The sequence below is a fragment of the Pinus tabuliformis genome, chromosome X (genome assembly GCF_031772625.1).
Source record: "Pinus tabuliformis cultivar Carrire ecotype Pingquan chromosome X, CPIR1, whole genome shotgun sequence".
Taxonomy (NCBI): Eukaryota; Viridiplantae; Streptophyta; class Pinopsida; order Pinales; family Pinaceae; genus Pinus; species Pinus tabuliformis.
Window position 1 is genome coordinate 221,020,555 of NC_142308.1, and position 72,089 is coordinate 221,092,643.

The following is a 72,089-nucleotide window of genomic DNA, read 5'->3' on the forward strand; positions in this document are numbered from 1 at the left end:
TTTTATTTTTTTCATAAAATTTTTATTAATATTAATTGGTTACTTTTAATTAAAAATGATAGTTATTATTAATATTAATTCTATTATTAATTATTATTAATATATTAATTAATAATAAAAAATAATTAGTATTATAATAATTATTAATAATTAGTATTAATGATATTATATCGATCATAGTTAATGTTTAAAAGTATTAATCATAGGAAATTTGAATTAATATTCAATATTTGTAAACTATGATTAATACTTTTTAACATTAACTATGATCGATATAATATCATTAATACTAATTATTATTAATTATTATAATACTAATTATTTTTTATTATTAATTAATATATTAATAATAATTAATAATAGAATTAATATTAATAATAACTATCATTTTTAATTAAAAGTAACCAATTAATATTAATAAAATTTTTATGAAAAAAAATAAAAAATTAATTAAAATTAAAATTATTTAATTAAATTAATTAGAGACAGCCGACATCTCATCAAAAATTATTTTTCGAAAATTGATAGCCGACATTCATCTCTCTTTTTTTTCTCCTCATTACTATTTAATCCCTCAAATAAGCTCTTCTTCTATGAACCATTCAAGTTGTCCTGATGATGGATCCCGGTTGGGATTTGAAATGTTGGCAGAAAATGGTTCTTACTGTGGATTCACCGGTAACTAAGTCGAAAGTAATAAACCACAGAGGTCTTAAATCCAGAAAGTATTTTCTTTTAACATTTTTTTTTTCGTATACAGATATATGTGAAGTTTCAAATACCATGGGTCGTCAAAACTTGGAACCCAATAACGAAGGTTAAAATTTCATATATATATATATATATATATATAATGTTAAAAAAAATATTTTAATGTTGAGTATAATAAATATCTAATGTTAGTTACTAATAAATATTTTAATATGAATTAATATTCAAGTATACTTAAAAATATATTAATATCTGTATTCATGCTTCTGTGATCCATAATAAATTACGCAAAGTCTTTCGATAGAAATCACATAAGAGAAATTTTTGGCACTTTGCTTCACATTGGCTCTAAAATGAAGATATTTTGTGAATTTTACGAATTAATATTTACTTAGACTTAAAAATATATTAATAACAAACAAAAACCATTTTAATGTGTGTTGGTCTATGTTGGTTATAGCCAACATTGCTTTTCTATTTAGAGAATATTTTTTTTTTTGTTTTAAGAGGGACACGTGTCAACTCCAAATTGAGCTCGGACATGCTTAGACATAGCCCCTTGTTAGAGGAAGATTTTTTAACGGTTAAGGAAAGATAATGTTAGTTTATTTGGGTTTCTATAACATGTTGGAAGAGGATTTGTTGAGGGGTAAGGAAAAATGATGGAATTTTATTTGGAAAAGATAATGGAATTTTCTTTAGGTTTCTATAACATATTGGAAGAGGATTTGTTGAGGGGTAAGAAAAGATGATAGAATTTTATTTGGGTTTCTATAACATCTTGGAGGAGGATTTGTTGAGGGGTAAGGAAAGGTGATGGAATTTTATTTGCATTTCTATAACATGTTCAATGAGGATTTGTTGGGAGTTAAAGAAAGGGGCAAAGGTTTTTCTTCAAACACACTTGGACAATGAAATTTATTGGGGTATCTATCACATGTTGGAAGAGGATTTCTTGAGGGTGAAGAAAAGATAATGGAATTTTATATGGGTTTCTATAAAATTTTGTTGGAGACTGATTTGTTGAGAGTTAATTAAAGAATCTAGAAACCCTAAATGTGACATTTAAAGCACTGATTCTAAAGAAAAATCTTTTGGAATCTTTCGAGGACTATAAACTAATTTCTTAATTACTTAATTTATAAGATCATCACAAATATCCTAACAAATAGCTTGAAGAATGTATTATCATAGTTCATCTTGGAAGAATAATTTGGATTTCTCTTCAACCAAGAAATTCAAAATGTTATAGGTGCATCTTAGGAAATGAGAAACTATGTGGTAGGAATGATCCTTAAATGAGATGCTCTATACAATGGAAGTTTCATGAATCTTAGAAAATGACACTTTGTCAAAATCAAGGTATTTTCAAATTTGTATATGTAAATGAAAATGACATTTTGTCAAAAATCAAGATATTTTCAAATTTATACATGTAAATGCTTAGTGTTTAAATTGCTAATATATATATTTAATTTAAAGCTAAAAATATTTTGTAGAAGACCAATAATAAGATGTTATTTTCTCTTCATTATTTTTTTAATTCAAAATCAACAACTTAATAATAAAAAATTTCACTTATATATTTTAAATATTACATCTTATTTTTTTGTTTTTTTAAATAATTATAATATTTTAATCTAATTTGTATTGCTTTCACCCTCTCACATAATTGTTTTTTTTTTCTTATTTTTATTTTAGCTAATTTATCTTCTTCCACTTTTATCTTAATATATAAATTAAAAATAAAAATTGCAAACCAATTTTATAATTAAAATATAATATTAAATACATATCAAATACAACATCTCTATGTACGACTTTAAAAGCATAGAGACATACAATACTTTGCTTCACAATGATCTCATTTCTCTCTCTTTTATATTATCGATTGCCATCTATTTTAATTTGCTTAAGCCTTCATAAGCTAAACCGTTTCTCTTACTACTTATCCATAATAATCTATTTTAAATATGTTCAACTGTTATCTCTAATCAAAGTACAATTTCTTTTAAATTGGTCAGAGATTCCATAAGCCAAACGCTGCACTTTTTGGTAAACTCCAAATTTACAGTGTCGTTTGAAGGATGTTCAACTATCAACTCTGAACTTTTCTTAAATCAGACTTACCTATACTTTCTACTTTACAAAGTATCATAAAAAGCAGACTCGCTCCATCAATTCAAAGCGCTCAACACTTTTCTAGTATGATTGTCAACCTGTTTCCTACAAAAATATAAATAAAAGCGAAAGAGAAAGCGAAATAAGATCCCTCCAAGAATAAAACAAGCCAGTAATTCCATGTGATTCTGTCTTGTTCCTTTCTTTTGATGATCAGAGATGGCAGATGGTCAGTGGAAAGAGAGCGCCAGCGGTGAACGTGAAAGGAGGGCGTGAGGTAGGTTAATGAATTAGGGCCAAAAGTGGGCGTAGAAGCCATGCCATCTGAGATCTGCAAGAAGATTTTTCACATTTTTCCTGGTGATCTTACCAAATCTGAACCAGTGGTAGTTCCACATGGATGGGTGATTGTAGTGAACCTCCACAAAGAGCTCGTCCACAATGAGAGGCATCTCTGGATCGCTGAGCCATTGCCTTAGAATCGGCCACTCACTTCCCTCGATGTCCATCTTTACAACCACTGTATCAGTTGCTTTCAATTGAAACTCCTCTTTCATAAACCTCATTATATTTATGACATTGTTGGCTTTATCATCTCAGTTTGACACAAAGTTGTAGTGCAGCTGGATTCGATCCACCATCCACTGCAGAGGTTGGGGAGTGGCCTTTACAATGAGGGAGGAGGGATTCGTTTGTGCCACGTTACTCTCTTCGTAAAAAGAAAGTAGGCTCGGCTTTTGCAGGAGCTTGGAATCGACTTCGAAGGCATGAATCTCGGTGAAATCGAAGGGGTACATGCGAAGAAACCAAGCTAGGCTAGTGCGGAATGCATTAGCACCCAGATCCAGTAGAACCCATCGTTGTCTGTGATAGAGATCGATCGCCTTGGAAGGCAGAAGCCACGGCAAGATGTGCGTTTCGTCCTCCACATCGTTGGAAAATCGGAGGGTGAAACCTCTGCGCAAATTGTTGCCATCGTCGAGCTTCTCAATGAGATGACCTTTTACAGGGCAGGCAGCAGCCTCCTATCCACTTCATCTGCCGCCATGGATTCTCAACCTGATCTTCATCTTTGTCCAAGAATCCTTCTCTCATCCTGCACAACTCGCTGCTGTTTCTGGCCATGGCTTCCCATTCATTATGCTTAAACACTTGTGTAGTGAAGCCTTGGCGTTTGCAAGCCACAAAAACGCCAAACTCAATGCCAAGAAAGCCAAATTTGTGCATGTGGTTCACATAAATATCAAGAAAAATATATGTGGACAGTATGAGGACCAAGGCATAGAGCAGCCACAGGTGAATCGTTTTGCCTTTTCTGGTGCCCTCTATGTTTGAGAACGAGAAAATCAGATGCATTGCAAATATTCACAATGAATGCAAATAAATTCAAATTTCAAATCGATCCACTGTTCGACGCCCATCCAATTCGTCCCGCCCATCCAATTCGTCTGAAATTGGAGGCCTGCAGGTCGCGTCAGTATTTTCCAGTGGAGGCTGGAGTCCTTTCCCGGCCGGAGATTTGTCCCGTTACATGCCCATGCATGGTGAGATGTAATCGCCGGAGGTTGGAGATGGATGCATGGTCGGGTTGCGAGATGTAACATGTAACATGCGATGGATGCATGGTCGAGTCGCGAGATGGAGCATGCGATGACGTAAGGAGGGCGGTAAAGACATAGCATTTATGTTTATATGGAGGTGGAAATAGCGCTCGCCGTCGTGTAGTGTTCAACAATTGTTAATCGATTGAGTTGAAAACTGCACAACATTATTGAACCGTTCATTACGTAAAACTTTGGCCAACCCAATGTTTTGGACAACCAGTAAAATCAAAGAATCTGGCGTAAACTTAATGTCCCACTATAATGGGTAACACGATTCTTCCGACCGGTTTTAATAGAAGAGCCTTCTCGTATGCATTTAATATTTGTTAGATTCTGCACCTTGCATAAGTTACTTTCTAGTAGACGAAAGAGTCTCAACACTCTGCAAAAAACAGAAACCTCTTTAGCTAGCAAAGCATTTCCTTGACCACTCTAATAAAATAGGGTGAGTATTTGAACGTGCGGTTATTAGTTCTGTCTTCAACGATTGTTGTTGTAATTTTCAAAGTAGCATTATTCATTAAAAACAATTGACCATTAGCTTATTTTGCCACCTTGGAGGACCATCTTCGTCTACGGAGTGAGCAATGAACCGCAAAGTCTCAGCATGTTTGGTGAAAACGTAGCTGGAGTGCCTTTAGAAAAAGAGCCTTTTTCCGTCCATAGTTTCACCCGCACAAAATGTAGGCATAATTTCGGGAAGTTGGTGGACTCATCATGAATTGGATTGGTGCCTATTCCTCTAAGTGATCAAATACTTTGTCTTGGCAAATATACTTAAATTTTCAGACCGTCCACAATGATCGTCTCTTTAGAGAATAGGGGAAAACCTGAAAGAATATCTCCATGTGGCAGGTCGTTGACATAGCCCCCAGTGATGGTTAAGCAATTTTTTGGTCACCAAAGATTTGAAGAACCAATTATGTGTCCTCTTAACAACCAACTCATTTGTGTGTCAAAGATAGAATAGGAAGTCTTTGTCTATCATCTGAAACCACATTACATCCTATTTAGCAGTTTCTCAGTAATGATTCAATGATTAGTGTGCATCAATCTATTGGGAATTTTCTATTTAATTCCAAAACAAAAATAGCTTGAACATAATAGAACAATGCTCTGTTTTAACACAGAGGAACAAAAATTGGTTCTAAGAAGATAGAGTTTTCACACACAAAAAAAAAATTCTATTCATTAATAATATTGTTGTTACAAAGAAAATTCTTCCTCTATCAAAGGGATTTCACCGAGAACACTTCAGTTTTTTTTTTTTTTTTTTTTTTTTTTTTTTTTTTTTTTTTTTAACTTTTACTCTATCTCTCCTTAGCAAAATTTACACTGTTGTGTGTAATTTTTTTTTACTTCTTACTTTCATTGCTGTGCATTACATTAAAAAAAATGTCTCTGCTATATAAGTTTACACTGCTATGTAAAAAAAAAATCTTCTTACTCTCCTGGAGTTCTTACATACGCGCTGCAGCGTTTTTGCCCCTCTTTCATGTTCAACAACAAAAAATGACTTAACTTTTCTTTTCACTTGTCCCGTAAAAACAAAAATTACATCCGTGAATAAAAATAATAATAAACTTAAAAACTTCACCTATATCTACCCACTACAGTACATTTATATTAATTTCATTTAATTTCTTTACGGACAAAAATGGCGGTCAACAAGACTTTCACTTCACGTCACGTAAATTGCTGCAAGCTTGTACATCATGCGATTTGCGATTTGGATTGCATCGCAACGTCGCGTCAGTGGAAGAGAAAAAGTGGAGCGCTAAAATTTGGGTGCGATCCGCGATATGGTGATCGGATCGCATCGCAACATCGCAATCGGCAGAAATCACAGGACGTAGCGAAGGGTAACAGGGTGTGTATGCGATTTGCGATATGCGATAAGATCGCATCGCAAAGAAAAAATAGTGTTGCAGTTGAAATTATCATTTCAACACTCCCCTTTAATTTCGACTGTTGGGTTATCAGTCATACCCAGACATTTCCTCAAAAACTCAAAACTTTTCTGCCCCAATGGTTTAGTCAGAATATCCGCAACCTGCTCCTAAGTTCTGCAATGTTTTAAAACAATTTCTCCATTGTTTACCAATTCCCTGATGTAATGAAACTTTGTGTCAATGTGTTTCGTTCTCTTATGAAACATAGCATTCTTGGATAATGCAATAGCTGAGCTATTGTCACAAAAGATCACAATTGCATTTGTTTGCTCTTGGCATAAACTCCTTAACATCCTTTTCATCCAAATTTCTTGACATGCTGCTGTTGTAGCTACCACATATTCTGCCTCTGCTGTAGACAACTCTACAATAGGCTGTTTTTAAGAAGCCCATGAAATGGCTCCTGAACCCATGTGAAAAACATAACTGATGTGATTTTCCGATCATCTATACTTCCAGTCCAATCACTATCAGTGTATCCAATTAAATTTGAACATTTTGAAGTAGTATATAAAATGCCGAACCTTTTAGTACCTTTAACATACCTCAGAATCCTTTTTACTGCCTGCCAATGTGCTTCTTTTGGCCTCTCCATGAATCTGGAAATTAAACTAACAACATACATTATATCTAGCCTAGTTTTAATCAAATACATGAGGCTATCAACTATGCTCTTGTACAAAATAGGATCAAAATCCTTGCTGCTGTCCTCTTTGCTGAGTTTTAATCCCATCACTGTGTGAGTGATTGCTGCTTTGCTCTCCTGCATATGAAATCTTTCCAACACTTGCTTAATATATTTCGCCTGTGAGATAAAAATCCCATTTCCATTTTGTTCTGCCTCTGTTCCTAAGAAGTATCTCAGCAAAACCATGTCAGTCATTTCAAATTCTTCTTTCATGACTATTTTGAAATTTCCAATAAGGCAATCGTCATTACCTGTGAAAATAACATCATCAACATATAACACAACAATTAGAATTTTACCATCATTTTATTTGATGTAGAGGGTGGGTTCTCCCTCACACTTTTCAAATCCATTTTCCAGTAGATAGGAATCTATCCTATTGTACCATGCTCGTGGTGCTTGCTTCAGCCCATAAAGAGCTTTCTTCAATCTGCACACTTTGTGCTCTTGGCCTTTCTTTTCATAGCCTAGAGGTTGTTCAATGTAAACCTTTTCCTTTAACACTCCATTTAGGAATGTTGACTTCATGTCAATTTGGTAAACTTTCCACTTGTTTTGTGTTGCTGTAGACAACACTGCTCTCACTGTTTCCATTCTAGCAACCGATGCAAAAGTTTCCTCATAGTCTCTCCCATACTGCTGCTTATATCCTTTGACAACTAGTCTTGTCTTGTGTCTTTCTATTTTGCCTTCAGCATTAGTCTTGGTCTTGTAGACCCATTTAACTCCAATGACTTCCTTTCCTTTTGGTAGTTCAACTAAATCCCATGTCTTGTTTCTTTCTATGGTATTGATCTCCTCATCCATAGATTCTATCCATTTCCTATCCTTAATTGCTTATTCGAAATGAACAGGGTCATCAACATGACAATATAAAGCAAATAAAGAGTTCATACCTTCATTTGCTGCCTCTTGTTCATAAATATCACTTAAATTTCTGAACTTCTTACCTCTTTTATTTGGTGTACAAATGCTTGAAGAAACACTTGAATTTCCTCCTTGTGATGTGCTTGAAGAAGCACTCTCATTTCTCCTCAAGGGTGTCCTTTGCTGCCCTTGTGTTGGTGCTACTATTTGGGGATGTATTTCAGCCATCTCCTCATCATGTTCATCATATGACAAAGAGGTTTTAACATTCACTGTCTTCTCTATGCTTCCATCCCAAGCTTCTTCCTCAATGAATTGAACATCTCTACTCACAATGAGATTCTTGGTGGATGGGTTATACAACCTGTAAGCTTTGGATTCCTCACTGTATCCAATGAAAATACATTTCTCCCCTTTGTTGTCCAACTTCTTCCTTAGCTGATCTGGAATATGTGCATAAGCCACACATCCAAAAACTTTCATGTGGGTGACTCCTTGCTTTCTCCCACTCCATGCTTCTTCTGACACTCTCTTCATGACTGCTTTTGTAGGGCACCTATTCAAAATATACACCGCATAGTGTACAGCTTCAGCCCAATAATCATTTGGAAAATTCTTTGCCTTCAACATGCTCCTCGCCATATCCATGATTGTCCTGTTCTTCCTTTCGACAACTCCATTTTGTTGCGGAGTGTACCTAGTGGTAAATTGCTTATGGATTCCATTTTCTCTACAAAAACATAGAAATTCTTTGGAGATATACTCACCTCCTCTATCAGTTCTTAAAACTTTGATATGCAGCCTGCTTTGGTTTTCTACAAGTGCTTTGATATTGCAAAATCTTTCAAACACTTCACTTTTTTTCTTCAGGAAATAAACCCATGTCTTTCTAGTAAAATCATCAATGAATGTTAGTATATAACGGATGCCTACAAGTGATGGAGTTTGCATCGGTCCACATAAATCTGAGTGAACAATTTCTAAGGGTGCTTTTGCCCTTATGCTTTTCCGTGATGGAAAACTTTCTCTGTGTTGTTTCCCCAAGATGCAAACTTCACAAAGGCTATCTAGTTTCTCTATCAATGGTAATCCTCTTACCATTCCTTTTCTATTCAACAAGTTAAGACCTCAAAAGTTGAGATGTCCGAACCTCAAGTGCCACAACCAATTTTCATCCTTTGGTTCGCTTTGGAAAGCCTCCTGTGTCACCGCTGCTATTTCTTCTTTATTTTTCAAATCTGCCTTCATTCTGAGAGGGAACATCTTGTTCCTTGTCATCTTCACTTCAACAATACATCGTTTATTGGGTGCTCTATCCATGATGGTGGATACATCATCCACAAAGAAAACATTGTAACCCTTTTGAACAAGTTGTCCAATACTTAAGAGGTTACATTTCATTCCAGGAACATAATAAACATCTGCTATGGTTTTCTTTTCACCTTTCTTTGTTAAGACATTTACTTCTCCTTTTCCCATAACAGAAACTTTATTATTAGTCCCTAGTGTGACTTGTGACTTCACATTCTGATCTAACATAGAAAACAGGGCTATGTTTCCTGTCATATGGTTACTGCAACCGGAGTCTAGAAACCATACATCTTCACTCTTTTCTTCAGCCATATTACAAGCTAAAAACAAATTATTTTGGCTGATATTTTCTCTAGTGAAATTTGCACTAGTTCTATTATTCATATCATGCTACTTCTTCCTACATTCATTTTCATAATGCCCATATTTTTTACAATAGTGACATTGGACATTGGATTTATCATACCTTTGTCCTTGAGCATGATGTTGTCCACTTTGTTAGCTTCTGCGTTGGCCTTGGTTCTGGTTTGGATTGCTGCCTCTTCCTTGAGCATTTGCTGGACTGTTTCTTCCACCTCTGTTTTGGCTTCTCCCTCTTCCTCTCTTGTTTCCTCTACCTTGACCTCTTCCTCTTCCAAATCACATATGGGTCTTAAAGGCATGCTCTAGAGATGAGTTTTCATTTCTACTCAATCTTTGCTCATGTGTTATCAGTGATGCATGTAGTTCATCAACTGAGAAGTTTGTGAGATTCTTTGTCTCTTCTATGGTGGTGACAATCACATCAAACCTTGAGGGTAGGATCCTCAATAGTTTCGCCACAATCCTTCTTTCTTCAAGAATCTCTCCATGAGACCTTATCTGTGTGACCATCCCAATCACATGTGTGAAGAATGAGTCAATATTATCTGACTCCTTCATGCATAGATTCTCAAAATCTCTCCTCAACAACTGTAGTTTTGCTGTCTTCACTTTCTCCATGCCTTGATAGGCTATCTTAAGGGTTTGCCATGCTTCTTTGGATCTCATAGCTGCTGCTATCCTTGGAAACACACTCTCATGCACTGCTTGATACAAAAATAAGAGGGCTTTAAAGTCCTTCTTCTTGTTACTCTTCAACAGATCTTTCTCTGCCTAAGTTAATCTATTAAACTCATTTTCATCTGCTGGTTCTTCAAAACCATCTTCAACAAATTCCCATAAGTCTTGGGAAGCAAGCAAGGCTTTCATGGTTATTGCCCAATACTCATAGTTTTTCCCATTAAATTGTGGGACCCGAGTATTAAAGATGCCCATGCTAGTGCTGGCTCCGGCCATTCTTGCACTCTTAACTATGCTTCAAAATACTTGACTGTGTATTTAAAATCACTGACTGTCTTCAACAGTAACACCAAAAACTGACTTGAGAAATACCTTGGATTTTTGACTGAGTCTCCACTTTGCTGGAGAAGCTACTGCAGCAAGAAATCCTTCCTTCAGCTTCTTTGACACCTTCAAAGAGCCTGGACAAGCTCCGATACCACTATTGGGAATTTTCTGTTTAATTCCAAAACAAAAATAACTTGAACAGAACAGAACAATGCTCTGTTTTAACACAGAGGAACAAAAATTGGTTCTGAGAAGACAGAGTTTTCACACACACACAAAAAGATTTCTATTCATTAATAATATTGCTGTTACAAAGAAAATATTTCCTCTATCAGAGGGATTTCACCGAGAACACTTCAGTTTTTTTTTTTTTTATAACTTTTACTCTGTCTCTCCTTAGCAAAATTTACACTGTTGTGTGTAAATTTTTTTTACTTCTTACTTTCACTGCTATGCATTACATTAAAAAAAATGTCTCTGCTGTATAAGTTTACACGGCTGTGTAAAAAAAAATTCTTCTTACTCCCCCGGAGTTCTTACATATGCGTTGCAGCGTTTTTGCCCCTTTCATGTTCAAAAATGACAACAACCACTAAAAAAAATGACTTAACTTTTCTTTTCACTTGTCCCGTAAAACAAAAATTACATCCATGAATAAAAAAAAATAATAAACTTAAAAACTTCACCTATATCTACCCACTACAGTACATTTATATTAATTTCATTTAATTTCTTTACAGACAAAAACGACGGTCAACAAGACTTTCACCTCACGTCACATAAATTGCTGCAAGCTTGTACATCATGTGATTTTCAATTTTGATCGCATCGCAACATCGCGTCGGCGGAAGAGAAAAAGTGGAGCACTAACATTTGGGTGTGATCTACGATATGGCGATCGGATCGCATCGCAACATCGCAATCGGCAAAAATCACAGGACATAGCGAAGGGTAACATGGTGTGTATGCGATTTGCGATATGCGATAAGATCGCATTGCAAAGAAAAAATAGTGCTGCAGTTGAAATTATCATTTCAACACAATCTACAATATTTCATGCACAATTTGTGAAACGATAATTACCCAGTTTGGCTTTTATTTTTTAATAGGACTCGAACAACAAATAAGTTCAAGATTGGAATTTGGATTCATCCTCGCCATCTCTTGTTAAATAATCACCTTCAACCTCCATAAGTTGCAAATTCAAAATGCCACACAAATGGAAATTAGAGCAAGTTGAAAATTCAAAATGCTACAAGTCTGAAATTCAAAATACCATAAAATAGAAACTATATAATAGGCACCTCAAATAATTTCCAAACAAGTCAAATAATTTCCAAACAACTCAAGGGTAATTTTTTATATATATCAAGTATCTTTATTTTTCTTTCCTTTGTTGTTACACTTTATTTTCCCATATAAAATTGTCATAGACTTTTCCTAATAATTGAAACTCACAGTTTTAGACTTTCCCATGTCTATCGTGTAGATGAAACACTTAATACATATTGATATAAGAAATGTGCTATTAAAAATTACACTCCTTCAAATACTTAGTGTTAAAAAACGGTTAAGAAATTATCTCGCTTCGTGATTCATTGGGAAATATAACAAACTTCCGGGAAATAGATTTGACAAGTGCTTCTAGTTTGAGATTCTCACAAGTTTTTTTGGAAATCTAATTATACTTGGATATGTATCATTGAAGTGTTGTCCACCATTTCTAACTAAGAATTTGGATATATTAACACCTTAAACCACTTAGATCCTGGATATCAAAAGTAATTGAACATTAAAAAAATTGTTGATCATGGGAATTGGGGATCTTAACAATTGATTTATTAGAATTAAACAAAGCAATTTCAAATTTGAAAGGAAAAACATAACCAACACAAACATGGAATAATGATTTTTTATTTATTATAATATATAAAATCTTATATTTGTCTTCCTAAAATGAAAACAATATAAATTTTATTATTTGCAATCCATTGTGTTCTCCTTGGTTTATTGTATTTAAATGTCTCTCAGGAGAGCAAAAAGAAATAATAGAAAACCAACACGAAAAAAAGAATTGAAGCAACAATGGAGGGAATGATTGTACTTTGGCTCTATCCTAAAAAAATAATAGAAAACCAACACGGAAAAAAGGAATTGAAGTAACAATGGAAGGAATGATTGCACTTTGGCTCTATCCTAAAAAGTTGCTTACAACTCTAGAATAAGAGAAGAAAGGAACCAAACAAGGGCATACTTTGGCTCTAGAAAGGCTTCAGTTTCATAACAAAAAGCCTCAATATAATAGGAGTATATAACATGATTTCTCTTTCTAAAAAAGTATAGAAAGAGTGGTACCAATAGTATTATACCAACATTCCACTGTTATGAACTTCAATTATAAAAATGGTAATGACATTTCATTGTGATATAAATTTTCATTATTATTTTTAACTTAATAGTTAATCAATTTTTTAATATATATTTACACTCTTTACATACATATAATTAATTTTAATATATCTGTACACTCTTTACACACGTATAATTAATTTTAATATATATTTACACTTTGTATGTACATATTATTCATTGTGTTTGGCTCAATAATAAAATAAGTTGCTATTTTTTTTTATCCAAAGGGGGTTTTGTCCAGTCCCATAGTGGAATAATCATCTTTTCTAGTCTAGTCTTCCATAGGCCTCCTAGTAGCACATACTTATTCCTCTCGAGGTCATGTGAAATAGGCCATCTTATGAATCAATGTATGTAAGCATTGTCATTATTCTTTCCATCTATCCCATGTAAGAAAATTTACAAGGCTCCGATAATTCAGTCGATCCATTGACAATTTCACTCCAAACCAGTGCTTTAATATTTTTACATAACCCAATGCATAATTAATATGTTTTATAATGATAAACTTTGTAATCTAAACAATATAGATATATATAACCCAAAAAAATTAGTTTAAAAATAGAAAATTTCATAAACTCATCAAGTGGCTTAAAGATTAGATACATGGTGGAAAACTAAACTAAATTTCTCATTAAATTGTGGAAACCTAAACTAAATTTATGGTTAAGTGTTTCCTCTTATAAATAAAAAGGAGGCCAACGTTGGTCTCAAACATCTCTTTTATCAGCACACATGCACAAAATACTTTGAAAATATTTAAATCTATGATTCCATCAACATAGTTCATTAGAACAATGGATTTAGCCTCAAGGTTTTTATCCTCGCAAAGTTTGATAAAGCTAGGGTTGATAATGGCCGATGTAAACATGCAACTTACTCAAATGCAATAGTGTTTCAAAACAACTCCAATATAAATATTTCATTTAAACAGAAAGATGGAATAACTTAACCACTTACCCATTATTGAAATTCTAGTATATGTCTCCTTTTGCCTCTCACTTTACATTGTCCTCTCCCTTTAAACTCAAAATATTATGCTCTGTCATTTCATCCATTCTATTATCTAGCATTAAACCCTAGTATACCTTGCAATCTACTATTATCTATCACCCTTCCAAAACCAAGATTTATTCTCCTATGTCTCTTTCACCATCCCCCACCTAGTAATAAGAATGGACCAACTACTGAACTCATATCACCACGTTCTAAGCTCTTGCCTTCACCTTGGAATTTTTACGCTAATTCCTTTAAATCTACAGGACATTGATCCTCATGATTAGTGTGTCTTGCACTCTCCTTGAAATATGAGATATTGGAATCCAAGAACGCCTAGTTTGAGAAGTCGATTAGGGTTCTGTCTCAATGATTCAGTTGGACCACTAGTAGTTGAATCAACAATACACATTTTTGAATGATGACAATTTTCAAATTCCAACCCTTATTAGCAGGTGCTCCATGGTTTTCATTTCAATGCATATCCATCATTGTTATCAACTACACTGTAGAGTTGGAGCATTACAAAGTTAAAGCAGTGGAGTGTGCCAGAGCCCGAACCTAAGCTTGAACCTGAAAGGTTAGCTATTATAAAATCAATGAATATATATCATCATACATACTGACTGATAGGCCCCAACCCAGATGAAACGCACCTTTCATATATAGAATTAATAACATTTTCGAAAAAAATTAAAATGTGAAAAGAATGTTTTGTCTATTTGAAGAAACGTCGGGAAAAATGGTAATGTATCATTTTTAAACGTATTTAACGGCCAAAAAACCCATCAAATTCCATCCCTGGGTAGGTTTCCAAATGTCGTTCCAATGGTGCAGGAAGTGATAATGTATGGAGATACTTTTCTAATAGTATTTTTGGTGGATATTTTCAGGTATGGTCCATTCTGAGCCTACCATGTCTTTTCCCCATGATATTATCTTTTTCCAGTTATGGTCAAAGTTAAGTCTTCCATGTCCTTTCCTTTATGTTGCTGACATATCTCTCAAGCTTCCACATCATGAGCCTATCAATTCACTTGATTGATATTCCCTCCACAATGGCAATAAATGTTGAATTACAGGATTCTATCCTCGACATTCCCCAAGCTTGGCTTAATTGGTGGGGACATTATTTCTTATCTCTTTACATAGTCATTTATTTGGTGAACCTAGACTCGGTGTGTGCAACATACTCATTTCTATAACCTAATATGGAGCATTGAGAAGTAAAGAAGCTATATATTTTCATCTGTTAATTTAAATGGAGAGCATAAACTCATGGGGAGCTTCTGACATTGAAGATGAGGAGGAAGAGGAGGCTAGGAAGGGTTCCTGGAATATTGAAGAGGATATTCAGCTTACTGAATACATATGGTTACACAGGGAAGGCAGTTCAAGCTTTCTAGCTAGAGAAGTTGGTATGTAAGGATTTCTATAATGATATTGGGACAATTTGGAGTTTTTTTACATCGTGGGTGGCTATTCCTTATTGCTTGGAATCATAATTACACTGATAGGTGTTTTATTATGAGGTTCTCCTTTTTGACAGTGTAGATATTCCTCATATTGTACAGGTGGATAAGCCCTACCTGCCCACATCATCCGGATTTAAATCGAACAACCATTATCATCTCACAGGATTTTCCCTTCATTTAGGCTAACCAATTTTCCCGCCCTATCTGCCCCTGTTTCCGCTTGCCTAAGAATGCACGACATAGATTCCCACTGGTTCCTATGAGTCACCCACATACACAACCTCTTTCCCCTCAACTTCTTCCTAGGAATTTAGATTAATTGAACTTGAGGCATGCATTAAGATCATCAAAGTTATGAATTCTAAACTAAAGAAAAAGATCAAGATTAAATATGAGTAGCTGGGAAGATCACAGTCCCGAGGCTGCTATAGCCATTTGGAGTATTTACCATTTTTCTAGCGATTTCTTTGGAAATTGAAGTCAGCGTTGGAGAAGGGGTACTCCCCATGAAAATATAGTGGGAATGACTCATTATAAACCTAGTTTCTTGTAAAGGTCAAGATTAAATATGAGTACAAGGTTGCAGTCCGGGGGATGCCACCGTCATCTGGGAAATTTACAATCTTTCTTTCCATTTCTTTAGCAATTGAAATCAACATTGGAGAAAGGGAACTCCCCAGGAAAACATAGCACATATGATTCATCATAAACCTAGTTTCCTGTAAACAAATCACACCTTCCTTATGGATCAGGAAAATATAACACATATGATTCATCATAAACCCAATTTCCTGTAAACAAATCACACTTTGCTTGTGGATCAAGCACTGTTAAATTCTTCCTTCATGTAGCAATCCCCAATTCATCTTCATCTCCCATTCTATTTGTTATTCTTGACGCCTCAAAGCTTCCACACTAGTGTCTCCCTTATGTCTTCATGATCATGGATTACCCAAAGTTGATTGGTTCCTATAATTAAGTTGTAATAGTAGTACCTATAGTTCCTTGCTGCAGTACAGAGTGTTGCTCCTCTATTCAATTGAACTTGTCAATATTCAAGGTGGCCCCTGCAGGTTGGCCCTGATACTGTCTCCCTTCCATGACCAATGGTTATAATGAAGCTCTAGGACTCGCTCTAGAGGTCGAATATATTTCTTTAATTTACCGATGAGTTTCCTTTAGAAAAACAAAGGGACTCCTTCCATTGCATGTGCCATTTCATTCACAGGTTCCCATGCTCTTTCATTCATAGGTTGAACATGATTTTTTTTTTTATAACCTAGCTCTCCAGTGATTCAAATTAGGGGTTTCTCTGCTTTCTGTACAACCTAGCTCTCCAACGATTCAAATTAGGGGTTTCTTTGCTATGGTAGGGGTTTCTCTTGCTATGGTTGTGGAGCGAGAACATTTGGGAACCATGCATGTAAGTCCCATGCATGTCGCCTCATGTTTGTTTATTTATTTATTTCTCTTTATTTTGTTTAGTATGGAGTTATAAAAATTTTATTCTTCCTTCTCTTTAACAATTTCAATAATTAATTCATACTTCTTTCTTTTCTGCTTCGGTTTGGTCAATAGTATCATTCGAAAACAAGGATAAAAGAGAAAATTAATATTAATATTTCTTTAATTTTGTGTTTTTTATTCTTTTATTTGGGTCATTGCCAATGCCACTATGGATTTTTCCTTATCAAATATAGAGATTATGATAAGCCTACTAGTATTGGTTATCTCTGCACTTCCTAAACTATTACCCAAGCCAATGTGAGTGTGGATTTCTCTTGGGTTTTTGTTTTATCACATTGCTTAGTTCGACAAGCCTTGTTAAATTTTAATATTGTTTATTTTTCTGTTACTGATTTCTTGCGCTATATCTATAATAGAACTGCAAAATAATCATGAAAATTAGTAGATAAGATATTAATCATCATTTTTTGTGTTTTTTTTATGTAAGGTTCCTTTGGGAATGTCATTTTGTATATTTATTTGTAGGGTTTCCTCTGGGCATGTCAAGGGAAAATGGTGCAAGTCACATGGGAGGAATGCATGGGATTATAGTAGGAACACAACTACCTTTTACATAGTCACAATGGCAGGAGCTGGAACACTAGGACCTTGATTTTAAAACACATGATGGTGAGTGTTCTTGTGCCTCCAGAACTTATTCTCCCCATAAAGAAGAGCATCGTTTCCTTGTACTTTTTTTTTTTCAGTTGGATCTTATCATCTTAGCCGTAATATTTTATATATCCCACAAAATCCATGCATTTTTTAAGGAACCATATTTTTGAAATGTGAAAAGATGATATAGATATTTTTCATATGTAATGCAGTGGCATGGATTCTCTTTCAGTTTTGTTTTGCTAGCAATATAGACCCAAAGCTTGGAAGATGCTGAAAAATTGATGGCAAGAAATGGCATCGCTCCAAAGACATGGTTCTATACCAAAACTATTGCAAACAAAACATACACAAGGGCCATTGTTGTTCAACAAATTGTGTGGAAGGCTTGACCGTGAATCCTAATTCTCAAGCATATCTGGGAGGACCGACACCCACCATCACCACCCCAACCACCAAAAACACCAATACTTCCAATGGTCCATCCCCTTCTTCTATCATTATGGAAACTGCTTTGTAACAGGAAGATTCACACTAGAAATCTTCATCCCCCAGTTACCATTAACAATCACCATCATCACTATTAGCAACAAAACTCTCCTCTTGGAATGAATTCTAACTTCCTCCAAATTTCTTCTAGATAGGCTTCTTCAGCAGGGTCTGATGAAGAATACATGTAATGAACTAGAGATCCACTCTTTAGTAAATCATGTTATGAAAATCCATGATGGGGTTTTGCAAAGTTAACTTTTTCTTAGAATTACATCGTTTTCATTTTATAGATCATTTGGTGGAATGTTTTAGATTATTGTCCTGGGTTGAAATCTACAAACATGGTTTGCATTTATATCATGTATCTAAATTAAATATTCCCATTATTTAGTCCCTATACCAGTGACATTCTTGTCATCTTATAGGTTTTATGGGAGTTCAATTCTAATTTCACTAGAATTTCTGACCTAATATATCCCAGCCTTGACTACTTTGTAGTCAGTGAAGCAATGTTGATGATTTGTTGTTGCAAGGAAAGTAATTTTGTCCTTTTTCTTATATTTCACTCTCATACTTGCAAGGCAAGAAGTCATTTTGCTATATCAACTTAAGCTTATTTATCATACCAGAACCAATGTGCTTAGATCTTCAAGAAAATTGCATAACACCAGATTGTTATCCCTAAATGTATTCATAACCATATCATATTTGTTGTAAAGCTACATTTTGGGACTTCCTTTTGCAATCCATAAAGTGAGATTGTGTACAAAAACCGACCATGCTCCATTTTAAACACTTTGTGTCAGTATATGAATGGGATGCAAGGGGGAGACATTGATGAGAAAATATTTTATTTGATGTTTCTGGAAGCACAAGAGGACTTGGTCAGGATTCCATACTTTCATCAGTGAACAACAATGGTTGGCATTCAAGTATGACATCTAAAGTCTCATAGGTTAAGACAGAACAAAATGGTTCATTTATGCAGTACAATTCCCCACAATTAAGAACACTTTTGGGCCAAGACTTCAGTCTCATGTTAGATGCAAGTCAATAGATGCAGCAACAACATTCATTTAGAAACTTAGGCTTCGGTGTTGTAGAGTTAGGAAATGTGGGTTGTGAGAGTGAAGGACAAGGTCAACCCCTCAGATAATTTTTTGATGATTGTCCTTGATCTTGTAACACATCAACACTTCCATGGTCAGATGTTGAGGAAGATCGATCAAATAGAAGCTCATTAACCACCAAACTCTTCATTTCAATTCCAATGGCATCCTCATATTTTTTTGCAACAAATTCAAGCACCCCTCATGGCAAGCTATCACTTTCCCCTCTAAAATTATCTCTGTGTAGAGACCATGATGATGATGGTGATGATACTCATATGGGTTTTGGAGTAGGAAACATAATGAATGAGGAGGAGAGGCATCACCACAACAATTGGATACCCATTACATGGCAGAGTACAGTAGGTGGACCATTAACAGAGGTTCTTAAATCTACTATCGAGTGCAAGAATGCTTCTACGAGACTTCACCATAACTTTATGAATGGTGTTGCTAACCATGGATGAGAATGCAGTCCAAGAGATAACCAAAACAACACCATTAGTTTAAGTCATAATAATGACATTACAGTTTCTTCCTCCCCAGTAGGTGTTTTGTAGAAAGAATTTGTTTCTCTGTCCGATAACACTAACACAGGAAGTAGTCCTAAATTATACCACCACCCAAAACCACCCATCCTGCCATACTCCCTTCCTAAAATCAATGGAGACCACAAAACATCTCAGTTAATTTTTTTTATGGTTTTATTTGTGGTTTTGTCAAGAATTATGGATGATGAAAATGTGTATACTTTTTTGTTTGTCTGATATATTATTTGTTTGGTACTCTATGTTGGGTGCAAGATTTGTGCATATTTTGGATACTATTTTCCCCCTATTGCTGACCATTTCACCTTTTAACATGTGGACTTTACATCACAATTACCTTTTTCCCAGTTATAAGTACTCATTTTTGTTATGACATATTATTTTCCATTTTTGTTAAATATGAATGAGGTGATATCCTTTTTTATGGCTAACCGAAGAAATTGTGGACAAAAGGATCTATGGCTTTGTTTCTTTCAGATGATGCTTCCAAGACCATGGCAAAGGATGAACATCGGATTTTGAGAACTTGTTGTTACACCTCAGGCGTTGTTGTTACACCTCAAACATTGTTGTTACACCTTAGGTGTTGTTGTTACACTACAAATTATTGTTACGCCATGGCACATTGACCACTCCACAACCATCTAAGACTGTGGGTACTATTCCATAGGATAGTTGTCGTGAAGATTGTATTATTTATGGATGGCTACAGAATCAAGACAATTCTGATTTTGAGAAATGATGTAACAACAATAAGCCTTGTATTTAGAACTTGTTTTAAGGATTTTTTATTTTCTCTCGATATTGATCAGCATGAGAATCATGATATTCTTATGATTGATTTGTTTCTTATTTTGGACATGTCAATATTATAAAGGGAACTTGATTCCATGTAAACAAGGACAAGTATCATTATTTTTCTCCTGTAATTCATGCTCATTTCTTAATAGAAAGAGTAGCGTTGCTAATGCTTTCACAACTATGGTGTTAAAGTTTTATTAGTTTGTATTTGATCCCTACACCCTGTTAAGGAGGAAGGGCCCTCCTCTTTAGCATGGATTGCAGTAGCAGTAGTAGCATAGTGGTAGATCAATTCTTGTTCCTTTCTATAAGTGTGAAATTATTTCCGCTGTCATGTAAATTGTAGAATGGGTGTGTATTTATGTATCCATATTTATGACATTTTGTCATGTAGGATTGATTTAGACATAATATTCAGTCAGATGACTTAGTTAGTGGTGTGGTGTGTGGTGCACCTTTCCTCTGGTAACATTAAGTGTTGTTTCGTCTCTGTAGTTTTTTTTTTTTTTTTTTCATGAGTGTTATTTTCTGCAATTAAATTGTTGTTTTGCCTTTTAATTTTACTCTTCGTTGAAGTGTATCAGCACAGACAATGCATACTCCTGTGAAATAAAAAGACCCACCCTGGGTTGACAATTAATGGTTGTGATTCATTCATATTCACATTAATTAAATCAGCTCAACATTTTGGGATTGTTGCCAGGGAATGCAGTCAACGATTCAATCAGCTAAGTGTGTTTCGTTAACAGAGTGTTTCTAGTGAACAGATGCTAGGCGATAAGGTGAGAAGTAAGAACATACGCATCACTCTAATATACCTGGGTGGGCTCACCCCTGTGGTCACTAGGACACTTAGGTTCTGTGAATTCCTTGATACTTTAGATGTGCTCTTAGCTTTACAGGTGTTGGGCGGTAAGATGAGAGGTAAGAACCTGCACATTGGTCTAATATACTTGAGTGGGTTCACCATTGTATAAGTTGAGGAACTTAGGGCTTGATTAAATACACATAGGTTCCATGTGTAAAGTGTAGGAATAATAGAAATATCAAAATACAACCACTCTAATAAATCACAAGAAAAATGGGTCATAAAAAAATAAGTAGAGCGCAGATATGGGGAGGAAAACATTTATTCATGAGCTGATCTCAAAAGCAGAAAAAGAACAATCAAATTCTCATAGGGATGTAAGGAAACCTAGGCCACAAAGAGCTATTACTCCCATAATAAGAATAGAAGAAGTTGGTTCCTCTGTCTCCGAACCATATCATCATAAAATTGGCGTAACTACTCCCAAAGCTAGGTATCCAAATTAGGAGCAGCAGTGGAAGGCTAGTGATCAAGACTTTAGGACTAAGGGTCAAGCAGAAACCGGTGTGGAACACTAGAAGCCTGAGGTGAAAAAGTATTCACTGACTTTTCAATATCCCTATTGAGGTAGCGTAGTGAGATAACCAACCCCAAAGCAGCGTGAGCTATCAATTAACAAATCTTCACCCATAGGATAGTCACCAAGACGGTTTGAAGAATACCTATAACAACAATGATCAAGAGTATCAAAAATGGGGGATAACAATGGAAACAACACTAAAACGGATTCCACCATCACCACCTTTGAGTTTTCAATAGGACATATCAAAGGCAAGGCTCCCATGAAAAACATTCCTTTGTCATCTCTTCCATCATTTCAAGGGATGACTACAGAAGACCCTGACACCTCCTTGCTTGAATTTGATGTCTTTTGTAGGAGTTATGATTATGTTTCAAATGCTCAGAAGCTGAAATTATTCCTTGCTACTCTAAAAGGAGCAGCACTGAGATGGTTCATGGGATTAGACTCTCCTACCATTCGAACGTGGAGCGACATGAAAGAAACATTTCTATCTAAGTGTCAGGATTATTGCAGAAATAGGGACTTAAGGGAAGAAATATTCAGGATGACACAAAAGGAGGAAGAAATCTTGGAGGATTATGTGGAGCGATTTCATTACAATTTACAGAGATCTAAACACAATGAATTAGATCAGGAAATCTTGAAGACCATATTTATAAGGGGTATGAGAGATAACTGCCTCGATACCCTGAAGCTACTAGGGAAGGGGGACATATCTCAGGAATCATTTTCTGAGATAGTAAAGCTTTGTTTGAGATGATCTAGAGTATCATCGAAGGGGAGAAGTATGGTATGAGATGCCTATGCTCGGATACAGAAATCTGTAAACGGTGGCGTAACCAGGGTAGACATCAAAAATTTGTTTGAGAATCTTAAAACTAATATTCTCAGTACCCTGTTTGCTCAAATAAAAATATAAAAAGTGAAGAAGGCACCGAATGAAGCTGATGCAGCTTTAGCCGTATTCTTCCTGGTATGCAAGGACAAGCATTCCCAAAAGGAATGTAGGGTAAACAACATCGCCCTGTGCAACATCTGTGATCTAGATCATTCCACAGGTCATTTCCCAGAGCTTCCCAGATTGAAATCTGTGCTTAAGGAATCAAGCAAGGAGGTTCAGTCTTCCTGCTTCATTGGATCCAAGAAACCATGGAAATCACGACCCCCAGGTATGCCTCAAGACTTCTCTTCTTTTAATCCATGGAATAATATACATAATGTTTAGCAATTTCCATGCAAGTACTCTGCCCCTCCTCTGGCACAATATCCTTCACCTTGGAATCAGCTTTCCAATGCCCTCCATCGGAACCATATCCTTGGACTCGGAATTGGAGAGGAAATTCCCTAGGACGAGTTCCCCCTGCAATACCAGTACAAAAAAAGTTTCAACTACCACCTCTTCAAACACCTATTGCTACACTTTCAAAAAAACCCTAATTACCTGTGCAACCTAAACCTAACCTAAACAATAATGCACCTCAGAACATTGAACCTTCGGCCACCTTTCAGAGTTATTGTATCACTCTTGTCGAGTATAATGAAATCCATATTCAGTAGGGGAAAGTAGTTCACCCAAAACTTTCCCCTGTTATAACTAAAGAAGAATGTGAGTCACCCAAGGGGGTTTTACAGATTTTGAAGTTGTTTTCACACATGTAACAACTAATTCGGAGGGGACTGTTGTGCCTGTAACAACAAGTTTGATTAAAGATGATACACCTGTAACAGTTGATTTGACTATAACAACTAAAGACCCTCTATATCCTCCTAGGCTAGCACAAACTGGTGTGACTTCACACCTGGAATCAGATTTTATCAAGGAGTTGAAAAAATTACACTTACATATTCCTTTACTATAGGCTATCAGAGATGTGCATGTCTATGCAAAAACAGTAAGGGATTTGTGTGCTAAAAATCTTGGAAGGAAGCCTAAGGACCCTGCTACTATTCATGTGATGGGAAAGTTGTCTGAGTTCATGATTGATCAACCCCTTTTAACCAAATACAATGATCCAAAGAATCCTACTGCCACTACTTACATCGATGGCAAGCCCATTACCAATACATTGATTGATTTAGGGGCAACTATTAATGTAATGACGCAAGAAATATTCATCACCTTAGGATTAAATGAACTAAGGCACACGCCTACAATGTTGGAACTAGTAGATAGGTCCGGTGTCAAACCCGACGAGATAACAGAAGATGCAGTGATTAGAGTAGATTCTTGGTGATATCCTGCTGACTTTCTTATTTTAGAAATTAAGTCAAACCTGGGGAGCATCATTTAATTTGAGGAAGGTCATGGCTAGCCACTGTAGATGCATTCATAGGATGCAGTTCTAGGTCCATGATGATTTCCGATAGCCAAGCCACCAAGAATCTTAGCCTTTATCCCCCAACAAAACCATATCTGAATTTGGGAAATCCCTTGTGGGATGAATTTGAACCAGATTCAAATCACTCACAGGCGCTTCTCACCCTCAGGAAGGCACAACACTTTAATAATGAAATGAAAGATGATATCATAAGTGGTTTTATTAGTAATTCACTTTCTGTTACTTTCATTGAAGGCTCAAGGGAGGAGGATGTAGAAGATTTGAGCCTTAAGCAGATGAATACTTCTCTAAGTATTAACAACAATCCTATTGAAATAGAACCAGACAAATATCTTAATGTCAATCCAATATTGACTACTGAGTAGACTAGATTGTTGTTATAATTGTTACAAAATTACAAAAAGGTGTTTGCATGGGATTATACAGACATGAAGGGTATCCATTCCAACCTATGCACTCACCGAATCTATTTGAAGGACGGTTGCAATCTAGTAAGACAACCACATGCATGAACCCTACATTCAAGGAGGTAGTAAGAGAAGAATTGCAGAAACTCCTGAATGCCAATTTCATTTATCTTATTTCTGATAGTCAGTGGGTATATCCTCTTGCCATTGTCCCAAAAAAGAATGGCAAGTGGAGGGTCTATGTGGATTATAGAGAACTCGACAAAGCCACTTAAAAGGGCCATTTCCCCTTGCCATTTATAGACCAAGCCCTTGATACCCTGTCCGGGAAGAATTTTTTCTCATTTTTAGATGCGTTTAGTGGGTACAACCAAATAAAGATTGCCCCAGAAGACCAAGATAAGACGACATTTACCTACCCTTGGGGAACTTTCGCCTATAGGGTTCTTCCTTTTGGACTTTGTAACGTGCTAGAAACTTTCCAAAGGGAAATACTGGGAATTTTCTTGGATCTATTGAATGATTGTCTAGAAATTTTCATGGATGACTTCACACCCTACAGGGATTCCTTCGAAACAACATTAGTTAGTTTGGAAAAAGTGTTAGAATGATTTGTGCAGACTAATGTTGCTTTGAAAAATGTCACATGATGATGAATGAAGGGATCATGTTGGAACATCTTATTTCAGCTGGTGGGATTAAACTGGACCCTGCTAAGATAGAGGCAATTTTGAAAATCCCAATGCCCAAGACACAAAAAGAGGTACATAGTTTCTTGGGTCATGTAGGGTACCGTTGTGGCCACCAACAACCCCCCTCCTTATTTAGTATTAGTAATAACACTAGGTAAGTGGGGACCCTTAGTAAAAAATTCAAAAAATTCAATTAAAACTCATGTATTTTACTCCTTAGGAAAAGATTGCATCGCGCAATGACTGATAGGGCATTCCCTTATGAGTAAAAATGATAAACTGCAAGAATGCGACACGAATTCCATTGCATCGCATGCATTAAGAAATGCTCATATTCTAAAACCTTAAAAAAATCGCCGATGGCCGACATGCGATATGGCATATTGTAATATCGCATAAAAAACACATAAACAATTATAACAATCTTGCGATATCATGATGCTGCGATTTGCGATCCTGCGATCGTGCGATACAGCAATATGCGATTCTACGATAAATGTGATCGGGAAACCCTACGATAACACATCTTAATAAAAAATGCGATACGCGATGCTGCAATGCGAATCACAGAAATTGTCCATCGCAAATTTTCCCCGGCTCAACATTCAAGAAAAGCTCTCCATAAACCAAAAATTGGATACACTCTTTAATGAAAATTAATGAATGATACGCCAAGTGTTAATGAAAGACAGTTTTGTGTTTTTTGAAGAGTTAGTTCATGTCAAGTGGCATGTTTTTGTACATCCATAGAGCTCAGAGCTTTCTTGTCAACTTTTATTTTCATTACTCTCTCCTCATGTGTGAACTGTAGGAACAAAAGACAAAAACAACATGAAGCAATGTGCAGGAAGCGATAAAGGAAAAGGGTAAAGCTCCAAATGCTCAGAAACAGAGAAGAGATGCCCTCATGAACGGATACCGCATGCAATAGGGCCGTAAATTCCGTAATGCTGCTGAGCTATCCATTACAGATCTTTCAGTCAGAGCCATGGTTGAATGAGTAGTTGAACAATGCTGATATCAACAAGTGATTTAATGCTCAAGATCAGAAGCTCACGAAAGCAGTATATTTACAAAATTCTGAAGCTTATACCCAGTGAAGCAAAAAGCGCTAAAGGCGAAAAACGCACCAGAAAGGCCCGGATCAAAGAACGGAGGTAGTTTCCGATGCGCTGAGAAAATTTCTCAAAAAGAAAAGTCCCTAACTGCTTAGTCACTCGTAAGCCCAGAAAACACAAGAAAGCAAAGGCAGAAGCAATTCAAGGATTAACCAAGTGGAGTTTGGACTATTACTGGGCATACACAATAAATCCACATAGCCAGAGGATGACTCTCAAGTATATCTTCTATTTTGTTGAAAAGATGGTGCCAGCTCTTACCATTTCTGTTTGCTTAGCTCAACCAAAAGCGGAAGATAGTCATCCGACTCTACCCAGGCAAATATTGAATGCTCGCAACATTAAGGAGCAAATGCAGAAATAGTTAGATAGTAGATTTAATTTTTGGAAATAGTTTTGCTTAGAAAAAGGGCGGTCATTTAAACCGTATCCTGAATCTGTGTAATTAAGTTATTTAGTTAGTAGTATTTAAACCCTTCTCATGCATTTAGAGAAGGGTCCAGAAATTTATCAAAAACTTGTCCTCAGAACATGCACTTTTGCACCCTCAGAGGAGGTTTTGGTGAATGAATGGATCAAGATTTGTTAATGTTTGCATTTGATATCTGCTACTGATGTTGCACTTTTGTACTCTTAGTAGATGTTAGAGCAAGGAGAGATAAATCATTGTTGCTTGAAGCTTATGAGTAGGACCAGTCATAAATGCTACTTTTATCTCTTGACCATTTCTGCTTATATGTTAAAGTGATATACATTTTTTAGTTGTTTATATGTTATTGCATGAATGCTTGAGTTATCATTTGGCACTTTTGTATGGTGGGAGCTATTTATTTATGTTTAATGTATGAATAGCTCATTATGCGATATGTTGTTCACAACTGTTTCGCCTAAATTTTTATGCGAAATAGTTCATCTTAATTGATTTCCTTTCTTATAATCGCTGAATGCTCTTTATTACCAGTTGTTATTTGAAATCTCTTTAGATCGCATAATAGAATAATTTCATCCCAGGTTAGCATAGATTTAGATGTGCTATTTATTAGATTACAATAGCATAGAATTAGATTAAAGTTTGAATTAGAATAGCTTAGATAGGAACTGTTAGATCAACAACATCCAATTCTACACACACACACCCATAGATTAGGAAACTGGTCCCATTATCCCCAGTCGGACCCACTATACCAAACGGATAAGGAGCTGCCAACCAAGGTCTGGACCGGGCGGGTATCCCCCTTGTTGTCGACCCAAATTTCGGGGCTTCAACATATTTGGTGCTAGAAGGAGGGCCTGAACTATGAATGGCAAGTAAATCCAAATCTGAATACCATTCTAAGAGTAAATCTCCCTCATCATCTCCGCCGACTTCCCCATTACATTTAAATCCAGAGTCAGAAGTCGCTCGAGTATCAACCGCTGCTACACACCCTGATATTTCAGAACAATCTACCGTTGAACTTCCGGAAGTCGAATCCCTGATTCACAAACTTCAGCGATTTTCCATTTCTCCTCAGAGGTCTGATAAATCTCAAGGCAGCCTGACTTTGCAATACAACCCTGCTCATCCCCTGACCAGGCTAAAGAGTGAAACGTTTGGCACCCAACCAACCGAATTACCTCTTCCCACCAAGAAAAGAGCGAGGAAATCACCGCAAGAGTCTGACAGTGAGACTCTTTCGTCTGCATCATCCATCTCAACTACTTCATTGCGAAGTCAACCATACACACCTCCACTCCAGATCATCGTCCATCCGTCCACCGGAACCCCCACAATCCCTCTTCAATCATCTACGATCGTAGTATCCTCATCCTCCCAGCCACAGGGATCATCTTCTGCACTTTCCTCTGTTAGCAGTTCAATAATGGCCCAGTCTCCATGGAATAACCCTGGGGCGGTCTTAATGACTGCATCCTTGAGTCAAATACCGGCCCATCCTGAGAAATGGTTGCCTAAATTCAATCTCGAGGCAGGCATGCTACCAGAAGAGCACATAAAAAACTTCATGCTTTCCATTAATCTCATTGGAGTTACTAATGAAGATGTTGTTGTTCGGCTTTTTCCATATACACTACAAGGGACAGCCGGGTCATGGTACTTTTCATTACCCTCCGGATCCATCACAAGTTGGGACATCTTCCAGGACCAATTCCTAACAAAGTTTGGTGATGACAGGTTGACGGCAACGTTAATCAATGACCTATCCAATCTTAAAGCTGAAGCTAGAGAGCCTATCAAGGATTTCAATTTACGGTTCAACAAAATTTTCAACAAAATTCCTATTGCTTCCCAGCCCAGCGAAAAAGTACGATGTGAATGGTATATTACCACTCTACCATCGAACATAGCAATCTTCGTGGACAGGGAAAATAAAATAACCTTAGCTGATAACATGAAAGAGGCGATAGCAGTAGAGAAACGAATAATAGCCCTGGAAAAGAGATCCGTGATAGAGGAACGTAAGTCCAAAAAAGTCACCTTCAAGGAAGACTCCAAGAAGAAACAAGCAAAAGATCCCTTTGATTTGGAAGGATTACAGAAAGTTCTAAAGACCATGTCCAATGAGATGGTCGACATAAAAAAGCAAGCAGCAGAAACTTCTTCTAAAAAGCCCTACAGAGCTTTTAAAGGAGGTCCTTCAACGGATGCAAAGCCACCCAATACCATTTCAAATGCTGAATCCGAGGAAGAGGAAGAAGAAATTGCCACTGAAGGGAAGACTGATGATGAAGAAGTTGTGGAATTACAAGGAATGTGGGATTTCATTCTCCCACAAGAAGAAGATCAAGAAGTATTTCTGGTTAGCACACGAAGCAAAAATCAGCTTGATCCTCCCCAAACTACCCCTAAGCCGAAGAGCGCAAGCTCTGCAACAAAGGATAAAGTCGCAACAAAGAAAACGACATCTAAAGCGACTCAAACTAGCCCAGTCCAAGCAGATGAAACGACTCCATCGAAAACACTGATAGTGTCGGATGAAATGGAGTACAATATTATTGATGACATGAAGAAGACTAGGGCTAATATCACCCTTTACGAACTGAGCAAGTTGAAACATCAACATAAGATAATGATGAAAGAATTACATGCCGTGCCAGTTGCACCTTTGCCTGCCGCTGTACTTTCTCAAGCTTCCCACAACATGGGAAGACCTCCAACTAACGCGATCAATAAGATTGATCCAAATGACATCGCCTTAATTGGAGGAAGATCAAGATCTCACACTCCCCCGTTTCTCCTTACTTATGAAATCTTCAATAAAAATGTGCACAATTGTTTGGTAGATTCCGGTGCTTCATCGAATATTTTACCCAAATCTATATGTGCCAAATTAAATGTTCAACCACAAAAATCCGCAGTGCGCATAGTTCAGCTAGATCGATCTCAAGTCGAAGTGATTGGCGAACTAAATCAAGTAACCATAAGATTGTCATCCAACCCGAAGGTATGTCAGGTTATTGACATTCTAGTTGCTGATATCCCAGAATTCTATGGCTTAATTCTTAGCAGGGATTGGTCAGAGAAACTCCATGGATACTTCGCAACCGACTGGTCGCATATGTGGCTGCCCTACAACTGTAAGCCGAATCAAATAAAAGTTGAATGAGAGCTACACCAGAAGTACATATTAACAGAGTTAGAGGGAGAAAATGAACCAGTAGCGTATAACAGCAGCATTATTGGCAATTACTCGGTAGATTCTTTCCTCGGCAATTTCAATGCTCATGCGTCACCCTATTTAGAACACTCTGTTTTGTCCCAAGTCGAAAATTTTTCTCGAACTGATAGTTCTAAATGTATCAATTTTTTAGATAAACCTGTAAATAAATCTTTGTTTTGGAAATTATTTTTTGATGGCTCTAGATCTAACGAAGGAGCAGGAGCAGGATGCGTTCTGATTAGTCCAGAAGGAGATAAAATCATGCTCACATGCAAACTCGAATTCGATTGCACAAACAATACAACAGAATACGAGGCTTTGGTTCAAGGCTTGTACAAAGCAATCAGGTTAGATGTCAAGTATCTTCAATTCTTTGGAGACTCTGAGATTGTGGTTAAGAAGGTACGTAACACTATACATTGCTTATCAGGTCATTTAAAACACTATCAATCTTTAGTACAAGATCTGACTGAGCATTTCATAGCGTTTAATATTTCTTCAATCCCTAGACTCCAAAACACAAGTGCAGACCTTTTGGCTAATGTAGCTTCTAAGCTTATTCCCTCCGAAGATTTTAGTCCAGATAGATTCTCAATAGAATTAATCTTTAGACCATCCATTCCTGACAACATAAAAAATTGGAGAGTATTCAATGACGATCCTGATATCGTAAATTTCCTCACGTTTGAAGGATCCTACTCCAATCAAATAATTGACGAAGACCAACACGATCGACAATTGCAACAAAATAGCACTAATAATGCTATACCTAAGTCGGTGGTCAAGTTAGAAGACTTATACGATTTGAAAGATCGGTTTAAGAGGTCTACCAATTCAAAACTCTACAGTTCAACCTTGAACTACGAATTAGTAAACCTCGGGACCGATGCTAAACCACAAAACATTAATCTAGGCCTCAACCTAGCCCCTGAAGAGAAACTAGCGTATATTTGTCTTTTGAGACAATATAAAAATGTTTTTGCCTGGAATTATGATGAGCTGAAAACATACGACACTTCTATCATTCAGCATACTATTCCCATGATCGATAATGAAAAACCTGTCCAACAAAAGCTGAGAAAGATCCACCCCAATTTAGAAAATCAGATAAAAACTGAGCTCAATAATTTATTGAAAGCCAGAATAATCTTTCCCGTCAGACATTCCAAATGGGTCTCCAATATTGTACCTGTTAGAAAGAAAAACGGAGATATTAGGATTTGCATTGACTTTTGGAACCTTAACAAAGCCTATCAAAAAGACAATTTTCCTCTTCCACCTATGGAGCAGATACTATAGGCAGTGGCGGGCTCAGAATTAATGTCTTTCTTGGATGGATTTCCAGGATACAATCAAGTGTTGGTACATCCTGATGATCTGTTGAAAACCACATTCAGAACTAAATGGGGCACATACGCATATCGGAGGATGCCATTTGGTTTGATTAATGCTGGTGCCACATTTCAGAGAGCCATGGACATCGCTTTCAAAGGTTTAGTCAATAAATCTGTAGTAATTTATTTGGATGATATAACAGTGTACTCCAAGAAGCGAAGCGACCATCTCAAAGACCTGAAACAAATCTTTCAACGATGTTTAAGGTATGGAATTTCACTTAACCCAAAGAAATCTTTTTTCGCACTAAGTGAATGGAAACTTCTAGGATTCATAGTGTCAAAATCCGGTATTCACATTGATCCCGACAGAATCAAAGAAATTTCTGAAATATCCCTACCTCATAACAAAAAAGCCATGCAATCTTTCTTTGGTCAAATCAATTTTGTAAAGAGATTCGTTCCATATCTTTCACGGATCGTGTCTCCTTTGCAAACCATGATTAAAAAGAATTCAAATTTTAAATGGGGTCAAGATGAACATGAAGCATTCAACCTGATCAAGCAAGCTATTATTAATGCTCCATCTTTAGTGACTCTGAATTTTTCAGAATCTTTTATTTTATACACATTTGCCTCAGATAAGTCATATACTGCGATTCTAACTCAAGCAAATCAAGAAAAAGCGGAAGCTCCAATTGCGTTTTTTAGCTCAAATTTACAGGGTCCTGAACTCAATTATTCAGATGTGGAGAAGCAGGCTTATGCTGTTTTCAAAGCGGTCAAATACTTCAGACCTTTCTTACTTAAAACCCATACTAAGATCATAGTACCATTTCCAGCGATAAGGAATCTTCTAATATAGAAGGATGAGTGTGAGAAAAGGGCCAATTGGGTTACTGCCTTATAGGAATATGACCTTGAGATCAGACAAGCAAACATCGTAAGAGGTCAAGGCTTCTTCAAAATGCTGGCCAGAGCATCACAAATTTCTGAAGTTCCATCTGAAGAGGAACAAATGTTTGAGGAACTCCACGATGGGCCAGCAGGCGGACACTATGCTGGAGATGCTACTGCACATAAAATCTTATTCACAGGATATTACTAGCCCACGCTGTTCAAAGGCTCACACAGTTACGTGAGAAGATGTCAAGTCTGCCAAACTACTGTTGGAAGAAAAAAGAAGCCGTCCCTGCCACTACAGCTGGTAAACATTGAGCAATCTTTCAGTCAGTGGGGCTTGGACATAATAGGTGAGATCGTTCCTCAATCTTCTAAGCAGCATAGATACATCCTCACAGCCACGGATTATTTTACTAAATGGGTAGAAGTAGTTCCACTCAAGACAGCTAATTCTGAAAATATTATTGAGTTCATAGATCAATTTATAATCACTAGGTTTGGATTGCCATCCACTTTAATGTTTGATAATGCATCATACTTTTCTAGAAATGCAATGACTGAATTTTCACTTAAAAGAGGATTCAAACTTAAATATTTGGCCAATTACTATCCGCAAGGTAATGGGTTAGCTGAGTCAACAAATAAAATCCTAATCAGGATTATTAAAAGAACAGTTGACCAGAATCAAAAGAATTGGCACAAGGCTTTGACATATGCTTTATGGGCAGATAGGATAACGCAAAAAGCTTCTATCGGCACTTCTCCCTTTAATATAGTTTATGGGAAAGAAGTGGTTCTTTTGACTCACTTAGCCATTCCCTCTTTGTCCTTAGTACAATACATTGATGAAGTACCCACTTCCTCCTTACAGCTAAGACAAATGGAAATAATTAAATTAGAAGAACAACGAGAACAAGCTAAGAAAATGCATGCTCATCGTCAAGCGCTAGTAAAATCCTCTTTTGATTCAAACATAATGACCAGAAAAGATTTTCAGATGGGAGATTTAGTTTTAAAAGTGGGATAAGGCTCATGAAGAAAAGGGCAAACATACAAAATTTCAAAGGATGTGGCTTGGTCCTTTTCAGATTGTTGAAGTCATAGGTCCATCAACATTTGTGTTACAGGATTTAGAAGGCAAGAGGGATCCTTGGCCTGTTAATGGACAAATTCTCAAGAAATATTTTCTATAGAAGATTATTCTTCTATTTTTGTAGAATAGTTTTTGTTTTCATAATAAAACCAGTTGTGAGTGGTTACATTAGGTATTTACGAAAAAGACACCAATTCTCTTTCATATTTTGAAATTTTCGCTTGTATAAATAGCAAATCTTTTGGAAAACTGATCTTTATTATTGACAGATACAGTTAAAAAACTTTAGCCTAGATATGATACTAGTTTCAACTTCAAAGAATTTGATGAAAGCAACCTTTAGTGAAGAAATTGTTTTATCTCAGTATAATGAAAGGTATCAATAACAAAATAAAGATTCTCTGTAGAACAATTGTTTCCAAAAAACTCTATTATTGTCGTCCAGAGCTATCTTAAGGAAACAATGACTTCCTCCCTGCTAAGGAAATCACAGCTTTTAGAGGAATAATCCAAGGATACACTATATCTTGAAGAATGAGAGGTCTCATCACGAGCCAGCTTATCATGATCACAAATATTATAACTTGCTGACTTTTCCAATACTGTCCACCACAACAGGGCAATGACTCAAGATTGTTGCAATAAAAAGACAAGGGGTCTCATCACAAGCCAGCTTGTTCCGCAAAGTTATGAATCAAGTGAGTGACTCTGTCATAATTTGGCTACCAAACTAAGACATTGTTCTTTAAGAATAAAAAGAAAATCAAAGCAATAAGTGTGGATATGGATTTTTCTTTGAAAGTTGTTGGTCACCTTAAGTAGGATACAGGATCATTGCTGGGTAACAGGTAACCCTGTCGAGGCTATAAACGCCTGCTCGCAGTAGAGGCTCTACCTACGACAAATGAGCATATTTAAAACTGGTTTACAGAGGAGACTTTATTTTATCTTTACAGGACCAAGTAATGGCTGATGTAAACACAAGGACTAGCCCGAGGAAGCAAATAATTAGAGTAGAAAGAAGTTGAAACAAAATATCATTGATAGTTTAGAACATAATGTACTCTATCTTTCCATAACAAAGTTTAATTTTCTGAAAAAATTTCTGTTTTGGAAGTTTGAAAAGTTCAATAGAAAAACAGAGATAACTGGTTCTTCCAAGTGAATCGCCAATTGTTGTGGCCACCAACAACCCCCTCCTTATTTAGTATTATTAATAACACTAGGTAAGTGGGGACCCTTAGTAAAAGATTCAAAAAATTCAATTAAAACTCATGTATTTTACTCCTTAGGAAAACATCGCATCGCGCAAAGACTGATAGGGCATTCCCTTATGAGTAAAAATGATAAACTGCGAGAATGCGACGCGAATTCCATCGCATCGCATGCATTAAGAAACACTCATATTTGAAAACCTTAAAAAAATCGCCGATGGCCGACATGCGATATCGCATAAAAAACACATAAACAATTATAACAATCTTGCGATATCGTGATGCTGCGATCTGCGATCCTGCGATCGCGCGATACAACAATCTGCGATTCTGCGATAAACGCGATCGGGCAACCCTGCGATAACACATCTTAATAAAAAATGTGATATGCGATGCTGCGATGCGAATTGCAGAAATTGTCCATCGCAAATTTTCCCCGGCTCAACATTCAAGAAAAGTTGTCCATAAACCAAAAATTGGATATGCGCTTTAATGAAAATTAATGAATGATATGCCAAGTGTTAATGAAAGACAGTCTTGTGTTTTTCGAAGAGTTAGTTCATGTCAAGTGGCATGTTTTTGTACATCCGTAGAGCTTAGAGCTTTCTTGTCAACTTTTATTATCATTACTCTCTCCTCATGTGTGAACTGCAGGAACAAAAAACAGAAACAACATGAAGCAATGTGCAGGAAGCGATAAAGGAAAAGGGTAAAGCTCCAAATGCTCAGAAACAGAGAAGAGATGCCCTCATGAACGGATACCGCATGCAACAGAGCCGCAAATTCTAGAATGCTGCTGAGCTATCCATTACAGATCTTTCAGTCAGAGCCATGGTTGAATGAGTAGTTGAACAATGCTGATATCAGCAGGTGATTTAATGCTCAATATCAGAAGCACACGAAAGCAGTATGTTTACAAAATTTTGAAGCTTATACCCGGTGAAGGAAAAGGTGCTAAAGGTGAAAAACGCACCAGAAAGGCCCAGATCAAAGAACAGAGGCAGTTTCTGATGCGCAATTAGCACGCGCTAATCGCGCATCGCTGAGAAAATTGCTCAAAAAGCAAAGTCCCTAACTGCTTAGTCACTCGTAAGCCCAGAAAACGCAAGAAAGCAAAGGCTGAAGCAATTCGAGGATTAACCAAGTGGAATTTGGACTATTATTGGGCATACACAGTAAATCCACATAGCCAGAGGATGACTCTCGAGTATATCTTCTATTTTTTTGAAAAGATGGTGCCAGCTCTTACCATTTCTGTTTACTTAGCTCAACCAAAAGCGGAAGATAGTCAGTCGACTCTACCCAGGCAAATATTGAATGCTCGCAACATTAAGGAGCAAATGCAGAAATAGTTAGATAGTAGATTTAATTTTTAGAAATAGTTTTGCTTAGAAAAAGGGCTGTCATTTAAACCATATCCTGAATCTATGTAATTAATTTATTTAGTTAGTAGTATTTAAACCCTTTTCATGCATTTAGAGAAGGGTCCAGAAATTTATCAAAAATTTGTCCTCAGAACATGCACTTTTGCACCCTCAGAGGAGGTTTTGGTGAATGAATGGATCAAGATTTGTTAATGTTTGCATTTGATATCTGCTACTGATGTTGCACTTTTGTACTCTTAGTAGATGTTAGAGCAAGGAGAGATAAATCATTGTTGCTTGAAGCTTATGAGTAGGACTAGTCATAAATGCTACTTTTATCTTTTAACCATTTCTGCTTATATGTTAAAGTGATATAGAGTTTTTAGTTGTTTATATGTTATTGCATGAATGCTTGAGTTATCATTTGGCACTTTTGTACGGTGGTAGCTATTTATTTATGTTTAATGTATGAATAGCTCATTATGCAATATGTTGTTCACAACTGTTTCGCCTAACTTTTTATGCAAAATAGTTCATCTTAATTGATTTCCTTTCTTATAATCGTTGAATGATCTTTATTACCAGTTGTTATTTGAAATCTATTTAGAGTGCATAATAGAAGAATTTCATCCCGGGTTAGCATAGATTTAGATGTGTTGTTTATTAGATTACAATAGCATAGAATTAGATTAAAGTTTGAATTAGAATAGCTTAGATAGGAACTGTTAGATCAGCAACATCCAATTCTACACACACACACCCATAGATTGGGAAACTGGTCCCATTATCCCCAGTCGGACCTGCTATACCAAACGGATAAGGAACTGCCAACCAAGGTCCGGACCAGGCGGGTATCCCCCTTGTTGTCGACCCGATTTTTGGGGCTTCAACAGGTACTTTAGGAGGTTTATAGAAATTTTTTCAAAAATTGCATCTCCTTTATTTTCTTTACTTTTGAAAGAGGCAGAATTTGTATGGACAGGAAAATGTGAGCAAACCTTTGGGAAATTGAAATATTGTGTATCAGTAGCTCTTGTTTTGCGGGGCCCGAAATGGAATCTGTTGTTCCACATAGCTACAGACGCATCTGATACTGTTGTGGGAGCTGTTTTGGGCTAGCTGGGGGAAAAGAAACCATATGCCATTTATTATATAAGTAAAAACTTGAATCTAGCAGAACTCAACTACATAGTGATCGAGAAGGAATTCCATGCAGTGATGCATTCCGTCAATAAATTTCGACACTAGATCAAGGGATATCAAGTGTTTGTAGACACTGACCACTCTGCAATTCGTTTTTTGATGAACAAACCAGTCACTAATGGTATGATTACAAGGTGGTTATTGTTGTTACAGGAATTTGATATTGCTGAAAAGCGTGCAACAAGAAATGCTAAATTTAGGAAGTGCTAAAAATAGAACTGCTAAAAATAGCACTTCTAAAAATAATAGTTTGGCCAATGAGAATTTTGGCGACCATGGGTGAGAGATGAAACTGCTAAAAATATCATCTTATAAAAATAGAATTTCTAGGTCCCTTCCTATTTATAGCAGTCCCTGGTCTATCTATAGGAAGTAAATTCGAATTTGGTCTTACCAACAGTTTGGAATATTATTAATTAATTCTCCATGAGTTAATTAGTTAAGAAAAAGCAAACTTGAAGTCTTTGTGAGAACATGCAATTATTTCTCCACTAATTGGGGAATGTGTCCTTGATTTGCTCCATTGATTGAGGAATTAAGGATGAGTTCTATGTTGAGAGGATCAATTGAATTAGTTTAACTTAGTCAAGTTTAGTTAGATTAATTTAACAAGTTTTTAAATTAATGAGATATAGTTTGTTGATGCTTGCATGCATGTGACAACTATTATTTTCAGATAACTATGTATTCACTCATGGATAACTGATGCATGTTAGTTCTGTCACGGACCCAGTTGAGATCAAATGTGGGACAATTTACTATCAGACGCTAGGATATTTCTAGTAAGTATTCCTTGCGTGGGGAAGGAAGCTTCTTCCTTCTATGACTGCGTAGTTGGATCTGAGGTCACAACAAGTATGATCAGGCCAATTTACATGTGTTTTGTAATTAGACCCCAATCAAAACTGCGCAAGGAAATAGGAGCTTGGAGGACTTGTGTAGCCTATATATTCAGGCCTGGGTAGTCCATGAGCTTAATCATCAGAGTACAGAGACAGCAGGATAACTTTTGAGCTGATTCTTTTTGTATGTTGTTGAGGATTTCCACTTGATTGATAATTCAGAGATGGGGTTTTAGACTGGTGCTTTTCCTGGATAAATTCTTCTGTGTTATGTGTGATTGATTCCTTCTTATTAGTTATATGTGTTCATGCTTGATGTTGCTCATGGTTGATTAGCTTCCGCAATGTTTATGGTAGATCTAGATCTAGTATTATGCTTTAGTACATTGCATATATCAGTTTGATCTGCAGGTGAAATTTCTACATGATATCGGTGAGCTAGCTGATTTGCAGGTGGGAATTTCTACATGGTATCAGAGCACAAGTGATCAAGGAATAATAGTATACAAGAAGGAATTCGCAGTTTATTATTCAGGATATAGATCTCAAGTTCTTATCACATCTATTTCACCGATGGCATTCTATGGTTTGAGGCTTGAGTATGCCCTTGATGGAAACTCAAACTATATAGCTTGGAAAGATCGAATGGAGGCAGTATTGGAAGATAATGGCCTTAAGGACTTCATTGATCAAGAAGTCTCTAAGCCTACTGATGCTACTCAATTGGCAGAATGGAAGAAGTGTGTGGCTAGAGCTAGGAGAATTCTCTTGGAGGGAGTGCGAGATCACATTGTCTCAAGCCTCCATGGGAAGGAGACTCCATTTGCAATGTGGAAAACATTAAAAGATTTATATCAGAATAGCAGTGATCAGAGGAAGCTGGCACTGAAGGACAAACTTCAAAAGATCAAGTGTGAAAAGGATGAGACGATCTCTATGTATCTGACAAGCTCATCACATGCAGGGATGAGCTTGCAAGTGTAGGGGTCGTGACAAGTGATGACGATATGGTGAGTCTAGCACTCTGTGGTCTTCCTAAGAGCTGGCATAGCTACTAGGACTCTGTTAATGGAAGGGAGAAACTGCCAGATTGGGAATGACTATGTTAAGATTTGATGTAGGAGGAGATCAGACGGAGCACCAGAGATGGTTCTTCATCCATGGAGGATGAGGAGAACTGTGCCATAACGAGTAAGGAAAAGAAGGGGAAGGAGAAGGTTTCTCTTTCTGAATCCAGTTCTTCTAGTGGTGGGAAGAAGGATGACAAATTGAAAATGTGATTCTTTCGTTGTCATGAGGTGGGCCATTATGCTACAAATTATCCACAGAGGAAATCCAAGAAGGGATCTGGGGAAGGATTTGAAGGTGAGGCACTTGCTTCATAGTTTGAGTTGGTTTCACACTCTTCGCATGCATGGTTTCATCCATGGTGGGAAGTGGTTGGTTTCTTGACAGTGGAGCTTCTTTCCACATGACTGGAGACAAGATTTTGTTCAGTACTTTGGAGGAGAAAGATCTCCAGATACTCATGGCGATGGGTAATGATGAGAAGTATAGTGTCTAAGGTGTATGTACGGTTATTTTTCAGAGGAAGCATGGATCTCGCCTTACCTTGACCGATGTCAAGTATGTACCAATACTGAAGAGAAACTTGGTGTCGATTGCGATGCTGGAAGATGAAGGCTATGATGTAGTCTTCAGTAAGGGAAAGGTTTTCCTTAGACACATCATCACTATATAGGTGAAGCAGATTGGTTCACGAGTCAAGAACCTAGATGCTCTTGAGGTTCAAGATGCATGCAAAGCCTTGAGCAGCAAGGCAACTGATGGAGACTTGGTGGTTGAGAGGGAGGGTATGTTGCCTCTCAACATGAAGTGCCAGAAGAAGTCTCAGATGATTGTGGAGGAGGCACGATTGGTGCAGTAGCTTCATGAGGTTGTGGAGTAGCCACAACAGGGGACGTTGAGTGGACATTGAGTAGAGACATCTACTCATGCAAATACCTCTAGTAGGGGGAAACTTTGAGCGAGGTGGGTAGAGGGATCACATGCAACCATACCTCGAGGTAGGAGGTGGGGCGATATAGAGTGATTGTCCCAAGGAGGAGGGGCAGGATCCCTGAGGTACCCAACCTCTTGGATGACACCTTGCTATGGGAGCCCCAATGAAGTAGCAGGAACTGACTGATTGGGTAGAGACAGATGTGGATGGAGTGGTAGAGAGAGCTACAATGCAGGGAATCTTAGGACAACGTAGAGCATGCAGGCTACAACAATGTGAGAGGCACAAGTGTGTTGCACAGTGCAGGGTAGCACAGAGAAGGGTGCAATGGTGTGAGATGCATGGAGATGTTGCAGTAGCGTAGAGGTCAAAGAGGGAGCACTTGTCAACAACAGGTAGAGCTTCAGTATCAGAGTATGTTTCTAGCCCAAAAAAGTGGTTAGTTGAGAGCTTTTTGTTCCGAGTGTTGCTGGAGAAACCGCACATGGTAGATCTGTTGCATGCAGAACATTCTAGAGTTACACGATCAGGTTCGAGAGGAAGCCTTTCTTGTTGAGAGGGAGTGTTGAAAAGTGTGCAACAAGAAATGCTAAATTTAGGAAGTGCTAAAAATAGAAATACTAAAAATAGCACTTCTAAAAATAGCAGTTTGGCGAATGAGCATTTTGGCCACCTTGGGTGAGAGGTGAAACTGCTAAAAATAAGATCTTCTAAAAATAGCATTTTTGGGTCCCTTCCTATTTATAGTAGTCCTTGGTCTATCTATAGGAAGTAAATTCGTATTTGGTCTTACCAGCAGTTTGGAATATTAATTAATTAATTCTCCATGGGTTAATTAATTAAGGAAAAGCAAACTTGAAGTCTTTGTGAGAACATGCAATTATTTCTCCACTAATTGGGGAATGTGTCCTTGATTTTCTCCACTGAATGAGGAATTAAGGATGAGTTCTATATTGAGAGGATCGGTTGACTTAGTTTAACTTAGTCAAGTTCAGTTAGATTAATTTAACAAGTTGTTAAATTAATGAGATATAGTTTGTTGATGCTTGCATGCATGTAACAACTATTATTTTCAGATAACTGTGTATTCACTCATGGATAATTGATGCATGTCAGTTCTGTCAGAGACCCAGTTGAGATCAGATGTGGGAAAATGTATTATCCGATGCTAGGATATTTCTAGTAAGTATTCCTTGCATGGGGAAGGAAGCTTCTTCCTTCTATGACTGCGTAGTTGGACTTGAGGTGACAGCAAGTATGATCAGGCCAATTTACATGTGTTTTGTAATTGGACCCCAATCAAAACTACACAAGGAAATAGGAGCTTGGAGGACTTGTGTAGCCTATATATTCAGGCCTAGGTAGTCCATGAGCTTAATCATCAGAGTACAAAGAGAGCAAGATAGCTTTTGAGCTAATTCTTTTTGTATGTTGTTGACGATTTCCACTTGATTGAAAATACAAAGATGGGGTTTTAGGTTGGTGTTTTTCCAAAATAAATTCCTCTGTGTTATGTGTGATTGATTCCTTTTTATCCATTATATGTCTTCATGCTTGATGTTTCTCATGGTTGATTAGCTTCCGCAAATTTTATGGTAGATGTAGATCTAGTATTATTGTTTAGTACATTGCATATATCAGTTTGAACTGCAGGTGAAATTTCTACATGATATCAGTGAGCTAGCTGATTTGTAGAGAAAATTCTATAGATATAACTATCATAGATAAAGCTGGGAAGGATAATGTGGTAGTTGATTTTCTTTCTAGGCTGAATGTTGGTAGTGAAAGCATGCCTATTGAAGATTCTTTTCCGAATGACTATATTTTTTATATTTTAGTTCACTCACCGTGGTATGTATTCACGACTAATTATCTTGCTACAGAAAATCCCCCAACGCCTATCCTATAGGGAGAAGAGAAAGATTGTTCAACAAAGTGATAGATACTCATGGATAAAAGGAAATCTCTATCACACTGGGCTAGATCATCAGATCCGAAGATGTGTAAGGGAGGATGAAATTTTTGATATCCTTTGATCTTGTCATGAGGAACCTTGGGGAGGTAACTTTATAGATAAGAGAACATGATACACGATGCTCTCAACATGATACTATTGGCCCACAATATTCGAGGATGCTAAGAGATTTGTGAAGGACATGACAACTTCTAGAGAATGGGTCAACCAATCCAATCAGATGAGATGTCATTGCTACCGTAAATAGACTTAGAGCCATTTGAGAAACGGGCTCTAGATTTTGTAGGACCAATTAACCCATCATCTCAGCAAAAATCCTACATTCTGGTCTGCACCGACTATGTCACAAAACGGGTTGAGGTGAAAGCATTAACCAGAGCTACAGAGCAGGTTGTTTCAAACTTCTTGTTGGAAGGAATTTTTGTCCGCTTTGGAGTACCTAGAGAAATAGTGACAGATGGAGGTCCCCAGTTCACATCTCATTTGATTCATAACCTAGTTGAAAAATATGTCTGAAAAATATAAAATTTGCCATAGGATCACTTCACCTTATCATCCACAATAAAATGGCCAAGTGAAAAGCACCTCCAAGGTTATTGAGGGCATTCTTATGAAGATCGTAGCTAGCCGTCGAAGAAATTGGACTCATCAATGTTCAGAGGCAACATTGGCATATCAAACTACATCGAAGAATACTACAAGGTTCTCACCGTATGAACTAGTGTATGGTAAAAATCCTCTGTTTCCTATAGAATCTGAAATTAAGACACTCAAAATAGTGCTACAAGTGAATTTGGACCTGGAAACAACATAGAAACAACAACTGAATTAACTTAATGAACTGGATGAGAAACGATTAGCTTCCATTCAGCAAACAAACATTGTCTAGCAGCAAAGAGCTAAGTAGCATGATAAATTCATTAAAAAGAAGAAATTTCAAAAAGGAGTTTGGTATCTATTATATGATTCAAGATTTAAGAATTTTAAAGGGAATCTCTACACTAGGTGGCTAGGTCCTTATGAAGTTGATGCAATCTTTGACAATGGGACTGCAAATTTAGTAACCATTGACAGTGTAGGACACCATTGTTTGCTAATGGGCATTGTATTCGGTTATATCGCAAACTTGCATTAAAGGAATCATTCATCAACATTGTCAAGGATTTTGACCTTCAGATTATGAAGGAAGGGGATGATTCCCCTATGCTTCCAACTTCTTAATTTTCCAATAAGTGTAATAGTCGAAAACTATTTTCTGTTAGCAGTTGTTACATCCAGCATCATATATATATATATATATATATATATATATATATATATATATATATATATATATATATATATATATATATATATATATATATATATATATATATAGATATATAAAATAAAAACATATAAATAAAAATATGATAGTGAAAACCTCTTCTGGGGCACAAAAAGACCGATTGTGACAGTTAAAAACCACTATGTGATGACTGTTACACATTTCTTTTCCCTCTATACTAGTATTATGCAACTCATGTATATTGTACTTTTTATGTTGTTACAAGTTCTATTAGAATATGTTTGTAAATTATCCTTGTAAGTATTTTAAAAGGAATTATGTAAATAAGAGACGATTGTATAAATAGAGTGAAAATCAGGTTTTTGTTACATGCCTAGTAGTTGTCAACTAGTGAGCAGCCACATCAATGAAAGCATCAACCGCAATATGCAAAGAAAGAGTATTCATTAACGTTATGCTGCAGGAGCAACTCATACAACAAGCACATCATCTCTGAAATTAATTCTTGTTACCAGTTTTTTTCCACATCACGCCAGGTACGTCACACAAAGGTATATCACTTCTGCCCTCTATTTAACAATTATGGCAATTAAATATGGCATCTCTTCAGACGGCCGAGGATGGACATCACATTAAACTCAGGGGAGAGGACGAGTCATTTCGTAATCTATGATCTCGAATTTAAAACTGATAATCATTATTAAAACCTTTTCATCATTATCCCTTTATTCCAATCATGCCAAGAATTAAAATGCATTTAATGCTAGATCTCCATGATCCAGACCAATAATGGAACCATATCGTGTGTAGTATGATCCTCCTTAACCCGAAATCCTCGTTTTAATTTCCTTTTACTACCCTAACATCAACCTCAATGAGCATTGCACCTTCATTCCAAAATTCTCAGAGCTAGAGTAGAGTATAGAGTGTTGGGGTGGAGATGGGAGGAGCAGCAGTCCGACAGGAGCCCACTTTGATGGAAGCATTGGAGAATTTCCCTGAGGCATGCCAAGTCTTTAAGGAAGTGGGTTGGTTCAAATTTTTCGAATGGCTCAAGGGATTAGAGGAATCGGTGGCCTCAGAACCTGCATAGAGATCAGATGGAAGTTTGGGGGTTAACACTTGAAGTCATAGAAGAAGTGATTGGCTATGTAACATGACTACAGACTGTGGAGAAATGGTGGTTTGGAAGAAAAATAAATTACCCTAATCTTAAGGTTGAATTCCTTAAAGGAGAGGAAAAATTGGAGAAGAAGGGTAGGGGAATTAACAGATTGTCACTCTCTCAGCCATGGGGAGATGTTTCCCTATACATTATCAAGTACATCACCTGCGAAGGAAGGGAAACGATTGTATTCAACTACCATTTTTCACTACTGAACCACCTATGTCACATGTAACTGGTTAACATTCCATTTTTTTTGTTAGAGAACATCAGACACATGTCTACGACTATAAAAATTGTTGCACACCGAGAGACTTGTGCTACCAACTATGCTCTGATCAAATTGATTGTAATGGATGCCTTGGAACGATAAGGAAGAATCTGGGAAGAGTTCATGAGTATAAAGATAAGGACCTCCTGCAAGATGTCAACTGAAATCCCTGACACCCCAAAGGAAGTAGAGGAGACTGGAAAAGGCCAATCTTTAGGGGGTAGGGTCTAGAAAAGGTCATTGAAGAAGCCGATAGGTGGAATAATAATGAAGAAAAGGGTAAAAGTTAGTTCACGGCCAGAACCTTCACGTTTATCTAGCGAAGGACCAAGCAATGACACAGGGAAGCAGGAAGAGGAGGAACAACCCCATCCGGAAGAAGACCCTCTTCTAGGTAAGGATGATACTTAGTCTTTGCACTTAAAGTTAAAATTTTAGAAGAAAAATGAAAAATTAAAGCATCAATTAAAAGGAAGAAGAGAAGAAGCAAGGGTCACAGGCCTAGATACCCTGGCAGAAGGAGTGGAAAAAATGACGACGAATTATGTACAAGGTCCTGCGTGTGAGAAATTCACCATAAACCTAGAAAAAACCATATATAAAGTTTACATTTCAAGCACCACCTCGATGGAAACTCAAATCGATCTCAGGGAAGTTGTTACACAAGAACCCGATGATGACATTGCTGATACACAAGAACCAGTAGCTGAAATGGAGCATCCCATGGGTGGAGGCCCGGGAGTTCATACACAAGAACCTGCAGATGACACTTTTGTTACATAAGAACCAACAGTGGAGGCAGAAGCTGATCATGCACAAAAAGAAGAGACTACTACACAAGAACCCGTTGATGATGTTGTTTTTACACAAGAACCATCAACCGAGACAGAGCAGCTCAATCCTCGGGATGTTGTTACACCCCAAGTGATAGTGCATGTAGAGGAACACAGGGTCCTGAATCAGGATGGTGTTTTGAGAAAATTCTATTGATATCTGAATTGTAGAAGTGGAAATGATAAGAACTTGTGTTGAAGGAAGGGGTGATCTCGTTGGAAGCACACCAGAAATTAGTAAACTTGCTCAAGGAGAAATGGGATGAGAAGGATTTGGTAGAAAAATTGGAAAGACAAGAGAAAGAGGCAGCTATGAAGAAGAAATAAGAGCAGTTGATGCTGTTACAGGATCAGGTTTGGGATTTAACAAATGACAAACACAAGATACATGAACTCGCCCTAAATCTGTTAGGGTGTAGAAGATCCTCTCCGGCCTTCCCAACTTTTTTGTGGGAATGAATTTTCTTGTTTCAATTGAATGCGGTCTATTAAAATAGAACTTACTTGGGTAATTCTACCCTAACCTTTTTGGATATTTTTCATGCTTGTAATTTCCAAGATTAAAGCTTGCTTTGTGAGCTTTTTCTTCATAACATGATTTGTGAACATGTTAGTATGCGTATGGTTGTGGACATTCTTTCTTACATGGGTGATTTGTAGTTGCATGCCTTCATTTCCTTTATGAAAATTTAGGTAGATTGGCATATGGCTATGAAGTTTTGGATGCAAAAGAAGAAAAGGCAACACTGATGATCTGGGCTGAACCAGGTATGGCTACAGAATTAAGATGGCTTTTTAGGAAATTTTTTAGTGTTCCAGATGTCAAGGAGTAGGCAGCTATCTACAGGAGGAGGATTGTGAAGATATGCCTCAACCTTTTTGTGCAGATGAAGATCCGTGCACTAACAAGGTGCTACAAATGCACAAAGGTTAGTAGTGCAGGACTACAGGAGAGTGACCCATTTGGTTTTCAAAATTTTGTGGTTGTTGTTTCATGGGTCCCAGAGTATGCCCGAATTGTAGATTTATTGGGTGCATTTTGGATAGGACTCAGGTTCAAATATCCTCTAATTTGGTTACCAGTGGAGGAGTACCAACCTCAGTATCAACTGTGTGATTACGAGGAGGAATTTTGGCCACATCAGCTGACGGCCAGTCAAGGTTATAGGGCTGCTAAGGAGGACACCTCTAATGCTTATAACCTGACAGAGTTTCATATGAAGTATAACAACAGGCTCAGAAGTATTTTTTACATGAGGACATCCAATTGCTTCAACTTGGGGGAGATGTTGGGTGTAGGATTTGTGCATATTTTGGATACCTTCTCCACCCTATCCTTGACCATTTCACCTTTGAACCTATGGACTTTATGTCACAATTACCATTTTCCCAGTTATAAGTATTCATTTTTGTTATGACATATTATTTTTCCATTTTTGTTAAATATGAATGAGGTGATATCCTTTTTTATGGTTAACCAAGGCAATTATGGACAAAAGGCTCTATGACTCTATTTCTTTCAGGTTATGCTTCCAAGACCATGGCCAAAGGATGAACAACAGATTCTGAGTACTTGGGGGTACACCCCAGGAGTTTCTGTTATACCTAAAACATTGTTATTACACCTTAAGCATTGTTGTTACACTACGAATTTTTGTTACACTGGGCGACATTGACTACTCCACAACCGTCTAAGACTGTGGGTACTATTCCATAGGACAACTGTCATGAAGGTTGTATTATTTATGGATGGTTACGGAATCAAGACAATTACGATCTTGGGGAATGATGTAACAACAATAATCCTTGTATTTAGAACTTGTTGTAACGATTTCTATTTTCTCTCGATATTGATCAGCATGAGAATCGTGAGATTCTCATGACTGATCTGTTTCTTATTTTGGACATGTCAATCTTATAAAGGGAACTCGGTTCCATGTAAACAAGGACAAGTATCGTTATTTTTCTCCTGTAATTCACGATCATTTCTTAGTACAAAGAATAGTGTTGTTGATGCTTTCACAACTGCGGTTTTAAAGTTTCATTATTTTTTATTTCATCCCTATGCCCTGCTAGGGAGGAAGGGCCCTCCTCTTTAGCAGGGATTGCAGTAGCAGTAGTAGCATAGTGGTAGACCAATCATTGTTCCTTTCTATAAGTGTGAAATTATTTATGTCATTGTGTAAATTGTGGAATGGGTTTATTTATGATTCAAGATTTATGACAGGCTGCCACACGGGATTGATTTAAACATAATATTCAGTCAACTGGATTAGTTAGTGTTGTGGTGTGTGGCATGTCTTTCCTCTGGTAACATGAAGTGTGGTTTGATCTCTGTAGAATGGTTTTTTTTATTTTTGCATGAGTGTTATTTTCTGCAATTAAATTCAGAGACAATTGTTTTGCCTTATAATTTTACTCTTGGCTTAAGTGTATCAGCACATACAGTGATTACTCCTTTGAAATAAACAAACCTGCCTTGGGTTGAAAATTAATGGTTTTGATTTAGTCATATTCACAGTGATTAAATCAACTCAACAGTCTAGAGTGGTTATTCTAACTCTCTTAGTTGCACATTTACCATTTTCAATTCCTATGTGTATTCATAGTGTTGCAGAAAGGGAAGTTGAAAGGGAAGTTGGTGGTGTTGCCAAAAGAGTGGATACAATGAAATCATTTGATTAAGCAATCCATTCCCACATGATTGCTCTAGTTGTAGGTTTCAACTTCTGGTGAGCTCCAGTATTGTAGCAATAATGCTACAACTCCTGGGGCTTCCTGTCTCTTAATTTTATCAACCCGGTAGTTCGTACAAACTTGGAAGCGACGGTGTTGTATGCACAAGTACTAGCCCTTGTCGCAGCTGTCACTTGGTCAGCTAGCACAAGTCCGCTAGGGCTTAAGCCAACTTCTATAGGCTCACAGAAGAAGCTTTATCAATGATGAACGAAAGTTAACTTCAAAGAAAGGCTACTCTACTTGACAAACTGAATCAAAAGCAACTTAAAGCATGTAAATCTATGAAACCCTAATTTAACTAGTCTATCCTCTATAATGCAAAGAATGTGGGTGCAACTCTTATGAATGATGTCATTGCCTCTAACAAGTATGAATGCATGGGTCTAAGCTACTGGCATCATGAGAAATGTGTTTTTGTGTTTTTCCTTTAAGTGTGTGGAGTGATTGTGTCCTTGGCCTAACTAGGGTTTGATTGTGCAGGTGGGATGGAGATGGAAGGAAAGTGTGGGATAGGTTGGGGAGGCTTGGAGAGGTTCCTAAGGATCCTCAGCACCCATCCACAGAGGTCCCTCACGTTCAGAAGCTCGGCAATGAAGTGAATGGCCTCCTACAGGAAGGCTGCTGGGAATTCTACAGGATACTTTGTTTTCTACAGGATGGCTGTGCACGTCTACAGGATGGTTGGTCGTGGAGATTTTAGGAGTGGATGGAGTGTTGGAGTGGTGTGGGAGGCTAAGGGAGATGGAGATGGACCTAATGATGTCTTAGGAAATGGCAAGTCAGACGAAGGAAGGGTGCATGCAATGGGTTGATGTTTTGGAAGGGTGAAATCAACGAGAGTGAAGGAAATGGAGCGGTACGTGGAATGAGAGAGTTGGAGGGCAAGTGAGTGAGGTAGAGGATGAATAGAACTTGCAAGTGGATGGAGAAAACGACGAAGGAAGTGGCTTGAGAAAGAGCAGCGTAAATGAAACAAATGACCTGTGCATCAAAACAAGAGATTCATTAACCTATTATGCCATGAAACCTACAAATCCGAAATGGAAAACAAGAAATGAAACTAATGCGTGAGAGTGCAGTATGGATCAATGTCGAGAATATATGAATGGATTTTCAATAAAAACGTTCATGTGGCAACTTGCGTGGAGATGAAACGACTGCTGTTCTTTTTGGTGGCTGATCATGGTCTACACCCCAATCCCAACGGTGAGATGGCAGTGAGCCTTTTGCAACCTGTTTTTGATGGAGCTCCAAGAGATTTATTCTACCAACCTATCAAACTCGAATACTGAAAGCAAAGCATCATACCAGTCCTATCTATGCTAATGAAAACAACTAAACCAACAAGCTGGAAATCCGAATTGCATAGGAAACTAAACAAACTCAAGTGCTGGAACTAATGGTAAATGCATTACAACACGGAGGAGGACTATGGCTCTCAGGTTGGGCCCTCACCTGAGAGCTATAGCTCCTTGAGAAAACTCAGAACTAACTCAAAAGTGGCCTTCTTTATTCATAATCTGATAACATGCCAAATTGGCTTACAAAAGAGAACGAAACTTGAGCTGTGCTCCAAAATTACAATAGTAATACGAGAGTTTCAACAACCTAACCAAGGCTAAGGCTTCTATACTTATACAAAACGATGCTCCAACAGATATCCATGATTCTAGGAGCTCGGCTGTTCAATCTATAGTTTAACTGCTGATCCTGTAGGATGGTCATAAATGATGTTTCCTGTAGAGCAGTTTTGAACTGCTGTTCCTGTAGAACAGCTGGTCGTGTATTAAGCTCGGAGGGAGGCTGAAGTGGGCTCGGAGTTCTTGGTGAGGATCACGAGGAATGTCCCCCAAAACCGTGGACAACCTCTCCTTATGTCAGCAATGCCAACTCGTTGTCTCCTTGCCACCTTTTCGTTGTCTTTTGCTCCCTTTTAATGCCAAAACCTGGAATCACAATGCATTAGCTACGTGGATAAAGTGTCTATCCTTTCTCCTACAAACAACATGAATAAACTAAGAAGTGTATGCATAAACAATAAAAATGAATGGTTTGAGCAAGCAAAATAGGCCAAAAATGAGCCCAAATTGTACCAAAATTGGGGCTCATCATCACCCCCCAGCTGAACCATTTGCTCATCCTTGAGCAACCTTGCCCCTGCTCCTTGTCCTTGGCCGAGGACTCGGGACCGGAACAGGCTGTTTCTTTTCTGCTTTTGATGGTCCTGCCTTTTCTGCCCCTGATGGTGATGAGGGTGATGCTTCCTTCCCTTTTTCTATTTCCTTGAGTCGGGCTTCAGAAGGCGACTGGCCTATCTTTCGTGTCCAGGAAGTTATTTTTGGGCTCCCTTTTTCGGGGGTAGCTGATTGTTTAGAGGGGGTTCTTGCAATGGGTGAAGTAGGTACATCCCCTGAAGTGGTATGGCCACTGGGTGAAGGCTGTGGCTTGCTTGGGGACATCCTCTTACTTTTCGTGGCTTCAGGTGGCAGAGGGGTCTCCCTCTCCCTTTTCTCTTTCGGTTTTGGAGGAGTGCTGAGGACAGCCAGTGCCGCTGCTGCCTCCTTATCGAGGATGTCAGCCTTCTCTTTCTTGTGTTTTGCTTTCTCGGAGCTCCTTGTAGAGGGTCCCTCCTTTTTAAATTTCAGGCTTCCTGTGGAAGACCCTGCTTTGCCCGCTTTCGGGCCTCCTGTAGAAGATTCCTTCTTTGTCTTTGGGCTCTCTAGAGGAGGCTGCTTTTCAATGACCTTCGGGCCTCTTGTAGGAACCCCTCTTTCCAGCCTAGTGATTCTTGTAGGAGCCCCTGTCTCTGTCTTCGGGCTTCCTGTAGAAGCCTGTGGTTGTACTGTCGGGCTTCCTGTAGAAGCCTTTATCTCCATCTTTGGGCCTCCTGTAGAAGCCTGTTTCCCAGCAATTTCCGGGCTTCCTGTAGAAGCCTGTGATTGCGTTCCTGCAGATGCAATTCTCACCACCTTCTCTTGCCTTGTTGTGTGGCTTTTGCGTTTGGCTTTGACTGCAGAAGCTGACGAGGTGCTTGGGCTGGCAGGGGCCACCTCAGCTTTGACTGCCCTGCTCTTCAACCTCTGTTCTCTTGCTGATAGGATGAGGGTGTCCTCTTTGACTTTGTCATCTTCTCCCTCCTCCTTCTTCTTTCGTTCCTTTTTCTGTGCTGGAGCCGGAACTTTTTGGCTTTTTCCTTTCTTACTCCCGGCTGCCGGCTCATCTTCTTCTCCGTTAGAGGATTCCACTTCTTCAAGCAACATTTTTATGTTCCCCATTCTTGATAAGTTCCTAAATGATTCCCAAGTGAGGGGAACTTTATATGAGCGGAGAGCATCCTCCACGAGGAGCTTGACTAGCCCATGGTGGGCTATCTGGTCCGGAATTCCGTCCTTGAGCTTGGTGGAACACTCCATTAAGGATTGTAGTAGAAAGTAAGGAATGCTCAACCTCTGTGCTGCAGGGAGGTCAATCTGGTGTCTTAGTTCGTTAAGCAGCCTGAAGTGATACGCATATACAATGCTATATCGGCCCTCACAAGTGATATATTTCATAATTTGTAGACTGACTTCGTTCCATGGCGGCAACAGGCTTGCCCTTTTGACTCCATTTTTGTCTTCGGTGAATGACTCTTCCGGTGGGAAGAACTCCTTCTTTTCTTGCTGGCTCTGCTTCCGCTCTTCTTTGTCCCACGGCAGACCCATGGGCAACTCTGTAATCCGACTGATATGCTCGGGGGTGAGTTTGAGGCTGAGACCTCTGAAGGTTACCGTGGCCAAAGTCTGTGATTTAGGCTGCAGAGCCTGCAAAAATTCCTCGGCTACTTCCTCATCGTAGCCCTGTAGTTTATCACAGAAAGGCATCCATTGTGCTCTAGTGAAGAGCTCAACCACTGCCGGGTTTCTCCTTAATGCATTTGAATTAGTGGGCTCTCGCCTGATAAACCCGCCAGGCATGATGAACACAGTGTTGTACCAGAGGTGGTGGATACACAGGAAATTCGGTCTTAAAGACAGAACATGCAATGAATTTTCAGACCACAGTGTGATTATACAGCTATCCTGTAGGAGCGATAGTATAGGCACGGCAAACCAAAATTTTTTATGACCACACTGTGACTAATTGCCTTGCCACCTTTTAAAAAACCAATTGCGGAAGGAGTTGCAGGGTTACCTCTTTTCTGCCACCTTTTTTTTTTACGTGAAGACTTCACCTTCCTGTAGAGCCGCGTGCCTGTAGAAACTGCTTCCTGTAGGACGGTGTTCCTGTAGAAATTGTTCCTGTAGGAGCAGTGTGCAGGCTTCGGGAAGAGCTTTTAGCTGGCTGGCGGTCGAGAGGTGCTTTACCAGCGTTCAGGTAGTCGAGAGCTCGACGTGTCAACATGCAGAGGTAAGCAGAGGATCTACTCGAGTTTTGAAGTGAGGTTGATGGAGATACACGCTTAATCGAGCCGATTAGATTTTGAATCGGCGCAGCTCGTGGCGCGGGGGTGAGCTGTCCCCGCCGGACCGTTGGGTGACGTCACCCCTCATCCGCCTGCACATTCGTTTGTTGCCGCATTCATTCCCACAGATCTGCCGCCGCCCTTTTCGGTTAAACTTCACTTCTCGGTTGACGGGACTGATCTTCACGTGCTTGCTGCGTGTGTCTCTCGTCGTGGCTGCCACCTCGTCCTCTGACTATCCCTTTACTAACCGACGTGGCCCATCACTGGCCTTTAGGCCGCTCAACCATTCACCTTTATGCCATGCAAAACAAATCGAAGTAATAATCATGCAGTTTGATGGAGAGAAGGATTAGAACACTTACCTGTGCGCGGCTGCACATGATTTCCAGATTTTTTTAGCGATGGATCCACCTGCCGCATGTGGCTGCACATTCCTGTAGGCTCGTGGTTACAGGATGCTGGCGATGGAGTGGATGGATCTGCGTTCATGCGCCCGTGTTTGATCTCAGATGGCGGTGCTGTGAACGGTCTTCACTTGAGCAGGTCGAACTGTTACAGGATCCCCGCGAGGGGTCTTGTCACCGTTCTCTCTTCTCGGGTGTCTGCTGCATGCTGGCGGTTCTGGCTTCTCGATCATGATCCTAGCGCTTCTAATGTATCAACATGGATGTGGTATGGTTCTCGGTGCTTAGTTTCTCTTTGACAGGTGCTTTCTCACGAGAACTGATTACTTTGGTGTGCTGCTGCAGGGATCTGGGTTGCATGGCGACGAGGGTGGTGGAGGACGATAATGGCAATGTTCAGGGGTGCCATCATTGATATGCATGCATTCAATCCACTCCTCAGTCGCTAGATCTTCATTTGAAACACATTTCGGCCATCGTAACCTTCTACAGGAAGTTTCCTGTAGAACACAGAGCTTCCTGTAGAAATTTGGCACTTTCCTGTAGAAGATCCACGTCTTCCTGTAGGAAGACTGTCTGTTCCTGTAGAAAAACTGTATCCTCCTGTAGAAGATCCAAAGCATGATAATAACTCCACATACCTTAAAAACATTGCTGTTCTTGGAGGAGGTGCTGATGACATCCTTTGCTAGTATGATGAAGGCCCCTGGCTTGGAGTGGAGAGGCTTCTTCTCCTCCATAGAACATCTGCATGCAAACCTTTTTATTGTGCTAATTGTTTTTTTCTCTTTTTTTTTCTTTTTTCTCTTTTTTTTTTTTTTTTTTTTTTTTTTTTTTTTTTAGAAAGACAATAGGAGCGCCTCGATGAGGTTTTCACCCCCACTGCCTGCCTTGGGTGCCTCAGAGAGGTTTTCACCCAAGGATCTTTATTTTCCTCTTTTTTTCTTGAAAGACAATAGGAGCGCCTCAATGAGGTTTTCACCCCTACTGCCTGCCTTGGGCGCCTCAGAGAGGTTTTCACCCAAGGATCTTTATTTTTTCCCTTTTTTTTTTTTTTTGTGTGTTTTAGATCCTTCAGGGTATGCCCAAAGTGGATGCAGAACCCTTCTCTATGACCAAAACAGATTTCTCCATAGTGCTGATAAACTCTTGTCTTGAGAGAGGTCTTCTATAGATCTTCAATCGGTGCCCATTTACAAGCATGGGAATGGATTCCTCATCAATGGTTCGAATGAGGACAGATCCATTGTCATGGCACTGTTCCACCACATATGGTCCTAGCCATCTGGTTCTCAACTTCCCCTTGATATCTTTGAATCTGGAATCATACAACAAAGCCCAATCTCCCGGCTGAAATTGCTTGTCATGGAGATGTTGGTCATGCCACACCTTCCTCTGAAGTTGAACCACCTCTGAGTGAAGGAGGGCCTGCATGCGGTGTTCATCCAGTCCATTCAGCTGCAATAGCCTTTCTTGCTGTGCATGGCTGAGATCTAGGTCCAGCTGAGCTGCCAACCTCAAAGTGTTATACTCAAATTCAATGGACAGCAAAGCTTTCTTCCTCATAAGGTGTGAAACCGGTGGTGGTCTTCCAAGTGGTGTTGTAAGCCCATGTGGCTTCAACTAGGCGATCTGCCCAGTCTTTTCTGCTGCTGTCTACCACTTTGGTCAAGATCCCTTCTAGAGCTCTATTGGTGACTTCCACCTGCCCATTGGCTTGAGGATGATAAGGGGTGGAAGTCCTATGCTTGATCTTGTGATGAGCCAATAGATCTTTAACCAAGTTAGAGGTGAACTGGCTCCCTTGATCGGTCACCAGCTCTCTTGGGTAGCCAAACTTGTAGAAGATGTTCTCTCTTAAGAACTCAACCACCTTTTCTTCAGTTGCTGCTTTGATTGCTTTAGTCTCTGCCCACTTTGTCAAGTAGTCAGTACACACTATGATGTAGGATCTTTGCCTCGAAGAGGGATTGATTGGGCCCACAAAGTCCATGCCCCACTTCGCAAATGGCTCGAGAGTCACTTGAGGTTGGAGAAGCATCTCATCCCTTTGGGTCGGTTTCCCCATTCTTTGGCATTGGTCACACTGGCTAACATATCTTTTGACATCTTGATGAAGTGTGGGCCAATAGTAGCCTGCCTACAGGATCTTGAAGGCAGTTCTCTTTGCCGCAAAATGTCCTCCACAAGGACCATCATGACAGGTGAGGAGAATGTCAAAGACTTCCTCCTCCCTTACACAACGCCTTAAGATCTGATCGGGGCCAAGCTTGAACAGGTTGCCCCCAATCCATGTAAATGAGGCACTCTTTCTGATGATTTTGCTCTTCTCTTTTGAAGAGAGGTGCGGAGGAAACTGAGCTGAAACAAGGTAGTTTGCTATGTCAGCAAACCATGGAGAGAGTACTGAGATAGCAAACAGATGCTCATCAGGCATCTGGTCATCCACCGCCCCATCTTCATCTGCAGACAAATCCAATCTAGACAAGAAGTCAGCAACAACATTTTCTTTTCCTGGTTTATCAACAATGGTTAGATCAAACTGCTGCAATAAAAGTAACCATCTAATAATACGAGCATTCACATCTGGTTTATTCATCAAGTATCTAATAGAAGCATGGTCAGTATGTACAAAAGTCTGGTAACCAGTAATGTAATGTCGGAACTTGTTCAGTGCATGAACCACAGCTAAGAATTCCTTCTCGGTTACAGTGTAATTCAGCTCTGCTTTGGACAAGTTTTTGCTAACGAAGTAAATGGCATATGGAAGTTTTTTCTCAACTTGTCCTAAGGCTGCACCTATGGCTTTGTTCGAGGCATCAGTGTGGATGTGGAAAGGTAGGGCCCAGTTTGGACCTCTTAGGATTGGAGCTGACACTAACTTGTCTTTTAATTCATTCAAACTCTTCTGACAATCGTCAGTCCAATTAAACTCCACATCTTTTGCCAACAAACCAAACAACGGTGAGGCTAACTTGCTGAAGTCTTTAATGAACCTCCAGTTGTATCCTGCTAATCCCAAGAAACTCCGGACATCCCTTACTTTTTGGGGAGGTGGAACCCTCTTGATGAGAGCAATTTTGTTAGGATCCACCTGCAATCCTTGAGAAGAAATGGTATGGCCTAGCACTGTCCCTTCAGTCATTAGGAATTCACATTTCTCAGGGCTAAGGGACAAGTTCATCTCGATGCACTTGGTTAGGACCTTTCCCAAGTTGGACAATGCTTCCTGGAAGTTGGCCCCATAAGGGGTAAAGTCATCCATGTAGATTTCCACTGCATCATGGACCAACTCCGAGAAGATGCTCAAGACAGCTCTCTGAAAAGTAGCAGGAGCATTGCATAGCCCAAAGGGAAGGACTCGGTAGGCAAAGGTACCCCAAGGACAAGTGAAGGTGGTCTTATCTTGGTCTTCCGAGCTGATTTGGATTTGATTGTACCCGCTGAACCCATCCAGGAAAGAGAAGAACTTCTTTCCTGCCAGTCCATCCAACACTTGATCTATGAAGGGTAGAGGGAAATGGTCCTTCTTGGTAGCTTTGTTCAGCTCCCGGTAATCTACACAGATCCTCCACTTCCCATTCTTCTTGGGAACCAACACCAGAGGGGACACCCATTCACTATCTGAGATGGGGTAAATGAATCCAGCGTCCAACAGTTTTTGCAATTCTTCCTTGACAATGTCCTTAAGGGCTGGATTCATTCTCCTCTGGGGTTGCCTAACTGGTTTACAATCCTCTTTGATGTATATATGATGGGTACAGACCGAGGGGTGGACTCCTTTCATCTCCTTATAGCTCCAAGCAAAAGCATCTAAGTGGCTGGCCAATAGGCTACACAACTCCTTCTCCTGGGAAGGAGACAGAGAGGAGCTGATCTTTAACGCTCTCTCAGGGCCGAACTCCACACTTTTGACTCTGGGAGTTACAGGGCTGGTTGTACAAAGGTCCACTAAGGGGCTAGCTTGGGCATCCTCCACCAACTTCTCTAAAGATAGTGCACTGGAAGGTGGATTCTGGATCAGGGTCTCAATTAAATCATCCTCGGTAGGAGAATTTCTTCTAGCGGTATCTAGGGTGCACAGAGGTGCAGAGTACACCTCGTCTTCCTCTCCGTCCTCCAACCAGAGTGGTAAATCATGCTCTAAAGAAGGTTGGGCAGGAGGGTATAGGACTAGCTGCTTGGACATGGGACCATTTTTTATGGTCATGTTCCCTGCCCGACAACTTATGTAAGCATCTGCAGTAGCTAACCAAGGCCTCCCCAAGATGAGAGGATATCCAGTAAGCTTTGCCTTTTGTTGCAGGACCAGGAAATCTGCAGGGTATTCCCAAGAATCAATTGAGACCAAGACATCCTCCACAATCCCTTCGGGAGTCACGGTGGAGCGATCTGCTAACTGCAGTACTGTCGAAGTCTTTCTCAAGGAACCCTGAAGATTGAGTTTAAGCATGGTATCCCTGGTCATCACATTGATGGCTGCCCCCAGATCAATCAAGGTGTGGGGGATAATGGTGCCATTGATGTCTACATCTACTACAGGACTTCCAGGATCTAGGTATTTTGGGCAGATGACTTGTCCTAGCATAAGGTCAGACAGTTGTCCTATGACGTTGATAGTTGAGGCATATTTCTTCCGTCTGCCTGGGTGTTTGAAACACTTCTCCTTAATCAGCTTGTTATATATTGGCACATCCTTGATGGCTTGGAGAAGTGGGATTTTAACACACAACTGTTTGAGCTCACCCAAAAGCTCATCTTCTTCTGGGTTCGGTTGTGTGGTGGCGGTTAATCTCTCAGGAAAGGGTGGAGTAGGCTTTGGTTCACTCTCCTGATGGTTTTCCTCATCCTCTGGGGGAGGAGGTTGGCGATCTGGAAGAATCTTTCCAGATCTAAGATTGATTTCCTGGATCTCCACAGCATAGGTAGTGCACGAGGTCTCCCCAGTATATACCTGCTGAGCCTGTCTATTGTTGGGGTTCGAGTTCGGTTGAGCAGGCATCTGAGGTTGCCTTGGAGGAGCAGGAGGTAAAGGCTGAGGTTGAATTGGTGGTGGAGGCAAAATGGCGGGAGGAGTGTTGTATTGGGGCCTCCACCCCAACTGAGGAGCACTCCATTGAGGTTGCGACTAGGTATGTGAGTGATATGGATGAGAAGTAGGTTGAGTAGGGTACTGAGGTGGATAAGACCATGGAGGAGGCATTGACCAGGAAGGATGAGCAGGGGGACCCCAGGAAGGCATGGGAGTCAAGTGGTTGGGGTTGTAATAAGCTTGAGATGCCCCTTGCATCCCCTGCTGATAAGGTCTAGATCCTTGAGGCCTCCTTTGGTTGATGAAGTAGAGAGGTTCAGTGGGGGCTTCAGTTCCCTGGTACATGGCTTTAAACCCAGGCAAGGTTGGACATTGATTTGTTGGGTGGTCCTCCTCACAAACGAAACACACTTCAACCGAATGCAATGGACATTCGTTCTTAGGGTGTCTTCTGGTGCACCTAGGGCAGAAGACAGCCAAGGCTCTCTCAGCTTCCTCTTTCTTTTGCTGGATCCTGAATGTGTCCAGCTGCATGGCAATGGTATGTCTCACCTCACTCTTAAGATCTTCTAATTGGTTTGTAAGCTCATGTTTGGAGAAAGGGACACCGGTGGAGAGGAGGTTTCCTCTACCTCATTTTCTAGCTGCCCTGGAATGATTTCGAAACACAGTTTTGATGTCCTCATAAGGCAGTTGGTAAATGTCCCCCCCAGCTAACATGTGAAGGGTGTCTAGGAGATCTTCAGGGACTCCTCGGAGTAGAACCAACTTGAGGGATTCAGGGTCAAGTGTGCACCTGGCCCGTTTATAGCTAAGTTGGAACCTCTCCTCATAGTCCTCTAAAGACTCATCATTCCCCATGGTCATTCGAAAGATTTCTCCCTTGGTTTCCTTGGACCTACAATAATCCCTATACTTGGTATTGAAGGCTTGCTGCATCTGAGCCCAAGTGGTGATGCTATTCCCAGGTAATCCCATGAACCAACGTAGTGCTGCATCCTTGAGAGTGGAAGGGAAAAGCTTCAACTTTTGCTCATCCTCAGTATAGTCATAGGTTCGACAAAGGACAGCAAACTCAAACAAGAAGGTATCCGGATCCTCAGTGGTCAGTCCATGGAAGTGAGGCAAGGCAGAGGGGCTAATGTTTTTCATTTTCATATCCCCATTGGTTTCTCGGATGGGGAAAGCTCCTTCTATTCTCTCATCTTCTCTCCCATTATCAGCCATGGCTTCAGATGGAGTGGTTTCTAACTCTTCTTCGTCTATAGGGTCTTGGTATATCTCGGGATGTTCACCTATAGGTTCCTCTGGGTCACTGTCACCAAAGAAGAGAGAAGGGTGACTTAGTGATGTGGTGGGGGTGTTTGGTAGGAATTTGCCTGATCTATCTCGGTTCCTACGAGGCATGAAAGGGAAAGGACTCTTCTCTGTTTTTAGTGCTTTTGCTTTTTTTCTTGTACCTGCAAAACTGAAACAAAGTGATCTACAACTAACTAGATTGCTCAAATGAAATTTGCGGAATTGGAAATATTAATCTAGGAAAGCAGGAAATATTAATCTAGGAAAGCAGGAAATACTAATCTAGGAAAGCAGGAAATACTAATCTAAGAAAGCAGGAAATACTAGTCTAAGAAAGCAGGAAAGTCTATGCTACTTTTGCAGAATGGAAATGAAGCAAACTACTTAGCAGAAGGTAAGAGTAGGAAAGTAGAGGAAAAGCAACAGGTGCTAATACTCTGACGCTTCCCCGGCAACGGCGCCAAAAAGATGGTGAGCTCCAGTATTGTAGCAATAATGCTACAACTCCTGGGGCTTCCTGTCTCTTAATTTTATCAACCTGGTAGTTCGTACAAACTTGGAAGCGATGGTGTTGTATGCACAAGTACTAGCCCTTGTCGCAGCTGTCACTTGGTCAGCTGGCACAAGTCCGCTAGGGCTTAAGCCAACTTCTATAGGCTCACAGAAGAAGCTTTATCAATGTTGGACGAAAGTTAACTTCAAAGAAAGGCTACTCTACTTGACAAACTGAATCAAAAGCAACTTAAAGCATGTAAATCTATGAAACCCTAATTTAACTAGTCTATCCTCTATAATGCAAAGAATGTGGGTGCAACTCTTATGAATGCTGTCATTGCCTCTAACAAGTATGAATGCATGGGTCTAAGCTACTGGCATCATGAGAAATGTGTTTTTGTGTTTTTCCTTTAAGTGTGTGGAGTGATTGTGTCCTTGGCCTAACTAGGGTTTGATTGTGCAGGTGGGACGGAGATGGAAGGAAAGTGTGGGACAGGTTGGGGAGGCTTCGAGAGGTTCCTAAGGATCCTCAACACCCATCCACAGAGGTCCCTCACGTTCAGAAGCTCGGCAACGAAGTGAATGGCCTCCTACAGGAAGGCTGCTGGGAATTCTACAGCATACTCTGTTTTCTACAGGATGGCTGTGCACGTCTACAGGATGGTAGGTCGTGGAGATTTTAGGAGTGGATGGAGTGTTGGAGTGGTGTGGGAGGCTAAGGGAGATGGAGATGGACCTAATGATGTCTTAGGAAATGGCAAGTCAGACGAAGGAAGGGTGCATGCAATGGGTTGATGTTTTGGAAGGGTGAAATCAACGAGAGTGAAGGAAATGGAGCGGTACGTGGAATGAGAGAGTTGGAGGGCAAGTGAGTGAGGTAGAGGATGAATAGAACTTGCAAGTGGATGGAGAAAACGACGAAGGAAGTGGCTTGAGAAAGAGCAGCGTAAATGAAACAAATGACCTGTGCATCAAAACAAGAGATTCATTAACCTATTATGCCATGAAACCTACAAATCCGAAATGGAAAACAAGAAATGAAACTAATGCGTGAGAGTGCAGTATGGATCAATGTCGAGAATATATGAATGGATTTTCAATAAAAACGTTCATGTGGCAACTTGCGTGGAGATGAAACGACTGCTGTTCTTTTTGGTGGCTGATCATGGTCTACACCCCAATCCCAACGGTGAGATGGCAGTGAGCCTTTTGCAACCTGTTTTTGATGGAGCTCCAAGATATTTATTCTACCAACCTATCAAACTCGAATACTGAAAGCAAAACATCATACCAGTCCTATCTATGCTAATGAAAACAAGTAAACCAACAAGCTGGAAATCCGAATTGCATAGGAAACTAAACAAACTCAAGTGCTGGAACTAATGGTAAATGCATTACAACACGGAGGAGGACTATGGCTCTCAGGTTGGGCCCTCACTTGAGAGCTATAGCTCCTTGAGAAAACTCAGAACTAACTCAAAAGTGGCCTTCTTTATTCATAATCTGATAACATGCCAAATTGGCTTACAAAAGAGAATGAAACTTGAGCTGTGCTCCAAAATTACAATAGTAATACGAGAGTTTCAACAACCTAACCAAGGCTAAGGCTTCTATACTTATACAAAACGATGCTCCAATAGATATCTATGATTCTAGGAGCTCGGCTGTTCAATCTATAGTTTAACTGCTGATCCTGTAGGATGGTCATAAATGCTGTTTCCTGTAGAGCAGTTTTGAACTGCTGTTCCTGTAGAACAGCTGGCCGTGTATTAAGTTCGGAGGGAGGTTGAAGTGGGCTCGGAGTTCTTGGTGAGGATCACGAGGAATGTCCCCCAAAACCGTGGACAACCTCTCCTTATGTCAGCAATGCCAACTCGTTGTCTCCTTGCCACCTTTTCGTTGTCTTTTGCTCCCTTTTAATGCCAAAACCTGGAATCACAATGCATTAGCTACGTGGATAAAGTGTCTATCCTTTCTCCTACAAACAACATGAATAAACTAAGAAGTGTATGCATAAACAATAAAAATGAATGGTTTGAGCAAGCAAAATAGGCCAAAAATGAGCCCAAATTGTACCAAAATTGGGGCTCATCAACTTCCACTACACATTGCAGGCTTCATCTTCCACTACACATTTATCATAATATTTAAAACCCCATGTGCACTCTCTTTTCTCCAAAGTTGACCAGAAGCATTATCATCATTCACCCAAATGTATATGCTAATAGACATTATGTAAATTATCAACCCATAAATTTATTTATTTTTAACTTTTAACTATAATTGTTAATATAACATTATCGACATGCTACAACTTGTTAGTGTTCAGCCAATTTTGTTTTTGATCAAGGCCTGCAATTTTGATTTAGACCTAATAATGTTTTTTGATGCTTTTATGGAAAATCCAAATGTTTTTATTACTCCATTATCAGTGGGAGAGAAGATCTTGAGTTTATTTTCATTTTTTTTTTTAGTTAAGTAGATCGTGCTAGTTTGTGTCACTCTGGATGGGTCAGCTATTTTCAAAAGTTTGAATTGAGATTATCCAATATTTTCTAATGGACCTACCAAACTCTGCAATGTTTCTCATTAGTTGTGGATTCGACTAGCCAAAAACATTGCGTTTGCAGGGCACATCCATTTGACAAGTAGGAATTGTAGGTCCTTAGCTGCAACATGGGATTCTAAGATTCTCTAACCATACAAATCAAGGTTGTGGGCATGCCTAACACAACCTCGGATAATTAGGTGTCAGTTTTGAAACTTAAGGTTATGGCGTATGTTATGTGAACTTGGTTACTTTTGTTTCTTCAATATTCTTTTTTCCTGCCTGACTTGACCTTAAAATTAGTAGACTTAAGACATCTAGTCCAATGGAAATTATAACCTTACACAATTGCCCACTATTCTTCACTAATAAGAGCAATCCCATATCATAATAGTTCATTCCCCTTATCAACAAAGTGAAATTTGATGTTTAGTCATGAATCGACAAAACAACCATGTGCAATTAACAGTAGCATACAGTAAAACCTTTAAAAGATGGCACAGAAAAACAAAATGCTTGTCACATATAGTGATATCGGTGTTAAGAAGGAAATTTTGTGCTTTACTGAACAAATTAAATTGAAATTTGCAGTATGAATATCGATTCTATCCTTAACCAATGAATTTACAACGTTGGAAATAATAAAAATACCTTTGAAGAAAAAATTTCATATTCTTTGCAGGACCAAGCTAAATTTAATATTTATAATACATAGCAAGTACCACCAAAATTATTGTAGAAACAATTATAATTTCTATTCTCGACCTCTTATAAAAAATCATCTCTATCGATGCAAGAATCTCCTGAGTCGAGAGTTAATTACCAGTGATAAATATTAAGCATTGTAAATTTACATGGAAAACTGGTGTTGTAAATATATATATATATATATATATATATATATTGATATCTTCAGAAAATAATATAATAAGATTACAATGGATTCAACAAGTATTGAAGCCTCCAAATGCCTCAAAAATTTAAAAAGACAACTAGACACAATTCTTCCCCAAAAACTTTACCTAGAGCTTCATGAGCAACGTCCGAAACGATTCACAACGGAAATTTCAGAGTATTAGACAGAAACTATCATCGGAATTCCATTCCTTGTAAGAATGTAGACATAAAATGCATCAACATAATAGAGATATATGTTGCATAAAAACATTATTTTCCAAATAAATGAGTTAAATATTCTACTAGTATAATTGTTGTGGTGAACTATGATTCTTTACCATAGGTTATCTCTTTGCCAATGGTAAATAGTAAATATACATAATTGGCTGGATCAAAGCTCTGTTATCACTCACTCTAGATGGGTTTACTAAACTTGCATAATGGCAAAAGGTTGATTTTTTTTGGATTTCTAGCCTACTCTTTCATAAAACTAAAATAATGGTGAATTGCCTAATGTGTTTACATCATCTAATTTGTGGAAGAGCACTAACAATGTTAATTATTTGGAGAGCACCGGTGTTAACTATTAAGCCATAGCCTTGTTTCCAAGAGTCATCACTATACCAATATATTTAAATATCCACATATAAAAAAAGATAGGAAACTTGACATTCCAATCTTTATTCTAACATTTTAAACAAAGAGCCTTATGAAAGTTATGTAACTGAGATTTGTAGTAGTTTACCTTAAATGAGGATGTTATGGCCAATCCATGGTTTAAGTAGTTTACCTTAAATGAGGATGGAATGGTGAATCTAGAATTTAATCCAAATAAGAAGAACGTGGGTTCCCATATGTTATATATGGATTTCTGACCACATGAAGAAAGCATGAAGCAGATAGAAATTTCTTGGTTAATCCAGTAGATTTAAATTTGAGCACATTTACAAATTTACAAAATCACTTTGAAAAATAATATTTATTTCACAAATCAATTGATTGTTTTTAGAAAATTGTAACAACATCCAATTGTATTTTAATTCCTTGAAGTCTAATGGCATTCAATGTTCCCTTTTTTAGCTATCTATGAGCAACTTATATGATAGCACAAACTGAACTTAGGATACTATATGTGCCACTGATGCCACTAGAGGGTGTTGTATGCTTCAATTAATTTTAAATAATGTTAACAAATGATAATTTTTTTTACTCTTTGATTGGTGGTTGGACATTGACTAATGCAGTTGCATGTTATCTCTCTTTTCAACGTTTCCAAAAAAACTATGAATATGTCTCTCCTCTCCAAACTCACTGATATATATCTATATATATATATATATATATATATATATATATATATATATATATATATATATATATCACTAATTATGACACTGATTTGTTGTTGGAAGTCCTAAAAACTCTTTTCTTCAGTTTATCCTAATAATCATCAATGTAGTTGCTTGTTTGTACCATCCACATGATGGGTAAACTATAAAACATTTTTCTGACTCCTTTGAGATTAAAATTATTTTTGACTACTAGATTTTATAATGTCCAGGCCATGGAGATCAACTGAATGTTTTCTTGCAAGTTTGAGGTGATGTCTAGTTTATCTGGTTTATTTTGGAAAATCTAGGTGTAGAAGCGTCCATTGAAATGGTCTTTTAAGCCACTAATGATTTTGTTGCTGGCCCATGTGTCCTTGCACTTGAAGTACCATAGTTTTCGTTGCTAGGGCTCCCATATCTTTCCTCTTCTATTTCAAATATTATTATATATCCTTCCTTGTTGAAATATTAATTTCAACTGCCGCACCAACTAAACAGCGCAAAAAACTGCCTATTTCCCCGCACTGCTCTTTGCTGGACAACGGCAATTTTGGAAAGGCAGCGATCACAATCATCGACTGCCACGTGCACACAATAGTTTTTGGAAAAACCACTTCCCCGGCGCATAAACTTCGGATGAAAGGGACGTCCAGGGAAATAGCGTCAGCCGTTCGATTGACATCTACAGTTATGGTTGTGGGCACATGTTTTTTTTGTTTTATTATCGTGAGGACCTCCCTAGCAGCCGTATAATAGGGTTAATAATAAAAGGAATGTATCGCCATGCAGAAACATTTAATGAATTTATCGTGGTCAATAAATGTAGGTAGAATTTAATTTTATTGTTTTTTTTTAATTCTCACGGGAGTTTGTTTTAGGGCATAGGTAAAACAAAAAGTCAATGTATGTAATGTTTTTTTTGGTTCTGGAGTTTGTAATACACAGAAGAGCTTATGAAGAAGTAAAAAAGGGGTTTTTACAGGCACAATAGTGTGTAATATGCAGAGAGGGAATGTAATGTGAGACGCAATAGCACTCAAATGAATGAAAAGTTTTTACACACAACAGTGTGAATGTAAGGAATATTTTTACACACAGCAGTGTAAGAAAATTTGAAAGCTGAGACAGAGTAATTTTTTTAAAAGCAGAGACAGAGTAAATTTTTTTTACTGCATCTGAAGCAGTTTTGTTGTTGTAATCCCTCTGGAAGAGGAAGACCTTTTTTTTTGTAACAGGTAGTCTATTAATGAATACAAAGTTCTTTTGTGTGTGTTGTTAAAACTCTGTGCTCTGGAAACAAATTTTTGATCTTGTGGCAGAACAGAGTATTATTCTATGTTCAGTTAATTTTGTTTGGAATTACCAGAAATTCCCAACATGGTATCAGAGCTTGTCTAGGCTCTTTGAAGGTGTCAAAGAAGCTGAAGGAAGGATTTCTTGCTGCAACAGCTTCTCCAGCAGAGTGAAGATTCAGTCAAGAAAGAATCCAAGGTATTTCTCAAGATTAGTTTTTTGTTGAGGACAGCTAGTTATTTTAATACACATTCAAGTATTTTGAAGCATAGTTAAGAGTGCAAGAATGGTTGGAGCCAGCACTAGCATGGGTATCTTTAATACTCAGCTCCCACAATTTAATGGAAAAAACTATGACTATTGGGCAATAACTATGAAAGCTTTGCTTGCTTCCTAAGAATTATGGGAATTTGTTGAGGATGGTTTTGAAGAACCAGCAGATGAAAATGAGTTTAATAATTTAACTCAGGCAGAGAAAGATCTGTTGAAGAGAAATAAGAAGAATGATTCTAAATCCCTCTACTTTTTGTATCAAGCAGCGCATGAGAGTGTGTTTCCAAGGATAACAGCAGCTAAGAGATCTAAAGAAGCATGGGAAACTCTCAAGACAACATATCAAGGCATGGAGAAAGTGAAGACAACAAAACTACAGTTGCTGAGGAGAGATTTTGAAAATCTTTGCATGAAGGAGTCAGATAATATTGACTCATTCTTCACACATGTGATTGGTCTGGTCACACAAATAAGGTCTCATGGAGAGATTCTTGAAGAAAGGAGGATTGTGGAGAAACTATTGAGGATCTTACCCTCAAGGTTCGATGTGATTGTAACCACCATAGAAGAGACAAAGGATCTCACAAACTTCTTAGTTGATGAACTACATGCATCACTGATAACACATGAGCAGAGATTGAGTAGAAATGAAAACTCATCTCTAGAAGATGCCTTTAAGACCCAGATGTTCTTTGGAAGAGGAAGAGGTCAAGGCAGAGAAAACAAGAGAGGAAGAGGCAGAAGCCAAAACATAGGTGGAAGAAACAGTCCAGCAAATGCTCAAGGAAGAGGCAGCAATCCAAATCAGAACCAAGGCCAAGGCAACAACCAACAAAGTGGACAACATCATGCTCAAGGACAAAGGTATGATAAATCCAATGTCCAATGTCACTATTGTAAAAAATATGGGCATTATGTAAATGAATGTAGGAAGAAGCAACATGATATGAATAATAGAACTAGTGCAAATCTTACTAGAGAAAATATCAGCCAAAATAATTTGTTTTTAGCATGTAATATGGCTGAAGAAAAGAGTGAAGATATATGGTTTCTAGACTCCGGTTGTAGTAACCATATGATAGGAAACATAGCCATGTTTTCTATGTTAGATCAAAGTGTGAAGCCACAAGTCACACTAGGGACCGATAATAAAGTTTCTGTTATGGGAAAAGGAGAAGTAAATGTCTTAACAAAGAAAGGTGAAAAGAAAACCATATCAGATGTTTATTATGTTCCTGGAATGAAATGTAACATCTTAAGTATTGGAAAGCTTACTCAAAATGGGTACAATGTTTTCTTTGTGAATAATGTATGCACCATCATGGATAGAGCACCCAGCAAACGATGTATTGCTGAAGTGAAGATGACAAGGAACAGGATGTTCCCTCTCAGAATGAAAGAAGATTTGAAAAATAAAGAAGTAATAGCAGTTGTGACACAAGAGGCTTTCTGTTGGGTCCCTATAATACTAGTGATTACCCCATTACTATTGTAGTTGTACCCCTTATTAATATTGTTTTGCCCCTATTATCCCCATATTGTTATTACTGTGTCCCATAGAATCCCTCTATTGTTATTTTTGTGGCTTTCTATTATTAGGTCGGCTGAGTTATATTGTGACTCCTTAGACTCCTATATATAGAGAGGAGGTTTCGTCATTTGAATCATCCAAGAATTGTTCATTTATGTAATGTAAAGGAGGTTTCCCCCTCGAAGAGGCTGAATTCTAAGGCGTTGATCTATCTTTTCTATCTTTTTCTTGAGCTGGTTTCATAACATTTGGTATCAGAGCTTTGGATTCTAGGGTTTCGCTGCTCCAAACAGGTCATCATGGAATTTTCACTAGAACTTTTTTTCTGTGAACATTTCAGAAGCTAAAAAAAAACCCATTTCAGAAGATGTCACGCTGAACCTCGAGTCCGAATTTCAGAGCTTTTCGTGCTATATTTGCAGAGATATGATCTGAGGAAGTTGGTCTTTTTGCAGACTCCTGAATTACATTCCAAACAGGTGACCTGGGGAGAATCGTCATAACTTTCTCTCTGAGCATCGAATTGAAATTTCGTAAGAAGCTACAGAAAGATGACGGACTGTAGTTTCTTGTATATCTTTTTCAGATCCAAAGGTCGAAACAGGGACACGTGGCACGTCGTACAAGTTCGCTCTACTGAACTAGTCTATAATAAGGTCATTGTGGGAGATTTGACATAACTCTTCCTTGGAGAATCCAATCGGGATCAGACTGGTGGCATTGGAAAAAGGACATAGAGGGCTACTACAGGTCGCAATTTTAGAACTAGATGATCAGAAATTACAGAGATACATCAAAGGCAATATCGAGCTCCTACAAAGTGAAAAAAGGTGTGTAGATTTTTTTAAATTTTTGCTTAAGCTTGGTTTGAAAAATTATTTTGAAGGAATTCAAAGAGCATAGTAGAGCATTGTTATTGGTAACTGATGTCCAGAGGAAAGAAAATGCAAACACTGAGTAAGCAACTTGAAAGCAGTAGCATGACTCATGAAGAAGAGGAAGAAATGCTACATGATATATCAAAATTACAAGACCATTAGCAACAAATGTCAGTCTCACAAAAGCTAACAGAAGCTAATATAAATGGCATGGAAGCTAAGATGGACGATTGGAAGACAGATTTGAAGACAGACATGGAAGAATTGAAGATAAATATGAATAAGTTGCTAAAAGAAATGGTCACTAATGGTGAAAGGGTAGTAAAGGAAACTCATGATGAGAACAAAAGAAATGTTAATCATGATTCCATAGACCCTAATGTTGGATCGAAGACCCACCATATTCCAAAAATCGATATGAGGAAGTTTGATGGCAAGGATCCTGCAACATGGATATTACAGATGGAGCAATTTTTTGATCTCAATAATGTGCAAAACACACAAAAGGTACATATTGAAACTTTATATTTGGAACCAAATCAGTTTGTATGGTATCAATGGCTTTGCTCTCGTAAACAAATTATCACTTGGGCAATTTTTACGGAAGAATTGATAGCACATTATGAGGATACAAAAAGCAACACTTTTTTTAGCCAATTGATAAGTCTCAAACAAAAGGGTTCAATAATGGAGCACATTGAGGAGTTCCAAAAATTGAACATAAGGGTAAAAAATATTCCAGAGGAGCATAGGATTGATGTGTTCATAGGGACTTTAAAGGATAATATCCAACATGATGTTCGCCTTTGGGAACCTGATTCATTAGAGAAGGCATTCAGGTTAGCAAGAAAAATGGAAAGCAAAATTATGGCAACCAGGAAGCATACCACTCACAACTATAAAGATGGAAGTGTTGTTGCCCCTAGTCTTCCACAACCTATAAGGTTGACACCACAACAATTGGAAGAAAAAAGAGCAAAAGGGCTTTGTTACAGTTGTGATAGCAAATACACTAAAGGTCATAAGTGTGCTGAGAAGAAATTTTTCTACATAGATTGTGAAGAGGAAGAAGAAAAGGAGCAAGAAAGGTCAAAAGAAGAGGATATACTCCAGGAACAAAGCCTAGATAAAGAAGAAATGAATCCAACCATATCTTGTAATGCATTGGCCGGAATTACCACTCCTCAAACCATCAAGATAGAAGGACAAATCAAGAAGAAAAAGGTAATAGTGTTGATTGATTCAGGAAGTACCCACAATTTTATTCATTGTAAGGTAGCAAAAGAATTGAATTGCTTCTTATATCCAGCACCAGAGTGTCAAGTGATGATTGCAAATGGAGGAACAATAAATTGCTCTGGAAAGTGCCATAATATCAAGCTATCCATGGGAGAATATGTATTGACTAGCCCAATGCTTTCCATTCCAATGGGAGGTGCTGATGTTGTACTAGGAGTCCAATGGCTACAATCCTTGGGTACAATAGCTTTTAATTTTCAAGAACTTTTCATGAAATTTTCTGTGGAAGGAAAGGAAGTTGAATTAAGGGGTATTGCAGGGAAACCAGAAAGATAATCAGCTCTAACGGTATGACAAAGCTTCTAAAAAGGGAACAAAGAGGTGTAATTGCACAATTATGTTCGCTAGATGTTTCCACATTGGAATCATCTATTTCTCCAGATCTCCAAAAAGTCTTGGACAATCATTCCAAGGTATTTGAGACTCCCAAAGGTCTCCCACCTATTCGTGATCATGATCATGCTATTCATCTGATTCCAGGAAGTGTTCCTCCAAACATCAGGCCGTACAGATATCCCTATGCCAAAAGAGTGAAATTGAACGTATGGTTGCAGAAATGCTAGAGGCTGGTATAATTCAACCGAGTCAAAGTTCTTTCTCTGCTCCAGTAGTATTGGTGCACAAGAAGGATGGATCATGGCGCATGTGTCCGGATTATAGGGAGCTCAACAAGCTCACTATTAAAGATCATTCCTGTCATTGATGAATTACTAGATGAATTGCATGGATCAATTTACTTCACCAAGTTGGATCTTTGTTCAAGGTATCATCAAATCAGAATGAAGACTGAAGACATTCCGAAAACAGCATTTAGAACTCATGAGGGTCATTATGAATTTTTGGTCATGCCTTTTGGCCTTACCAATGCACCTTCAACATTTCAAGGTTTGATGAATTCAATTTTCAAACCATTCCTTAGAAAATTTGTGTTAGTATTTTTTGATGATATACTAATCTACAGCAAGTCTTGGAAGGATCATGTTGAACATGTTGACAGGGTGCTACAACTATTGGAGGAGAAACAATTATATGCAAAAAGATCCAAATGTTTCTTTGGAGTACAAGAGGTGGAATATCTGGGTCATATTGTATCTCATGAAGGAGTTAAGGTAGACCCTAGAAAAATTAAAGCCATTAAGGAATGGAAAATCCCCACATCCATAAAGCATCTGCGAGGATTTCTCTGGTTGACAGGGTATTATCGCAAGTTTGTTAAGAATTATGGGAGAATAGCAGCACCTCTAACAACATTATTGAAGAAAGATGCATTTTCATGGACTCCAGAAGCAACAAAGGCCTTCGAACATCTTAAAGAGGCAATGTGCCAAGCACCGGTCTTAGCTACACCAGACTTCACAAAAACCTTTATTGTGGAATGTGATGCTTCAGGAAATGGAATTGGTGCTGTTTTAATGCAAGATGAAAGACCCATTGCTTTTGAAAGTCGTCCAATCAAGGGAAATTTTTTACACAAAGCTATTTATGAGAAGGAAATGTTGGCAATACTCCATGCACTTAAGAAATGGCGACCCTACCTAATGGGAAGACACTTCAAGGTAAAAACGGATCATGATAGCCTTAAATACTTTTTAGAACAAAGATTATCCTCTAAAGAGCAACAAAAGTGGGTCACAAAGATGTTGGGTTATGACTTTGAAATCATCTACAAAAAAGGGAAGCAAAATGTGGTGGCAGATGCACTCTCAAGAAAGGATGAGGATGTGGAAGCATTGTTGTGCGCCATTTCTATTATCCAACCAGATTGGATAAATGAAGCAAGGGAGGAATGGAAGAATGACGAAGAAGTGTGGGCACTTATTCGAAAGCTACAACAAGATTCCAGTATGTCTGATACATTTAGCTGGCAAAATGATTCGTTATGGTACAAAGATCGCTTATACCTCTGTAAGAATTCCCAGCTAAAACAAAAGATTCTTATGGAATTGCACACTTCTCC

The 72,089-nt window shown here is 38.4% G+C and overlaps 2 pseudogenes; one reads left to right on the plus strand and one right to left on the minus strand.

The window, feature by feature from the left end:
* Positions 1-3,122: 3,122 nt before the first annotated feature.
* Positions 3,123-4,188, minus strand: LOC149139143 (uncharacterized; annotated as a pseudogene).
* Positions 4,189-15,291: 11,103 nt separating this feature from the next.
* LOC149139144 (growth-regulating factor 5-like) lies at positions 15,292-19,694 on the plus strand (annotated as a pseudogene).
* The last annotated feature ends 52,395 nt before the right edge of the window (positions 19,695-72,089 follow it).